At 34.9% G+C, this 72089-nt stretch overlaps 2 protein-coding genes across 2 annotated transcripts; both read left to right on the top strand.

Annotated features, from left to right (window-relative positions):
• The first annotated feature begins 39069 nt into the window (after positions 1 to 39069).
• Positions 39070 to 40357, top strand: LOC130799519 (ethylene-responsive transcription factor 2-like). The gene has a single exon (XM_057662636.1). The coding sequence runs from the start codon at positions 39276 to 39278 to the stop codon at positions 40098 to 40100; it is 825 nt and encodes a 274-aa protein (XP_057518619.1). The 5' UTR covers positions 39070 to 39275; the 3' UTR covers positions 40101 to 40357.
• Positions 40358 to 42377: 2020 nt separating this feature from the next.
• Positions 42378 to 52587, top strand: LOC130799327 (uncharacterized). Its single transcript, XM_057662429.1, has 10 exons — positions 42378 to 42626; positions 42915 to 43169; positions 43277 to 43384; positions 49293 to 49376; positions 49961 to 50153; positions 50319 to 50375; positions 51311 to 51375; positions 51736 to 51805; positions 51944 to 51999; positions 52480 to 52587. Exons 1-10 carry the CDS (start codon positions 42378 to 42380, stop codon positions 52585 to 52587), a joined length of 1245 nt encoding a protein of 414 aa, XP_057518412.1.
• Positions 52588 to 72089: the final 19502 nt, after the last annotated feature.

Here is a 72089-nt window from a genome sequence, read left to right as displayed (position 1 = left end):
TTTTACATCCCAAGTGATATACTCTTCTAACATCTCTTGAATCCTTTTGACACGTACATTTCCATGAACCAAGCCATAGGTACTATCAACGATCATAATTACGACCGAATATTGACCTGCATATAATCTCTAAAAAGACATATTTATTTAAATATATTGTAGTCATCATCAAAACTCAAGAGGTCCAACAAATTCCCCCTTTTTGATGATGACTAACTTTTTAAACAAACTTAAACCAATGTAGAGTAAAACCAATATTGAAGAGCAGGTTAGAGATTAAAACAATTCTTCTTAACTTAGTAAATATAATTTACCAAGCATTTCATGAATCAAATTACTCTAAAAATAAATACAACAAAACTCATACAATTTCAGCATAGAACATAAGCAGTTGTTCCAGTATAATTTAGAGCAAAAATCAAAGTTCAAATGTCAAAACTTAAAAATAAATTAGTTCATCAGAACAGAATGATCTGAACATGTAAAAAGAATTTCATCTTAATCATAACACTTGAATCATGTAGATCATACTATATCAAAGCAAGCATCAGAGCATCAAGCATCAGATCATATAAAGTTAACGAAAGATTAACTATGTAAAGTTAACAAAAGGTTAACTATACTAACAAAAGGTTAAGACAGCAACAAAAAGCAATAAACAATCATCAACAGCACAACAAGCAATAAACAATCATCAACAGCACACAGCCACAGCCAAACAGCCTTAGATCATGAATCATAACCTTAATCATAATGTCCAGCATAATAGATGTAGATATAGACTAAGCATACTCAAGCATTCTTTAAGTTCGTGCCAACTATTCCCCCTTTTGACATCACTCAAAAAGAATTGGAGCAATCAAACCACAGTACTAACTACATAGTCAAAGAGAGAAAACGGATACAAAAATTAAAAAGTTAGTACCAATAAATGCAAACATGATCAGCAATGATTAATCTTCACAGGCAATTAGTAGCACAAAGAAAATGTAGTTCATAGTATGAATTAGATAAACAGTACCCTAGCTGGTACCAAGACAAAAGTTTGAGGAAAGTAACGATTACAACAAATAAAAGATATTTAAAAATTATCAGGAAGAATTAGGATGCATGAGCTTCATCATCTATATATTCTGTTTCCACCTCCACACTATGAGTCATCTGGTCAGTTAGAGAGGCTAAGGAAACACGAACTTCATCTTAAAAGTTAAAGAAGCGATCCTGCAATTCATCAAGTTTGAGGAGAATGGAGAGTAAGGGAGCTGTAGGAACTGTTATCTGGTCAAAGCCTTGGTGTGAAGATGTATGAACAGGTGGTGGTGAAGTTGGTATTGGTGATGGTGGTGGTGATGGGAAATGATGGGATGATGGAGTGGTTGACTTTGGTGAGGGGGAATAACTTGGTTCAGCCACTGAGTCATCATCAAGAACAACTACAGGTCTTTTCCCTTTGGAAGCAAGCCTTCTGCTCTTCCTTGAGGTTGAGCAAGGCTGCTTCATAGTAGGCACAGATACCTCCTCCTTGCAGATACCAATGTCCTCCTTCTCCTTATCAGAAGGAACAGTCTTCTGTTCCTTATTTCCAGATCCTTCCTCCTCCTGTTTCTCCATTTCAACTTCTCCTTTTTCGGTTTCCTTCTCATTATCAGAATTAACATTGATTGCTTCAACAACGTTCTCAAGGGTCCCATTCTCATTTAATTTAAGGTGTAAGTTACTTAAGCACTTGGCACCTATCATATTGTTCGAACCCATGGGAAAGTTTTGATCTTCAAGTGGAACACCTATCTTCCTAAAAATCCAAATCAGCAAACCTCCAAATCCAATCACACGACCTTTAGAAATACATTCACTTAAATGAGAGATCATTAAAGAGAGAAAATTGATTTTAATATTGTTAGCCATGTAGTAAATTAGGGTTGCATCTCGCAGACTTATTTCACAGCGTTTGGAATTTCGCGGCAAAACAAATCTACGAGCAATGTTATACAACAATTTGTGTAGAGGGGACAGTGCATTATGGCTGACCTTCCCTCGTTTTTCAGTGATCCCTGAAAATTTCCAAACATCCTTTTCACCTATTTCAAAGAAAGTTATTTTTGATCCAACATAATAAACATCAAATTCATTTGCGGGCACACCTAGCCATTCTCCCAATTTCTGACTGTTGAACTCTATTTTAACATCTTTAACAGAACTCGAACAAACACCATGGTTAAGCAAAAAATTTGAGACAAACTCACGCATCAGTTTTGGGTATATTAGATTGCAGCAATATTCTGCGATCAAAGATTCCCAAGACTGAGTTTGTAATATAGTGTGTAACTGAGGGAAAAAGGTTGAATCATACCATTGTTTGTCTAATCCAAACCCAAACATCATTTCTTTTGACACTTCTTCAGCGTTCAAGTGAACATCGACTTTTGCCTTCTTTGTTGAAGATGATCTCTTTGAAGTGGACGGTCTTTTTCTCTTGTTCCTTGCTTACCTTTTAGAGCCACCAGGAGTGTTCTGCTGTTCTTTCGAGGATGACTCTTGAGCAGTTAATAAAGGTGTTGGGTGAATAATTCTTAAAGGTTTGGGTTATTTCATCTTAGGTGTATGGCTCTTGGTTCTCATGGCGATTTGATGAGTTGGTGGAGTGAAATTTTGCAGAAAATGCGAGAAGGTGAAGATGATTTTGGGATTGAGAGTTGATTGCAATTGAGGATGAAGGGTTTAGGGCTTGACGTGTGAGAGTGTATATAATGAATGTGAGGGGACGTGTGTTAAGGTGATTCATGTTCCTTATTTAATTTATGCATGTGGACATCGAGTGTGAAATGGAAACAGACGGATTTAGTGAAGAACTATGATGATTTAACTCCCGCTATTTTAAAAAGAAATTGCTGGATAAATATATATTAATTAAATAATATGAACTTTTTTGAAAATAAAATAAATGAAAATTTTATGCTACTACAGTCTGATCAAATTAAACATGCAATCATAAAAGCTTTCACAGTATATACTTTTAAATAGTGCGTACCTGATCCTTTCAATAATTGATTTTTCAATCAAGATTTTTGTGGTTGATCGACCTTTTCAATTTTCATTTTATCTTTAAAGATCACATATGTCACTCACTTCAATGCAGCTTGATCATGCCAACTTCTAATCTCATTTTCTCATGTTGTTCCCTTGGAAGCGGTTTAGTCATGATATCAGCTATTTTCTCGTTAGTGTTTACATGCTTTACAATAATATTTTTATTTTCGACATTATCCTTAAGAAAATGATGCCTAATGTGGATGTGTTTTACTCATGAATGATGCACTGGATCTTTTGATATACATATGGCATTGGTATTATCACAATAAATAGGAACACATTCAAACTTAATACCAAAATCTCTTAGCTGCTGTTTTATACAAAGCATTTGGGAACAGCAAGCTGCTGCTGCTACGTATTCAGCTTCGACAGTGGATAATGCAACAGTGTTTTGTTTCTTTGAACACCATGATACTAAACATAAATATACATTACGAGTCCATTATAATCAACATAATCAGAACTAATCAAAACTAATATACATTAAACAAATTCCTAATACAAACTATAAGATTCCACGGTCTCAGCTCAAAAGGACATCCTTAGCACTCTCATCAACATTGCTAACCCGATTATTCCCGACTGGATCCGACCTGTAATCAGCTAAAAGATGGAAATAACAAGGAATCAGATTAAACTGAGTGAGAAGCAACAATCCAAAACAATTAAACACAGCAATTCAAAACAATGGTTTAAAAGCAACATCCAAACAAAAGAAACTTTGTTCATTCTAAATGATAATCACATGATTTTCTAATAACTCTAATAAATCTATAAGCTACAATATCCAAAAAAACTATAATATATGACATGGTCTAACAACATTATGAAAAATCATCGTTTACATAAATATATGAGCACCATAAGCAACTCAATCACTAGGCATTGAAAATTATCATATGCTCTTATCATAGACTTTTCTATCACGATGGCTTCAAGTACTTTGTCTTCACTAACTCTCCTACAATGTCACAGACATTCTCAATGTTCAACTTACTTACAACCGAACACTATCGAGTTTACACAACTATACAACCTTGCTTTCGTGCACTAAACTATAATCATACTCATGGATCGACAAACAAAAGCTGATAGAAAAGGGCTAGCAACAAGATGAAACGATTCGCAATCTTAGGACATACTATTCTAGCTACTGAAACGATAATTGACAAGGAACTATGATAAGCAACAAGACATTGGCATCATCAGAAAACAAATTCAAACGTTGCATCATCGAACTGAATCTTCTTGCCGTCACGATCAATCATTAAGAGCGTTTTCCCGTTTTAACTCGTAATCCTCACACCTCACATCCTACATTTCTAAGAAAACAAGACTAACTCAAACACCTAGGTTAATTCCACAATCATATTCACTTCTGTTCCTATCTCTTATCTTAAACATCTAAATCCTCAAGTCACGTTTTTTTCTTTTTCTTTTTTTTTTTCCTTACTCCCAAGATTATATGTCCGCTAGATGAACTAACCCTAAGGATTAGCCACGGTCGTGGTTTGCCTCTGATACCAACTATAACAACCCGACTTACCGTTGACTGCGTAAACAGGGTCGTCACGGGGATTATTTGCCAAGAAACTTAAATCATATCCCAAAACCTGGGCAAAGGAATCACCAACTCTATTACGAAACCAACACAGCTAAATTTCAAACCAAATATCTAATCTAAACATAAAGTAACCATACAACTCACTACGAGTCCATTATAATAAACATAATCAGAACTAATATACATTAAACAAATTCCTAATACAAACTATAAGCTTCCACGGTCTCAGCTCAAAAGGACATCCTTAGCACTCTCATCAACATTGCTAACCCGATAATTCCTGACCGGATCCGATCTGTAATTAGCTAAAAGATGGAAACAACAAGGAATCAGATTAAACTGAGTGAGAAGCAACAATCCAAAACAATTAAACACAGCAATTCAAAACAATGGTTTAAAAGCAACATCAGTTTCCTAGATCTATGTGCGCACAGGGAGTCTAGTTGAAAGGAACATCCATAGCTCTAAGGCTATGTCACTATCGGGTGAAGCTAGTCAATATCTCAATGACAATTCTCTTCAAAAACAGGGAGTAGGGAACCATGTTCCTCAACTCCGTCAATGACCAGCTCGCAAGCCCGATACATTGACCATATCAATATCAGCATAATCATTCATAAACATTTATCACATTCATATAAATTTTCACAAACTTTAAATAAACATTTTACAAATGGTAGCTTGGCCAGACCCCTTTTTAAGGAACTGTTACTACTCACCAATAACGCTTCAAGAAGCGAAGTCCGTTTCTCCACGATCACTAGAAAGGTTCCTCGATGATGTCGTCTCCTGGAGCATAACAAACATAACATCACAACAAAGCGTTCGATACTACAAACTAGGTTCATATAACTCATTGTATCTCCTCCTATGATCGCATCTTAGTTCCATCTTCTATTCTAATAATTCTAATTTCAAAGATTGCGCAAGTTCTAATTCTAACCCCAACATATATTAAAAAAATATAACCTTGTTTAAGACTAGCTTATAACCTTGTAACGATCATACGTCTCCACAATTCCCTTTGTATTTCCAGTTCAAAAACTTCTAGTTCATTTAACTCAAACCAAGAAACTAAACAAGATTAACCAGCTATCCTAAAAGAAGAACACAACTAATTTATCCATTCAACTAATAACTTCCACACGAACCCTGATACTTTCAAGAATAACCAATCATATAAAATCAAGGGTTATATCCAACACTTACAATTACCCAACTATTAAATAAATAGCTACAACAAAGAACTATCCACCACTAGCAAATTCACATGAATCAACTAACATTTAAGAACATCAAGTTTCCATAAACTTTCCACATTCAATATCCTCTCGATATCCTAATCTTCGTAAATTCATACTAATTAATAATTCCACAATTAAGTTCTTATCACCACTTTGACCTATAATTGTCATTAACAACATTCAAATTCAAATCCTCACCACTACCTATACACCATCAAGACACTACGAATCCATTCCCACAAATTGTTTCACATGTATCTGGTATTATATCTAAGAGTATCAATCTATTCAATTATTCACCATTATCATAACTTGTCACAACTCTTAGTTCCTGACATTAATTCAGCAGCTAAATATACATATCCAACAGCTAGTCTCAATCAACAAAACTCATCTAATTAGGAATCCCGTAATGGTTTTAGGACACCTCTTACAAAAATAGGCATAACTCACTCATACGGAAACCAAATGAGACGATTTAAGTGGCTACGCGACCATTACTAAGTGATCTACTATTCTTATTAAGACACTAAAACCCAGAAACAATTAAAACGATCCCAAAATAGCCAAAACAGAAGGTTCGTTATGGATTTTTAAGACAGCCTGCTAGTATTTCACTATTTTGAACATAACTCTCTCATATAAACTCATTTTGGAGCGATTCAAGTGCCCACGTGATCGCGACTCGAAGCTCTAAAAATATCATGAGACACCAAAACCCCAAAACGACTCTAACTATTTCAAAAACAGCAACACAAATTCGGACAGAACAAAACAGAACCTCATTGTCGATCTTTATGACAGTCTACTAGTATTTTGAAGATAACTTCTTCATACAAACTCATCTCGGGGTGATTCAAGTGTCCACACGACCGCGACTCAAAGTTCTACAAATCTCAAGGAGACATAAGAACCCAAAAACAATCAGAACCATCCCCAAAATAGCCAAAATAGAAAGTTCAGTTTCGAAACTGAAATTTCAAAATCCACAATACCAAGTCTTATACTAGAAATCAAATAACCCAAATAACCAAACTACTAATTACGAATTAAACTCATATACTCTAATTAAATTCAAGTTGATGCTTAAATCTGATTTAAAAACCCCAAATCAATTTACAAAACCCTAACAGTTAAATTTGAAAGCAAAACAACAAAAGAGGAAAAAGTGGTTACCAACAATAAAGGGAGGAAGAGAAGTGGTTGCTGTTGGTGGTGGAACTCGTGGCTGGGCTTGGTTGTGCCGCCGCCGTGGGTGAGGGGAGTGGGACGTGAGAGAAGAGGGAAGAGAGGGATTGAGAATTTGAAGGTAAAAGATTATGAGGATGAAGAAAGAAATGGGGAAGGGGTATGTCGGTTTAAATGAGATAAGAATGGGTTTATTTTTAGCTTTGACCCGTTAAATTCTATCAAAGTCGTCTCGTCGTAAGACAATCTTATATAAGACATGCTGTAAGGGTATAATAAACGATTTACGAAATAAGTAAAATTTCGTAATTGGTTGTATGAATATTGCATTTAGAAATTTATTTTTCAATACATTATTTAAATTTATTTTTATAAAGATAAGATAGTAATCAATTAATAAAATATAATCAAAATACACTTTTATCGAAGTTCTCTTTATACGAATTTTATACATTAAATAAAATATACCTCTTTCTTGAAAATGTTAACAAATCAAATACTTCAGTCAATATTATCAAAGTAATAATATTATTACTCGAATTAACTTACTTAATAACCCCAATCAGCTTAATAAACTTATAATTAAACTTTATTCAATGTAGTATATTTCAAATCATGCCTCTATACATAGTTTGATCAATATTTGTTCCATTTGGGTCTTCATCTAATCTAACATTTGTAGCCATAGGTGTATTGTTGGTTTTAGCATTATTCAAGCCATATTTCTTGAGAAGTTCTTTTATATATTTTTGTTGGTGAATAAAGATACCATTAGTTGTTTGTTTAATTTGTAACCCAAGGAAGAAATTTAATTCTCCCATCATGCTCATTTCAAATTCAGTGCTCATAAGGTTGGCAAATTCTTTACACAGCAATTCATTTGTGGCACCAAAAATAATATCATCAACATATATTTGAACAACTAAAATATCCGAACCTCTATTCTTAAAGAATAAGGTTTTGTCAATTTTGCCTCTTACAAAGTCATTATGAATTAAAAACTTTGATAGTCTTTCATACCATTGCATAGGAGCTTGTTTCAAGCCATAAAGAGCTTTATCACGCTTGTAGACATGATCAAGACAAGAGGTATTTTCAAAGCCTGGGGGTTGTTCAACAAAAACTTCTTCATCAAGAAAACCATTTAAGAAAGCACATTTCACATCCATTTGATATAATTTGAAGTTCATGAATGCAGCAAAAGAAATTAAGATTCTTATAGCCTCTAACGTTGCTACCGGAGCAAATGTCTCGATATAATCAATACCTTCTTGTTGATTGTATCCTTTGACCACGAGCCTTTCTTTGTTTCTTACAATTATTCCATGCTCATCTAGTTTATTCCGAAATACCCATTTCTAACCAATTACCTTTTTGTGTTTTGGTTTGGGTTCCAAGTGCCATACTTTATTTCTTTCAAATTCATTCAATTCGTCTTGCATGGCTACGATCCATTCGGAATCCTTTAGAGCTTCTTCATGATTCTTGGGATTGAGTGATGATAGGAACGCAAAGTGTGCACAAAAGTTTCTCATTTGAGATCTAGTTTATGTTCCTTTATTCAAATCACTTATAATCAAATCAAGAGGATGATAACTTTGATATTTCCAAGGTTTGGGCACAAATTCTCTTGAGGGAACAGAAGTATGTTCTGGTTCATCAACTTGATCGTCATTCTATTCAGCTACTGGATTAGCTAGCTCTTCTGTGGGAACAGCTGGATTGGGAACCGATTGTTGGTTCTGAAGTACTGGTTGGATCTTGCATTTTCATTTCTTCTTCATCATTCTCTAGATTTGCAAGACCTATCTTAAAATTATTTGTAACCTGTTCACTTGACAAAAAGTTAATTTCATCGCAAATTATGTGAACGGATTCTTCCACGCTCATTGTTCTTTTGTTATAAACTCTGTAAGCCTTACCATGTGATGAGTAGCCAAGAAATACTGCTTCATCACTTCTTTCATCAAACTTCCCTATAATTCGTTTCCATTCACATGAACAAAACATTTGCATCCAAACACACGAAAATGGGAAATATTTGGTTTAACACCTTCAAGCAATTCATAGGGTGTCTTTGAAGTGATTGGTCTTATTAATACACGATTCAAAATATAACATGCAGTATTAAGAGCCTCGGCCCAAAAATTTCTAGGTAGACCACTAGCAATTAACATGGTTCTAGCCATTTCCTCTAAAGTTCTATTGTTCCTTTCTAATACACCATTTTGTTGTGGTGTTCTTGGTGCCGAAAAATTATGACTTAATCCATATTTATTGCAATAATTCAAGAAACTTGAATTTTCGAATTCTCTACCATGATCTGACCTTATGTGTATAATTTGATTATTGGTACATTTTTGTATTTGTTAGCGAAAGAAAAAAACTCATTAAAAGCTTCATGTTTACTAACTAAAAAAAAACTCCAAGTAAATCTACTGTAATCGTCAACAATAACAAACACATATCTTTTGCCACTACGGCTTTGTGTTCTTATAGGTCCACATAGATCCATATGTAATAGTTTAAGTGGTTTAGTGAGGGTCACAATATTCTTTGATTTAAAAGATGACATCACTTGTTTTCTTTTGGCTCAAGGATCACAAATTTCATCCTTAAGGAATTTTATAGCTGGTAGTCCTCTAACTACGTCTTTTGATCTTAATGTATTTATCAATGTATAACTGGCGTGACCTAGACGCTTATGCCAAAGAAGTGGGTCGTCTTCTATAACGCTTAGACACGTTAGACTGGTTTTGGGAACAGTGTCCAGGTCCACTACATAAGTGTTCCCTTTTCTGATTCCCTCAAGAACGATGTCTCCTGTGTCATCCTTAGAAATAATGCACTTTTTAGAAGTAATGTTCACAGAGTTACCTTTATCGCAAAATTGAGAAATGCTAAGTAAGTTATGTTTCAAATTTTCGACTAAAAATACATTATCGATAGCATGGTAACTTGACCTTCCAACCTTTCCTTTGGCGATTATCTCACCCTTCATATTGTCACCGAAGGTTACCGTTCCCCTATCATAGGCTTCAAGTGAAAGAAATTTAGATTTGTCACCCGTCATGTGCTTGGAACACCCACTGTCGAGATACCATAAGCTGTTCCTCCTCACTTGGACCTGAAAGAAATTAATGGTTAGTTACAGGAACCCAGACTTTCTTGGGTTCCTTGTCGATTTTGCATGAATCATTTTTCTTAATCAGAATGTTATCGACATAATTTCTGTTGGAGACAGTGTACTGTTCCCTTTTGGTGCACTGGTCCTCCAAATGGCCAGTTCCTCCACAGAAGGAACAGATTCTGTCACTAGGGAGATCAACGTAAGCCTTTTTCTTCTTGTTATTCTTGAAATAATTTTGGCGTTGTGAATTTTTACTTTTGGCATCTTGAATCCATTTGGGAGCAATTTTTATTTTCCCTTTTTCTCTTGAATTTAATTCAAGCTTATCATCATTGTTACGGTTGGATTCTAGATTCAATTTTAAATTTTGAAAATCATAGCACAAATCTTTAGTAGATGTATCATTCAATTCTTCATTTAAGCCTAATAATTTGTATTGCGATAACTCAATATTAAGAATAACATTTTTCTTTTTAATTATCTCCATATTTTCCTTTAGAATTATGTTTTGGTCCAACAAACCGAAAAATCTGTTTTAGACATCGGATTTAAAGGTGTTTATATAGGAGACATGGTCTTTGCTTAACTTGAGCTCCTTTTCTAATCGGAGACACTTCTCATTGCAATTTTCTAATCTATTCTGTGTCTCATTTAGCAACTCTATTAATTTATTTTTACTTAGCTTGGATAGATGGACAGAAAATGGATTAGAGATATGTATCTGCTTCCTTATGGGTTCCTTCTCCCTGCTTTCATGCGTAGCCATGAGACATAGGTTTGCTGTGTCTTCCTCTTCGGGAACAACAGTTTCATCATCACTTTCAGTCTTTCCCCATGCAGCGATCATGGCCTTGCGAAAGTCACTCTTGTTAAAGTTTTCTTTGTTCAACGGTCTTCTTGAATCCCTTGTCTTTCCCTTGCCCTTTTCATTCTTCCACATTGGCAATCCTTGATGAAGTGCTTGGTACTTCCACATTTGTGGCATTCAAGATTGGTTTCGTTCTTCTTTCTTTGTTGTTTCTTTGATTTGTATACCTGTTGTTCCTGAAGAACTTCTTGAATTTTCGTACCAGTAAGGCAGCTTCTTCCTCATCGGATTCTGACTCGTCCTGTTCCCCGGCTGCCAGGGCCAATCCCTTGTTCCTAGAACTGTCGGCTGTTCCCAAATATAATTCATGCGTCATTAGGGAACCAGCCAGCTCCTCTAGATTAAACTTTGTAAAATCTTTGGACTCTTGTATGGCAGTAACCTTGGCCCTCCAGCGCTCATCTTGAGGAAGGCTCCTAAGGATCTTCCTTACTTGTTCATCGGTGGGAATTATTCTTCCAAGAGAGACAAGTTCATTTGTTATGTTGGTGAACCTTGTGAACATCTCTTGGATGCTTTCCCTTGGTTCCATAACAAATCTTTCATATTTTGACATCAACAAATCAATCTTGGAACGTTGAACTTCATTTGTTCCCTCATTGTTGGAGTTAGTAATGGTTACCTCAAAATCTCCAATTTTCATGACTCTCCAAACTTGATAATTTTCCGCCTTGATGAAGATCTCCATCCTATTCTTCCAGTAAGTATAGAATTTTCCATCAAACATGGGTGGTCTTTGTGTAGAGTACCCTTCTTCATTCGCTCGTTCATAATTGACATTTTTTTGAACACCAGGATTCTGCCCTCAGGGTTTCCTGATTTGATGGGAACAGGGCTCTGATACTAATTGTAGACTTAATTATGAACGGAAACAGCAACAAGAGGGGGGGGGGGGGGGGGGGGGAATTGTTGTTGTTACTAGTTTAAGCGTTTTTGAGCTGTTTTTGCGGAATTGAACAAAATAAATAAAGCTTAAACTTAGAGCAAAACAATAAAAGAGACAAACGATTTTTACGTGAAACCTTCTGGGCCTAAACAGAAGGAAAAACCACGACCCCTCGGGATTTCTAAATACTCCTCTATGTTTAAGGCAATTAGTTACAATTACAATAAACACCTTACTTCACTCGAAGCGATTCAACTAGGCCAACTCTTCTCTTTCAAATTGCTTTACTCAAAGTGCCAAACTTAGCTTCATTAAAAGCTAAACTCTTCAATAGCTTCACTCAAAGCTATATAATTCCCCCTTAGACTCACCCGAGTCTAATTACAAATACTCTCAATAACCCTTACAAAAAGGATAAAATCTTAAAAATAAAGTCAATGAGTTGCTCAAGAAACTATTATGAGTTAATTGGAAACTTTCAAAACAAATTATACTTGTGGATTTTCAAAAATAATCGCATGAAAATAACAAAGTTCATACGTTAGATCATTAGCAACAACCGAATTCACTTGCTATTTATAAAAAAATAAAATCTCTAAGAAAATGGAATAATCCAATCCATTATTCCTTTATCAAAAAGATCATGGGAGTAATGTGGATTAATCAAACAGACGGTTATTTCCACAAGACTTGATTAAATCAAGCATACGGTTAAAACAACAATAACCGCTATTCCCATTTACTAATAATAGGTTCTGTTCTCTTTAAGCAGCAGTTTCTTCAATAGCAGTTCCTGTTCCAGTAATAACTGCTGGAACTTTTATGCTATTTATAGAAACGGTTAGACTTACTAAAAATAGGAATGGTTACATGCAAACTAATTATAGGAACGATAACCTATTTTCTAATATAAAGACCGGTTCTAAAATAATAATAATAGCTAAGACTTTTTCAACAACAGCTGTTCCTATATTTAGCAAATCCAATATTTACTAAATATAGATCCTAAAATAATGCTAAGTAAATACGAAAAATCATTTTGGAAAACCTTTTGCCAATTAACTCTAATAAATTATAATTGCAACAAATTAACTTTATTTAATACATCAACTAAAAATAATAATTAAATAGTAATTAGAATTTTCAGTGCACGTAGGCTGACTCCAGTTACGAACAGTGCGCTGCCTCTGAATTCCAGTTTAGCTAGAACATCCAACTTGGGAACAGTAGACTTCCTGTCTCCATTTTACATCCCAAGTGATATACTCTTCTAACATCTCTTGAATCCTTTTGACACGTACATTTCCATGAACCAAGCCATAGGCACTATCAACGATCATAATTACGACCGGATATTGACCTGCAGATAATCTTTAAAAAAAAATATTTGTTTAAATACAGTGTAGTCATCGTCAAAACTCAAGAGGTCCAACAGCAACCCATAATTCTGTTATGCTCGTTTGGTCCAAGACCACAGTGAAGGAATTTTATGGCAAGAGCATTTAATTTCATTTTCTTAAAAATCTTCTTTTTCAAATTCGGTTATGGGCTTGGGAACAATTTCATTATTGGAGTAAGTTGTGGTTACCTCAAAGTCTCCAATTTCGATGACTCTCTAAACCTGATAATTTTCCGCTATGATGAAGATCTCCATCCTATTCTTCCAGTAAGTATAAAATTTTCCATCAAACATGGGTGGTCTTTGAGTAGAGTACCCTTCTTCCATTCGCTTGTTCATAATTGACATTTTTGGGAACACCAGGTTTCTGCCCTCAAGGTTTCCTGATCTGATAGGAATAGGGCTCTGATACCAATTATAGACTCAATTAGGAACGGGGAACAGCAACAAGAGGGGGGGTGAATTGTTGTTGTTATTAGTTTAAGCGTTTTTGCCCTGTTTTTGCGGAATTGAATAAAATAAATAAAGCTTAAACTTAGAGCGAAATAATTAAAAGAGACAAACGATTTTTACGTGGAAACCTTCTACGCCTAAATAGAAGGAAAAACCACGACCCATCGGGATTTCTAAATTCTCCACTATGTTTAAGGCAATTAGTTACAATTACAATAAACACCTTACTTCACTCGAAGCGAATCAACTAGGCCAACTTATCTCTCAAATTGCTTCACTCAAAGCAACAAATTTAGCTTCACTAAAAGCTAAACTCCACACTAGCTTCACTCAAAGCTATCAAATTTCCCCTTAGACTTACCCAAGTCTAATTACAAATCTCTCTCAAAAACCCTTACAAAAAGGATAAAAATTCTCTAAAAATAAAATCAATAAGTTGCACAAGAAAATATTATAAATTAATTGGCAATTTTAAAAGCAAAATATCTCTTGTAGATTTCCAAAAATAAAAGCATGAAAATAACAAAGTTCATACGTTGGATACTTAGGAACAGCCGAATTCAATTGCTATTTATAAAAAATAAAATCTCTAATAATATGGAATAATCCAATCCATTATTCCTTATCCAAAATGATCATGGGAATAATGTGGATTTAAACTAATAGACGGTTATCTCCTTAAAGTAGGCATAAAACTTGATTAAATCAAGTACACTGTTATAACAACAATAACTGCTGTTCCCATTTACTAATAATAGCTTCTGTTCCCTTAAGCAGCAGTTCCCGTATCCTAAATTTTTGCTGCAGTTCTTTTTTCCAATGATAACTGCTGGAACTATATGCTAAAAATTGATACGGTTGAGCTTACTATAAATAGGGACGTTTGCTTATTACCACTAGTGGAAAAAACATCATTTCCTGCGGTTTTTTTGCCATTATTTGCTGCGGTTTTGGCCCCCAGCAATTGCGATAGCAGCAAATGTCGTACTTTAATTGCTGCGGTTCATAACCGCAGCAAATATGGGACTTATTTTCTGCGGTCATGGGCAAAAATCGCAGCAAATAAAGAGTGTCATTTGCTGCGGTCAAGGGCCAAAACCGCAGCAAATAACGCTCTTTATTTGCTGCGGTCATTGGAAAAAACCACAGCAACTACCTCTTTTTTTTTTTCTTTTTCTGTTTTATCTTTATAATAATGCAATAATAATACAATGTAATAACAGTGATTAATCCAATAATAATCACATTAATCAACATCATAATAATGCAATAGTAATAATAAACTCTCGCTCGTATATATAATATAATATTATGTACATATATATATATATATATATATATATATATATATATATATATATATATATATATATATATATACATTAAAGTATAAAAAATAATCTACTATAATTACAATTTATCAAGGACAAATATTAGCAAGATGCACGGCAATCTTGTCTTTTAATTCGCGCATCTCTTCACTTCTCAAAGGGCTTGTTTCCCTCGTGTAGGAATGCTAATAGATGATCGAATGCAACAAGAGGGGGGGTGAATTGTTGTGTATTAGGTTTAAGATTTTTGCCTCTAATTTTTGCGGAATTGTATCAATTAAAGAACAAAACTTAAAGTCAAAAACGAAAAGAAAAATAATAAAAGGAGACAAAGATTTTACGTGGAAACCTTCTTGGCCTAATAAGAACGAAAAACCACGACCCCCCGGGATTTCAAAATTCTCACTATGTTTTAGGCAATCAATTACAATTACATAAAACAAATATGCTTCACTTGAATCTTCTCTACTCTAGGACTATTTCTCATCTCTTCTTTTCTCCTTCTCTTTCTCTTCTCACGCTTCTCTTGAAGCTTCTCTATTCCCCTAGACTTCCCTTAAGTCTAGTTACAACAAAAACACTCAATTACCCTTACAAGGCCAATTCTTAAGAAGATTAAAATTAAGTAGTTGCTCAAGAAAAATATAATGAAGTAATTGGCAAATTCATGAACAAAATATTTTTCTTATTTTGATCTCACCTTAAGGACACTCTCATATGGATACTTCGCTTGAGCGTAGCTTCCCTCGTTTATAAAGGGAACAGCCATCAGTGCACTCAACCCACGATTTCCATGTAGTGCACTCACCCCATGACTCCATTTACTTACTTGCTCCCAAAGAAAATTGGGAAGTTATTGAAAGTAGAGGTGGAAAATGACTACGGTTCTTTTGTAGTGTTAATAGTACATGAGTCACTAGGAAGATCCTAAATTATAAGAGACTTGTTCAAAGTAGAGAATAAATCTCTTGGGTGTCCGAATTTATAGGAGACTAATTCAAAGTGAGGAATAAGTCTTCTCCATATTTTTAGGTGTTTAAAAAACTTTTTGCCAATTAATAAATTAATTTAAATAAGCAACTAATTAAACTTTTAACCTTTTACATTAACTAAAAACAGAAAACGTAACTTTCGTAACTTCCAGTCAATGTCTTCTTCAGACCTGTATCGTGGGGAACAGCGCACTATCTCCATCTATAACTTTCGTCAGGACTTTAACTCTAGGAACAGTAAACTGACTTCTAAAGCAATTGTCCAACTTCTTGGATATTTGAGACATGTACAACTTCCACGAACCAAGTCATAGGCTTCATCAACGATTAACAAAATCGGATATTCACCTACAAAACAATCTCTAAAACATGTTTGTTTATTTAGAAGTGAAGTCATCATCAAAACCTAAGAGGCTAATAAATTCCCCCTTTTTGATGAAGACAAACTTTATAAACAAACTTAAGTAAAATAGAGTAAAGCAAAATTCTTAGAGTATACTAGAGATTAAAGTAACTCTAAATAACTTAGTAAATTAACTCGTTACAATATAATTTACCAAGCACTCATAGTAGAATAATTTACTCCATACAAAAACATAACAAAAATAATTAAACTAACACAAAAAATAGTTTAAACTAACACAAATTAACAAATAATATGACAAATTTAGAACAATTAAACTTAACAGCACAGATCAACTTAGATAATGATATTTTAAGCCCTTAGCAGATCACAGTATGCTTAGCAGATCACAGTATGCAATAATTTCCATTAAAGAGCAATATAAATCAATCTATTATGGAGACTGTGTATTCACAACTTCTCTTAAGTTTGTGCATCTCTTCCCCCTTTTGTCATCAATCAAAAAGAATTGGGGGGCATCAAACCTCAGCACAAACCATATAGATTTGTCAGTGATGAAACCAAGAAGCAACAAATGAAAGTAAGTTCCATGAAAAGCAATTCAAATCTGCATAGAGTTAAGCATCACAGACCATGAAAATAAAAGCAAGAAAAGAAAATGTAGTAATTGTTCAACAAACAGATACAATTTTGTACCCAGATGGTACAACAACAGAAAGAGAAATTGTTTGATAAGTGTCACATCCAACAAATCATCAATGTATTCAGTCTGCACTTCAACAGTGTCCAACTTTGCACCAAGACGGTTTTCCATCAGGGTAAGTTGATCAACAATTGAGGCAAGAGAGACGCGAATTTCATCTTGAAAGGCAGTGAATTGAGACTGTAGATCAAGGAGCTTGGAGAGAATGGAATTTGAAGAAGCTACAGGAACAAAGTCAAAGTTAGTACAACCAATATTAGGTGAAGTGTGTGATTGTGGTGGTGGTGTAAACTGGATAGGTGACTGTGGTGGTGATGGTATTTGATGTTGTGGTGGAGTGCCTGGCTTGAGAGAGGAAGGTTCATTAGGTTTTGGCTCAGGTATGGTGTCACATGTGGTTTCATCAACCATAGTAGCCTTGCGTTTCGAGGCCAACCTCCTACTCTTCCTTATTGACTTAGCCTTTTTCCTCATAGCCAACACATTCTCTTCATCACTGGAATCACTATAGAGATTGTGAGGAACATTATCATCCAAGGCTTCTTTCTGTTCTTCCTTTTCCCCCTTACTTGCAGCTCCGTCCTGTTTCCCTGTTTTAGATGTTTCAATATTTTCAGAGGGAACAGAATCTTGTTCCTTTTCTTTCTTATTCTCCTTGTTCTCCTTTTCCTCTTCAACTTCTTCAGCCCCTTCTTCTTCAGAACCAACTTCTACAACCTCCTCATGCATCAATATCCCCTCATCATTCAATTTTAAATGCAAATTTTGTAAACATTTCGCACCAATTTTCATGTTGGGACCCATTGGGAACTCCAACCCTTCCAATGGGACCTCAAATTTTCTAAAAATCCAGGTTAGCAACCCTCCATAACCAATGAAACTTTTCTTTTCAATGCAGTTTGATAAATGAGAGATCATCAATGAAGGAAAATTTATTTTAATATGTTTTTCCATGCAGTAAATTAAAGTGGCGTCACGCAAACTCACTTAACTACGTTTTGAGTTTCGTGGTAAAATGAATCTGCGAGCAACATTGTACAACAATTTATGTATAGAAGACAGAACATTGTGACTGATCTTCCCCTTCTTTTGATCAATCTCTAAAAATTTTAGAATTGTTCGTTCATTTATGCCAGAAAATGCAATCTTCGACCCACTATAATATGTATCAAAACCAACATTGGGAACATTAAACCATTCCCCCAATAGAGCACTGTTAAATTCAATTTTAACATTTTTAATAATACAAGAACACATTCCACCATCAATAGAGAAATTTAATATAAATTCTCTCATTAAGTTTGGAAAAATGGAATTGTAACTGAAAGTGGACATCAATGATTCCCATTCTTGATTTTTTAAAATGTCATGCAATTTAGGAAAGTGAGTAGAATCATACCAATACTTATCCAACCCGAACCCTACTGTCATCTCCTTTGAAACTTCTTCGGCACTGTTTGGATCAACATGCTTCGAACGCTTAACTACTCTAGAAGATGAACCACCTTTTGGTGATGGAATCTTTCTTTTGGTACCTGTGGGTTCAGTGGAGTGTTTGGGTGATTCTTGTGTGGTTTCTGTTGGTGTGGGTGGTGCAGCATTCAGTAATGGTGGAGGAAGAACTACTCTTAGTGGTTTTGGCTGGTCTGGTGTACGGGATTTGGTAGTTTTCTTGCCGAATTTAGAGGATTTTGGGGATTTTATTTTTGAATTTTTGAAGGTGTTGAGAGAAGGGAGAAGGACGGTTTCTTGAGTGAGAGGTTGAGAGAAAGGTTTGGAGGAGTGTAGTGTTATGACGTAAAGGGAGGGAGTTTAAATGATTGAAGTGACGGTTTACTCCTTCAAGTCCCATCTCTTTATTGCCCTTTGCATTACTTGAGTGAAGAAAAAACCGTTTTCCCCCTTTTTTATTTTTTTTATTTTTTTTTATGAGTATGTTGGCTGTTTTTATAGAGATATGAAATAAAAATAATGAAAATAAAATAAGATAGTATTGAGATGAATTGTGATATGTGAGATTTTATATGAAGAGAATAATGAACAACTGCTTTGGTCTGACCAGATTAACACATGCAAATTAGAAGACATTCATGGTACAAACTTTATTAAGTGTTTACCTGATCCATTCAATAATTGATTTTCAATCAAGATATTGAGGTTGATTCCTGACCTTTTCATTCTCATGATGCTTCAATGGGAAATATATGCAACTAACTTTAGTGGAGCTTGATCATACCAAGTTCCAATCTCATCTTTTCATATTGTTCCCTTGGAATTGGTTTGGTCAGAATATCTGCAACTTGTTCATTAGTGTTAACATGCTTTAATATAATATTTTTGTTTTCTACATTATCCTTAAGAAAATGATGTCTAATATGTATATGTTTAGCTCGTGAGTAATGCACTGGATCTTTAGATATACATATGGCACTGGTATTATCACAATAAATAGGAATGCATTCAATGTTAATACCAAAATCTCTTAGTTGCTGTTTTATCCAAAGCATTTGGGAACAGCAAGCTGCTGCTGCTACGTATTCCGCTTCAGCTGTGGATAATGCAACCGTGTTTTGTTTCTTGGAACTCCATGAAACTAAACATGAACCAAGAAATTGTACCATACCTGATGTGCTTTTTCTATTAACTAGATCACCTGCATAATCTGCATCACTAAAACTTTTTAAATCATAAACATCACTTTTAGGATAAAATAGGGACAAGTCGTCTGTTCCCTTCAAATATCTTAAAATCCTTTTTACTGTTGTGAGATGTGATTCTTTGGGATTTGACTGGAATCTAGCACATAAACCAATACTAAAAGCAATATCAGGTCTACTAGGAGTTAGATACAATAAAGAACCTATCATACCTCTATACATAGTTTGATCTATATTAGTTCCATTTTGGTCTTCATCTAATCTAACATTTGTAGCCATGGGTGTATGGTTGGTTTTAGCATTGTTTAGTCCATATTTCTTAAGAAGTTCTTTGATGTATTTTTGTTGATGAATAAAAATACTATTTTCAGTTTGTTTAATTTGCAAACCAAGAAAAAAATTTAATTCTCCCATCATGCTCATTTCAAATTCTGTGCCCATAAGGTTGGCAAATTCTTTACATAACAAATCATTGGTAGCACCAAAAATAATATCATCAACATAAATTTGAACAACTAAAATATCATAACCTTTGTTCTTAAAGAATAAGGTCTTATCAATTTTCCCTCTTACAAAGTCATTTCGAATCAAAAACTTTGATAGTCTTTCATACCATTGCCTAGGAGCTTGTTTCAAGCCATAAAGAGCTTTATCAAGCTTGTGGACATGATCAGGACAAGAGGTATTTTCAAAGCCAGGAGGTTGTTCTACAAACACTTCTTCATCGAGAAAACCATTTAAGAAAGCACATTTCACATCCATTTGATATAACTTAAAGTTCATAAATGCTGCAAAAGAAATTAAAATTCTAATAGCCTCTAACCTTGCTACCGGAGCAAATGTCTCAGTGTAATCAATACCTTCTTGTTGATTGTACCCTTTGACCACGTGTCTTGCTTTGTTTCTTACAATTATTCCATGCTCATCTAGCTTATTCCGAAATACCCATTTCAAACCAATTACCTTCTTGTGTTTTGGTTTGGGTTCCAAGTGCCATACCTTATTTCTTTCAAATTCATTTAATTCATCTTGCATAGCTACTATTCATTCGGAATCCATTAGAGCTTCTTCGTGATTTTTGGGTTCAAGTGATGATAGGAACGCAAAGTGTGCACAAAAGTTTCTCAGTTGAGATTTGGTTTGTGTTCCCTTATTCATATCACTTATAATCAGATCAAGAGGATGATAACTTTGGTATTTCCAAGGTTTAGGCACAAATTCTCTGGAGGGAACAGTAGCATGTTCTGATTCAGCATCTTGATTTGCATTTTGTTCAGCTACTGGATCATCTTGGTCAACTGCGGGAACAGCTGGATTGGGAACAGTCCGCTGGTCCTGTTGTGCTGGCAGTTCCTGGATTTGGTCAGTTTCTCCTGCCTCTTCTTGTATTGGCTGTTCACCTGCTGTTCCTAGATCTTGCATTTTAACTCCTTCATCATCATCTTCTAAATTTGCAAGACCTATTTTAATATTATTTGTTTCTTGTTCACTTGTTGAAAAGTTAGTTTCATCAAAAATTATGTGAATAGATTCCTCTACGCACATTGTTCTCTTATTGTAAACTCTGTAAGCTTTGCTATGTGATGAATAACCAAGAAACACTGCTTCATCACTTCTTTCATCAAATTTACATATATTTCGTTTTCCATTCACATGAACAAACATTTGCATCCAAATACACGAAAATAGGAAATATTGGGTTTGACACCTTTGAGCAATTCATAGGGTGTCTTAGAAGTGATTGGTCTTATTAATACACGATTAAGAATATAGCATGCAGTATTGATGGCTTCAGCCCAAAAATTTCTAGGTAGACCACTAGCAATCAACATGGTCCTAGCCATTTCTTCTAAGGTCCTATTTTTCCTCTCTACCACTGCATTTTTTTGTGGTGTTCTAGATGCGGAAAAATTGTGATTTATACCATGTTCATTGCAATAATTCATGAAGTTTGAATTTTCAAATTCTTTCCCATGATCAGACCTTATGTGAACAATTTGATTATTGGTAGATTTTTGTATTTTATTAGCAAAAGAAACAAACTCATCAAAAGCATCATCTTTGCTTACCAAAAATAATGTCCAAGTGAATCTACTATAATCATCAACAACAACAAACACATACCTTTTGCCACTACGGCTTTGTGTTCTCATAGGTCCACATAAATCCATATGAATTAATTCTAACGGTCTAGTGGTAGTCACCAAATTCTTTGATTTAAAAGATGACCTCACTTGTTTTCCTTTGGCACAAGGATCACAAATTTCTTCCTTAAGAAATTTTATAGCTGGTAGTCCTCTAACTAGGTCTTTTGATCTTAATGCATTAATCAATGAATAACTAGCATGACCTAGTCGCTTATGCCAAAGTAGTGGGTCTTCTTCTATGACACTTAAACACGTTAGACTGGTTTTGGGAACAATGTCCAGGTCCACTACATAAGTGTTCCCTTTTCTGATTCCCTCAAGCACAGGGTCTCCTGTGTTGTTCCTAGAAATTATGCATCGTTCAGAAGTAAACTTAACAGAGTTACCTTTGTCACAAAATTGAGAAATACTTAGCAAAGTGTGTTTTAAATTCTCGACTAAAAATACGTTATCAATGGCATGGGAACTTGACCTTCCAACCTTTTCTTTGGCGATTATCTCACCCTTCATGTTGTCGCCGAAGGTTACTGTTCCCCCATCATAGGCTTGAAGTGAGAGAAATTTAGATTTGTCACCCGTCATATGCTTGGAACACCCACTTTCGAGATACCATGAGTTGTTCCCCCTCACTTGAACCTGCAAAGCAACTTAATGGTTAGGTACAGGAACCCAGTCATCCTTGGGTTCCCTGTCAATAATACTTGAATCACATTTCTTAATCCATATGCGTTCGACATAATTTTTATTTGCTTTGATGTGCTGTTCCCTTTTTACACATTGATTTTTCAGGTGTCCAGTTTTGCCACAAGAGGAACAGATTTTACTACTAGGGAGATCAACATAGACCTTTTTCTTTTTATTATTTTTATCATAACCTAGTCCTTTTTTACTTCTTGGTTTGGCATTTAGAATCCATTTGGGAACTTCATTTACTTTTCCTTTTAAATCAAGTTCATCTTTTAGATACTTATTTTCCCTTTCACATGATTCTAATTTTAATTTCATTTCTTGAAATTTCGTGCTAAACAAATGAGTGGATTTATCATTTTCATGCCATTTTAATCCTAGCAATTTGTTTAGATTCATTTCAATGTTAAGAGTGATGAATTCCTGCTTTATTTTCTATAATTGCTCTTTTAACATGATATTCTGATCTAACAAATCAAAAAATCTACTTTGCACATCAATCCTAAAGGTATTTAGATATGAAATATGATCTTTACTTAACTTAAGGTCTTTCTCAATTTGGAGACACTTAGCTGTTTTTTCTTCCAACTTCTCTTGTGTTTCCAAAAATAATTTAATTAATTTATCTTTACTTAATCTGAATAAATGTTTAGGAGAAGAACTAAAAGACATTACCTCTCTTTCCTTAGTCTCTTCATCGGATGCCATGAGACACAGATTTGCAATTTCTTCCTCTACTGGAACTTCAGTTTCAGCTTCGCTTTCGGTGTCGCCCCAAGCTGCAATCATTGCTTTGCGAAAATCTGTTCTGAAATTTCCCTTCTTTGGCATTCTTCCAGCTTCACTTGTCTTCCCTTTGCCCTTCTCATTCTTCCATTGAGTTTAATCCTTGATGAAGTGATCAGTACTTCCACATTTGTGGCATTCGAAATTTGTCTTCAAGTTAGCAGTTCCTCTTTCCTTATTATTTCTTTGGTTTCTATATCTATTGTTCCTAAAGAATTTTTTGAATTTACGTGCCAACATAGCAGCTTCCTCTTCACCAGCTTCTGATTCTTCACTATCACCCGCTGCCAGAGCCAGTCCTTTATTTCGGGAACTGTCAGCTGTTCCCAAATGCAGTTCGTGTGTCATGAGGGAACCAGCCAACTCTTCCAAATTAAACTTGGTGAAATCTTTCGATTCCTGAATGGCTGTGACCTTAGCTCTCCGGCGTTCGTCTTGAGGAAGACTCCTAAGTACTTTCCTGACTTATTCATCAATGGGAATGATCTTACCAAGAGAGACTAATTCATTCGTGATATTTGTGAACCTAGTGAACATCTCTTGAATGTTCTCCTAGGTTCCATGACGAATCTTTCATATTTGGACATCAGCAGGTCAATCTTGGATCGCTTCACTTCACTAGTACCTTCATGGGTAACTTTTAGCAGGTCCCAAATCTGCTTGGCAGTTTTGCAACCCATAATACGATTGTGCTCATTAGGATCAAGTCCACAGTGAAATAATTTAATAGCAAGAGCGTTCATCTCCATCTTTTGAAAATCTTCTTTCTCGTATTCAGTGATTGGTTTTGGATTAGTTTCGTTGTTGGAGTTTATGGTCGTCACCTCAAAATCTCCAATTTCAATAACTCTCCATACTTGGTAATTTTCGGCCTTTATGAAGATTTCCATTCTATTTTTCCAGTAGGTATAGAATTTCCCATCAAACATGGGTGGCCTTTGCGTGGAGTACCCTTCTTCCATGCGTTCGTTCATCTTCAACATCTTGCCAAGGAATAGGATACTGCTCTCAGGGTTTCCTAATTAAAAGAGGAACAGGGCTCTGATACCAATTGTAGGAATGCTAATAGATGATCGAATGCAACAAGAGGGGGGTGAATTGTTGTGTATTAGGTTTAACATTTTTGCCTCTAATAAAAGGTTTAACATTTTCGCCTAATAAGAACGAAAAACCACGACCCCCCGGGATTTCAAAATTCTCACTATGTTTTAGGCAATCAATTACAATTACATAAAACAAATATGCTTCACTTGAATCTTCTCTACTCTAGGCCTATTTCTCATCTCTTTTTTTCTCCTTCTCTTTCTCTTCTCACGCTTCTCTTGAAGCTTCTCTATTTCCCTAGACTTCCCTTAAGTCTAGTTACAACAAAAACACTGAATTACCCTTACAAGGCCAATTCTTAAGAATATTAAAATTAAGTAGTTGCTCAAGAAAAATATAATGAATTAATTGGCAAATTCATGAACAAAATATTTTTCTTATTTTGATCTCACCTTAAGGACACTATCAGATGGATACTTCGCTTGAGCGTAGCATCCCTCGTTTATAAAGGGAACAGCCATCAGTGCACTCAACCCACGATTTCCATGTAGTGCACTCACCCTATGACTCCATTTACTTACTTGCTCCCAAAGAAAATTGGGAAGTTATTGAAAGTAGAGGTGGAAAATGACTGCGGTTCTCTTGTAGTGTTAATAGTACATGAGTCACTAGGAAGATCCTAAATTATAGGAGACTTGTTCAAAGTAGAGAATTAATCTCTTGGGTGTCCGAATTTATAGGAGACTAATTCAAAGTGAGGAATAAGTCTTCTCCATATTTTTAGGTGTTTAAAAAACTTTTTGCCAATTAATAAATTAATTTAATTAAGCAACTAATTAAACTTTTAACCTTTTACATTAACTAAAAACAGAAAATGTAACTTTCGTAACTTCCAGTCAATGTCTTCTTCAGACCTGTATCGTGGGGAACAGCGCACTGTCTCCATCTACAACTTTCTTCAGGACTTTAACTCTAGGAACAGTAAACTGACTTCTAAAGCAATTGTCCAACTTCTTGGATATATGAGACATGTACAACTTCCACGAACCAAGTCATAGGCTTCATCAACGATTAACAAAATCGGATATTCACCTACAAAACAATCTCTAAAACATGTTTGTTTATTTAGAAGTGAAGTCATCATCAAAACCTAAGAGGCCAACACCTCGGAATGTCGTTTAAAATCTATATATAATATTAAAATAAAAGATTAATATTAACATTAGATTATACCAATAATATATTTGATTAAGAACGTAACAAATACTTACGGCATCTATATTTTCGACTCCAAAGTCCTTCACGGAATTTATAATATCGTCCATAAACTTCAGCGCGTATTAGCCGCAGTCAACGGAAGAAGAAGGTTGTTGAAAGCACTAAGAGATAATAGATGTTAGTGTCAAAAACGGTTAAAAATGCATAAAATCGCAACTTAACACGTAAATTGTAGAATATGACTATGATTTTAAATTCTAACAACTTCTACACAATAATATATACCAAATAGTGTTGTGCACCCAGTTTCGTGCAAAACAAACATAGTTTGAGCTACTTTACGCGTGCAATTGACAAAAACGCTTAAAAACCATTAAAATCGCAACTTAACACCTAATTTCTAGCATATGACTATTATTTTCAAATCTAACCATTTCAACACAATAATATATGCCAAATAGTGTTGTGTGCCAAGTTTCGTGCATAACAAACCATGTTTGACTTACTTTACGCACGAAATTGACAAAAACGCTTAAAAACCCTTAAAATCGCAACTTAACTTCTAATTTCTAGCATATGACTATTATTTTCAATTCTAACCATTTCAACACAATAATATATGCCAAATAGTGTTGTGTGCCAAGTTTCGTGCATAACAAACCATGTTTGAGCTACTTTACGCGCAAAATTGACAAAAACGCTTAAAAACCCTTAAAATGACAACTTAACACCTAATTTCAAGCATATGACTATTATTTTCAATTCTAACCATTTCAACACAATAATATATGCCAAATAGTGTTGTGTGCCAAGTTTCGTGCATAACAAACCATGTTTGACCATTTTACGCGCGAAATTGACAAAAACGCTTAAAAACCCTTTAAATCGCAACTTAACTTCTAATTTCTAGCATATGACTATTATTTTCAATTCTAACCATTTCAACACAATAATATATGCCAAATAGTGTTGTGTGCCAAGTTTCGTGCATAACAAACCATGTTTGATCTACTTTACGCGCGAAATTGTCAAAAACGCTTAAAAACCCCTAAAATCGCAACTTAACTTCTAATTTCTAGCATATGACTATTATTTTCAATTTTGACCATTTCGAAACAATAATTTATGCCAAATAGTTTTGTGTGCCAAGTTTCGTGCATAACAAACCATGTTTGAACTACTTTACGCGCGAAATTGACACAGCAGCAAACTAGTGACCAGACCACCTTGCACGACATGTGGAGACCAAACCTATGCATCCAGAATCTTGTGTAGATCCCATTTGTCCACGCACTCTTTTCATTGCGCTGAAATGCATGGGAAAAGTAATACTATTTATATATATATATATATATATATATATATATATATATATATATATATATATATATATATATATATATATATATATATATATATATATATATATATATATATATATATATATATATATATATATATATATATATATATATATATATATATATATATATATATATATATATATATATATATATATATATATATATATATATATATATATATATATATATATATATATAGCTTAATTAAATCAAATTGGTAAAATAATTAATATTACGTACGTATTCAACAACGATTTGAATCTTGTGTTGCGAAGTGGGCTTAGAGGTTTTTGTAATGAGTCGAAGACGTGCACAGTGTTCGTTAAAGGACAAATGATCAAAAGTATCCAATGCAAACTACAAACACAAATTTAAAATCAACAAATTAGAGATTAGGTGACTTTAAAAATCAAAAGATAAGTTCAATTTAAATAATAAAACTTACTCTTCCCAATATGGAGCCAGAATGAATGTGTGTTTAGATGCAAGTGAGTTAGTCAAAGCAGTCTCAATGTATGCTCTGACCTGATCTGGATCATTTCTACATTTACTACCCAAAATCGACTCCGGACAAAACCATCCAATTTGTATTGGAAGTTCGCAAGAATTTAGCTCCTCGTAAGCCGCAAGAAACTCACAAATAAGAGAATTTTGTTAGTAATTCGGTCATTAAAACAATTAAACGAACAACAATGCCTAACTTGTAATATAATGAACATCACCTCATGTAGACATGGAAAAGAGCTACGTTCAGCATCTCTCCTCTCAAAAATTGCCCGATGTCACTAGGACCAATAATTACAAACGGGCTCTCTATAAAGCAGTATTGCTCCTTCAGCAGGGGCAAAATGATTGGGTCCTCCTCACTTATGCGAGATGCACAATAATGCAGCCATTTGCAATCTTGAGAGAGATCTTTTAGCTCCTCATCAGTCAAAATTGGAGTGCTTGGCATCGACTTTGACCCAGTCGACACCTTTGCTGAGGAACCGACCTCTCTCCAAGATCTCTTTGGACTCTTTTGCTATTTCAATTTATACAATTAAATTAGTGTGAGCATGCAATTAAAAAAATAAAAATAAAAAATAAGGTACAAATGATTCTTACCATGTTAGTGAATCGGACCCAAGCATATGGCCATGTGATGAAACTACCTAGAGTGTCTGATAGTTTCTCAAGGCTCTATGCTGGCTTTGGAATTGGGAGTGAGAAATCTTCAAACCCCTTTACAATAGTCTCCACGGCCACACTGATGTGGCCACTTGTAACAGGCATTGAATGCACTGTTTGGCCCTCTTTATTTGGCTGGGCCACACCATATGCAACCTCAGTTAAGTCGCCATCACTAGCAACACCTAACTGAGGCAGCAAAAGAGAACAAGGAGTCGCCTCCTGAAAAGTGTGTCGTTTAGTATAATAAGCATCATAAAAAAATATTAATTACGCGTTGCAATTTAAATTAATAAGTGCTTATATATTTAAAAACTATGTACCTGTAGCACTGGCTCCGGATTTTGAGAAAAAAAGTTTATGTTCTCCGGTGTGGTATTTTCCCCTTCAGGGGTATTAATAATGAGCTGGGGTGCTACGGGGGTAATGGGCTCGGGTGTTGGCTCGACCAAAGCGTTAGAATCCCCATGTTGACTTTCCTGATCCTCGACAATCAAGTTTGCCAAGTCAACAATAGGTGCTCCCATCTTCTGCAACACGGCGGCCAGCTTGGCGAGAACGTCCTTCGTAATCTCCGCTCGGAGGGTTGCTGCTTCTTCCCGCAGTGCCGTTCGGGATTGAGTAGCAACACACTCTTTGCCGAATGCCTTCTGTAACCCCACGCGGACGCCTCCTTTTCCGACTACCCGCCCACCGTGGTGTCTCCCTAAGACCATATGCAATGCGTCCACATTGCCTCTTGGGGTGAACCCCCCCGTAGCTTCTTTTTCCTTCCAGCCCATCTGTTCAAATAAAAAGTGACATATATAGCAATTAGTATAAGTACATCAAAGCCAAAGAATACAAAACAAATGAAGAATATACTTAATAATTTCAAAACTCACCACAGCATCAGCAACCTTCTTCGTTCCCGGATAATTAATGGTAAATTTACCACTTGCATCTCGGGAATGAAGCCCGCAATACCAATCACGCACCCGATCTCCAGCAAGATTCATGGATGCGGAGGTAGTCGTAGATGAGGGCGTGGATGAACTTTGATTGGGGTATAAACCCGCATCCACCCACTCTTTTCGGACCTCATCGTACGTTTTCTGGCCTAAGCGATGGTAAAACTTCCTTTTGCTTGCAGAATCAGAAGCTTTACCACGCTTTTCCTAATTAATCAATAGAAATCGAATGTCATGTATTAGTTTAATGACTGAATCAAAAGAAGTAAATTCAAATTGGTAAACTATAATATAATATGAAATACTTACAACTTCTATGGGAGTTGTTCTTCTGGCAACAAAGGCCTCCCAATCCCTCTTCGTTATGTAACCCCATATTTCGTAGGGCATCTTCGAAGGTGCTTGCTCTCCACCTTCGTTTCCCGTTTTGACCTTTTTGGTCGTACGGGCACGGCTCTTCGTAATCCAGCCAGTTACTAGCTTGGATTTGAAATCTATGTATCTTTCAGCAACAGCTGAAAGAAACACGTTCTTCTTGTCCGTATCACTCTCGATGTGGAAAAGATTCTACAAAAAAAAATTATATTTATTACTATCAATCAAATTAATTTTAAAATGAAAATAAATGAGTAAAAATAGTAAAGTTGCTTACCACAGTATCATGCCATAGAGAGTTCTTCAAACCCTCTGGAACCTCGTTCCATGCATGCAATATGGAAAGCTTGCGGATACATAGACCCACTTGTTTTCCATATTGCCTACGCCATTTTCCGCAGGGTTGACCCAATGCATTGTATTCCAAATGCATGGGTTCTGTGACTTTGAGGTTTTTTGTAGGACCTCGCCCTTTTCTTTTCTTACTGCTGGTAGTGGTGAGAGCATCCATTGGTGGGGCGTCTTCAGTTTCAAAATCATTGTCAATCGGTGGAGCATCTTCAGCCATACGCTCGTATCTCACAATTTGGTCTTCTTCGCTGTCATTACTACGATGCTCATTATCCGAGGTCTCAATCTCGGGGACAATTTCGTCTCTGAATAAATGCATTGTATATCAGTACCTGAAAGAGTATGAATAGAAATATATTAGAACATAAGCTAAGTAATATTAAGAATATGGCAAACAATTCTAATACGTTCAACACAATAATATATAACAAATAGTGTTATGTGCAATGTTTCATGATATTGAGGCCTAAACCCACGTCGAAGTATGTGCTCCCTAAGGATATCAACACTATCTACCTTTGATACATTGCCACAACTGACACATGGGCAATAAAAACCAACTCCCCCCCTTCCTAACTTGATGTTCAACCGCAATACTACAAAATTCTAATACGCCATCAATAAATTCCGACGATTAAATGCTTCCATACATCCAAGAACGATCGTTTGTCATCCTAATTAGTGTGATTAATTGATTCAAAACAAAACAATAATTAATAATATTCATATAAAAACAATAAAAATTAATAATTAATAATGTTTTTTAAGATTGTTAATGATGACTTGTAGGTGATTACTTTATAACTATAATTGGTCACTTTAGAATTGCTACAAATTATTTGAAGGTACTTAAACTCTTTGAATATAATAATCTTTCTAAAAATTTTTAAAAAAATAAACTTTAAAGTTATAATTGACTTTAATATACATCAAATTATATAACCTAATAATGATCTTATTTGAAAATTTATGATACTAGCTACAAACTAGACGTAGAGTACAAACAAGCATAAGTCCAATTCACCCTTAAAATCCGGTCTAGTGGCTTATCAATGAACTCCAACAACAACATAAACGAATCATACAATATTAAACGAACAAGAAACTTAAAAATTAAAAATACTTTCTGAACAAAAAATTATTTACTCCACAAATAATAATATACTAGTATTATTTATCAACTAGGAGTATTATTATTTTGTATTAACTATATATTAGAAATAACATGAAAAATAAGAATGCAATATTAATATTTTCATATTAAAATTTCACCTATTTCCCTAACCCTCAAGCAAATAAATACAATCATTAATATACTAGATACTCACTTCAATTCAAAACAATTATTTCATTTATGTAAAATCAGTATTTTATGTAAAATCTATAAGTTGAAACATAGTAAAGTAAAATTTTATTTAATTCGTTAAAATTTAAATTTTATTAATATTAATTTTTAATAATTTTTAAAACATACACAACTAAAAATATTTAAAATCGAAATAATTAAATCAGATAAATTGTGAAAAACAAATATGACAACAACAAGAACAGAAGCAAATTTAAGCATTTAGACAACAACAAGAACAAGAACAGAAGCAAGGATTTACAACAACAAGAACAACAAGATTATATTCGATTTTTTACAACAAGAATAAGCAACAACAACAACAACGTAACAAGATTTTTTACAAGAACAGCAACAACAAGAAGATGAACAGAAACATAATTATATTCGATGAACAGCAACAAGAACAGCAACAAAATTCGAAGTTGGTTCAAAATAAAAATAAGGTAATTAATTTAGGTTTTTTTAGATATTTATCACATGTACAGTAGATGAACAGAAGCAACAAGAACAGCAACAAAACAGAAGAAACAAGTAGGTTTATGAAAATTCGAAGTTTGATGATGAACAAGAACAGAAGCAAGGATTTACCTTCAAAACACAAGTTTGATGATGCACAGTAGATGAACAGAAGCAACAAGAACAGCAACAAGTTTGTGAAGACGAATAGCAACAAGTTTGTGAAGATGAACAGCGAAAAGTTTGTGAAGATGAACAGCAACGAACACAAATGAAGATGAATAACAGCAAATGAATAAAACAGCGTTTGTGAAAATGAAGATGAACACAAGAAACGAACACAAATGATCTTGATGCTTAATCTTATACGTCTGTGAAGATGTAGAAGAGGAACGAAAAACAAATGAAGATGAAGCGTTTTTTCAATGAACAACTGTACTGTATAACGTATTTGAGAAGATATGCGAAATAAAAAGAAACTGGCGGGTTTTTGTCCAACGGTCATTTGCTGCGGTTCACAACAAAACCGGAGCAAATAATCTAATTTTGAAGGGTTATTTGCTGCGGTTGTGGAAGAACCAGAGCAATTAAGCTAATTTTGAAGGGTTATTTGTTGCGGTTGTGGAAAAACCACAGCAATTAATGCATGATGCTAGGGTATTTGCTGCGGTCAAAGGGTTAACCGCAGCAATTAGAGTATTTTTTTTTTATACGTTTTCCTATTTTTTGCTGCTAATACACAAAAGCCGCAGCAAATAATGAGCAGCAAATACATTTTTTTCCACTAGTGTACTAATAATAGGGATGGTTACCTATTTACTTATTTTAGGAATCGGTTATTCTAAACAATTAGGAAAACCGGCTGCTGTTCCTATATTTAGTAAATTGCATTTACTTACTAAATATAAGTCCTAAAAGAAATTTAATTAAAACGTTAGTTACTTTTAGAAAAAGCTTTGCCAATTAACCTTAGTAAATTATAATTGCAACAGATTAAATTTATTTAATACATTAACTAAAAATAGTAATTAAAAATAAATAATTAGAATTTCCAGTTAACGTAGGCTGACTTCATCTCAGGAACAGTGCGCTGTCTCTGAATTCCAGTTTTGCTAGAACATCCAACTTGGAAGCAGTAGATCTGTTGTCTCCATTTTACATCCCAAGCGATATATTCCCCTAGCATCCTTTGAATCCTTTCGACATGTATGTTTCCATAAACCAAGTCCTAAGTGCTATCTATGATCATAATCAATATCGGATATCAACCTGCACACAATTTCTAAAGACATATTTGCTTAAATAAAGTGTAGTCATCATCAAAGCTCAAGAGGTCCAACATTAAGCGTGCTTATTGTGGAGCAATCTTAGGATGGGTGACCTCTTGGGAAGTTTTCTCGGGCGTGCACGAGTGAGGCCAAAGTGCGCTAGAAAGACTTGCTTGGTTTGTGGGGCAAGACTACAGTCTCCATGAGTAGTCACCGGCGGTCCAAGGGGTCGGGGTGTTACAAATGGTATCAGAGCAACCTTGCGACAGTGGCTGATTGTGTTAGTGCACCTAGCGGGGGAAAAGATCCTGAAATTACGATCCAACGAGGACGTTGTATTCCTAACTGGGGATGAGTGTAATACCCCAAATTTAGTTTGAAAAAGGATTGATAGACTACTCATATTAACAAGGTGCATTTTCTTTACATGGGAGCTCATTTGCTAAGTACTCCATAGTTAAGCGTGCTTGTTGTAGAGCAATCTTAGGATGGGTGACCTCCTGGGAAGTTTTCTCGGGCGTGCACGAGTAAGGCCAAAGTGCGCTGGAAAGAGTTGCGTTGGTTTGTGGGGCTAGTCTATAGTCTATGAGTAGTCACCGGCGGTCTGAGGGGTCGGGGTGTTGCATCACCTAGCCAAGTTTTGCCAACAAAAGAATGAGTTATGGCTTAAAAAATTATAAATCTTTGCTGGAAAGTATCTTAAGGATGGCCATACTCAAGGATCTTGATTACAACATTTAAAAAGACATTTAAAAAAAATTATAAGGCAAATTAGCTTGCTTCCAGATTTGAGAGGTTGAACTTAAGCAGCTAATAGATTAATTTGCTTGTTTTTATTCTTTCCTTTCTTGTTTAGAACTAGAACTTTAAATCCTATGTAATACAAAAGGTAAATTAGCTTGCTTTTGTTATTTCCTTTTCTATTTTTATTTATTTAGTAGTTACTTTTATTAATCATGTTCTTTGTGTTAGTAGTGATATTGCTCAATTTAAATAGCAGTTTGCTCATTTGGATGAAAATTGTGGTCGAAGTGGACCAGTCATCCCTCTAGACAAAAAAATATCTTCCTCCTGAGGTGTGCCTAAAAATCTTTCTCGCCTTGAGTGATTTTGATGTCAATTTTTTTGCATTTTCCCGTAGTCACACCTTGTCATTTTTTCAGACAATATCCTTGTACATTTGATTTACTTACACTTCTAACATACCTCTTTTCTTTTCACTGCCATCTTACCTCGTACTTTTCCTCTTGCTTGCTATGTGTTGACGGTTCATCTATCAAATCGGCAAAGTGTTTGTTTCAAATGTGTGGAAAATCTTGAGTATTATTGTAAAGAATGAAAAAAGAGCCAAGACTGTTTTAACAAAGTTCTTTTCATACAACAAAGTACATCCTTCATAGCCAACATACAGGTTCCCTGATTTTGCTCAGCATTGCAAAGTTGATGAGCAATGGAGTATTATATAGTCACGAAACATTAAAAGCAAAATATTTTGCACCTGAAAGTGCATTTAATAGAAGAGAGCTCAATAAATGATATTACATATATCTCAAAATTGCCAGTAAAGACAAAAAACACAATTATGCATTGTAGATATTTGAAGTCTAAATCAAACAATAATCATCCATAACAAGACAAGTGCCTAGCACATATAAGGACTTCAATGTTTATCCATGTCTTACTTGAATTATTCTACGTATTATTAACTTTACATCTCCGGGCCTTGCATCGTTCATCCTTTACCACACATTAACATTGGAATATTTTCATTTGCTTTATTCTTAATAGAAATGTATAAAACCGTATTATTATATTTGATAGTGTATAATGGGGGAACACATGTGTAGTTAGGGCTGCACATGGACCGGTCTGGTCTACGGTTTTTTTTATTTTTTTTATATTTTTTTAATTGAGAATCTAAGATAAACGATAATGTGTAAACAAAATACATCACCAAATCCGAAACATTAAAAATTTTCAATAGTTAAGTACATCACTAATTTTATAATATAGAACATAAAGTAAATTCATAGTAGTCAGTAATCAGCACTCAGCAATAGCGACTTCATCCATGAATAAGCATCATTGCATCAAGGAACGTCAAAAACTAAAGGAGCCAAATTGATCTTCAATAACTCTATACAATAAAAAAAAACATCAAAAGTTATGATTTTATAAAATAAACATAATACTAATCATGATATGAAAGATCACATATCGTTCTCTAGTTTTGCTATATCCTCTAAGCACTCCTCAACTTTTGGAGAAGAAGCACGAAGCCAATCTTGACAAGAAATAAGAGCTTCTGCCATCTTTGGACTTAATGAACTTCGAAATGAATCTAGAACTCAACCTCCAGTGCTAAAGGCACTTTCCGATGCAACTGTGGATACAGGAATGGCTAGCACATCACGAGTTACAAGAGAAAGAATGGGAAACCTTGAACTATTGTTTTTCCACCATGTCAAAATATCAAAGCCATCTCCATCTTCTTTTGTAACCTCATCTAAATACTTCTCCACCTCTGTTTAGTCAATTCCCCATCCTTACGAGACTCTTTGAGTTTTTTAATTTTAGATCTCATAAGTCCTTTTTTTGGAAGACTAGGTTCTACATCTTTCCTAGAACTTGAAGCACCATCACTTTGGTTCGTTGTTGTGGATGTGGAATGAAAGCCATGGTATTCATCATATAAATCATAAAGGGCATTCTTTACCCGCATAAAAACTACAGATTCATCATTATTTTTGTGTACGTTTGTCTTATCCCAAATTCCCAGTTTCCCATTTATATCTAGGATCAAGTACAGCAGCAACATATAGCATAACATTTAGTTTTTTAGGATCCCCCCAATACTTATCACACTTCTCTTTCATTCTCCTTGCCATTTCCTTAAACTCATAATCAGGACTTTCACACAATTCTTTTAGCAAACAATCAACATCAGTTATACCATCAAAACAACCATTACAAGTAACATGTTGTGAACCAGACACACGCGAAGTTAAATTATAAAGCACTTCTAATAATTGAACTAATTTCTTCACTTGGTCCCAATCATCAGTAGTAGGCTTTCCTAAATCATTCCCATAACCACAGGGATCTAGAAGATGCTCATGAAAATTTGGATCTTCCCCATCATACCTCTCAAATGCCAATATAAACTTCAAAGTAATGCTTAACATCAAATAAGTTGAGTTCCACCTTGTGACCACATCAAGAGACAACATGTTTTTTGATGGAATCTTCTCATCCGAAACACACTTATAAAACTTTTCGATTCTAGATGGAGAAGATAAAATAAATTTAACAGCACCTCGAAATCGACAAACAGCATCAGTAACTAATTTAAGACCATCATTAACCACTAAGTTCATGATATGAACAATACATCTTACATGCAAATATTCTTCATTCAACACACTAGTTCCCCACGTTTTGACTCTTGTTTTTAAATAAGAAATTTCATTGTCATTAGAACAAGCATTGTCAACAGTAATGGTCATCACATTTTCAAGACTCCAAGCAAGCAAACATTTCTCAATTGCCTTTCCAATGGCCTGACCTTTATGACTTGATATTGGACAAAAGCTTAAGATTCTTTTATTTAACTTCCAATCATTATCAATAAAACATATCGTAACAATCTTTAGCAACAGTCATTCTAGAAAGAACCACAAACTTATTTTGCATCTGTGAGCAAAAGTACCTAAACCCCTGGGCTTCAACAAATCTAAAGGGAAGTTCATCAAAAATTATCATGAACGTTAAGCCTTTCCTACAAGCCTCATAGTTAAACATCCATCTCTTTATGTGAGCTTCTTGTTCCCCTTGTTCATTAGCACTTGATTGAAAACTCAATTGTGTTTGAGTAGCATTTGATTTGTTATTGAGTGAAAATCTAGGACACTTACTTAAATGTGCTCTATAAGTACTAGTCGCATTTACTCTAGGATTGCACTTATATTCACGACCAAAATAGTTGCAGTTACATTTCTTTTCCATATTTTTGTTTGTAAATTTGGTGAAGTGATCCCATATGTCGGATCTTGGTTTCACAAGCTTCCTCCTTTGTTTGCTCATAGCTTTGTCGTTTTTGATTTCATTACCATTCTGATCATCCACTTCATTTTCATCACAAACTATAAAAGGTTCATCCAACGACATCTACAATTGAAAGAGATTATATGTGTTATTTTCTTTTATTCTGATTTACACCAATGGAAATACTATGCTATTTTTTTTATGATTTTGAAACCCATTTTGTAGATACAAACAAAGGTCTGTACTGGACAGATAATACTATACCACCATGCAGCACAATTAAATCCTCACCCACAATTAGGAGTAACAAAACAAAATAAAAGTTCAATCTCAAGAATCCCCAAACAAAGAAAACCTAATTAATTTTTCACAAAAATTACAAATTTTACACCTCCCAAACTTTTCAGATTTTAATCAACCCAGAAAATAGAGATTCAACAGCATTTCATGAAATTCAAATTCCATATAATATTTGGGGTACTTTTATCAGCCTCATTTTTCACCATTTTAAGAATAGCTCTAAGATTTATCGATCTAATAGTCTATTTTTGGCCGCTTTTAGCTTCAACGGCTTTATTTTTAACGGTGGTACTTGTGTTCAGTCGTGTATCACCATCGGCTACCAATGGTCCATAACAAAAACTAATAAAAAAAACTGAAGGAGGACATTCAACATATTAACATTTTCTTGCATTTTCTTAGGATTAACATAACAACCAGAAGCAATCCATTCGTCCATAACCACCATAAGCAATCCATTCATCTTCGAATTTAAACAAAAACTGATGAAAAAACCCTAAAAAATAAAAAAATCAACCAATATACTTACATTACGAGATTCTACAATTGATTCGTGGTGAAGTGTTGAAGGAGGAGCGTCGAAGCTTCGAAGAAGCACAGAAGCACAGCACAGCTTCAGAATCTTCAGAGATTAATCGAGGGAGAAATCTAGGGAGAAGGAGAAGGAAGAAATCGAAGGAGAAGGAGAAGGGATCGAGGGAGAACGAGAAGGAACAAGGGAGAAAACTGGAGAAGAGATCAAGGGGAGGGAGAACTTCAGAATCAGAGGCTCAGAGCTTCTATTGATTCATAATGTTATAAAAGTAACATACTAACATTTAAAATTTTAAACAAAATGGAAATTACGAGTTTCGGTCTACGGTTTACTGTTTCACCAGATGGAATTTATTACGGTTTTCCGGTCCGGTTTGGTCTGAAAATTTTAAAACCGGGACCGGACCGGAAACCGTTTTTTTTAATTAAAAAAAACCGGACCAGACCATTTAGACCGTAGACCAGATTAAATATTTAAATTATAGTTTGGTCCGATTTGGTTTATGGTTTAGACCAAACTCTATTCAGCCCTATACGTAGTACACGACCCCACAACTGGTAAAAAAAAAAAAAAAAGTTAGCCAAATCTAGAGGAAAACATTTGAGAAAAATGAGCAAGCATGCAACATAACGCCACCATGATCTAATTCAATTTAAGTAATATAATTTAAATGAATACGATTGATTATATATATTTCTTATTAAAAGATATGAAGAGAACGAAAAAGATTGTTATTGCGGAAAGAATAATCTTATTTCCTAAAACATAGTATGAAAACAAGGAAGGTGAGAAGAAGTAGGTTCACATTATGTGACAAATCTGTATTCAACCAAAAACTCTTCGTCAATAGTAAAATCAAAATGACGTCATTCCATTCCTCATTTTTTTCCAAACACGTGCATAATTATTTAATGAACATTAAACATTTTCCACTTGTTATAGTATGACTGTATGAACTTTCGTAGAAGCTGGTGATGTATTAAGAAAATGGAATCAAGCAAAAAAAAACAAATTGTATAAAAATAAAATAAATAAAAAAGCAAAGAATTTGAAAAATCTTTGTCATTCTGTTTAGTCTCATGGACCCATCAACTGCCAAGTTGATCTTTAGGTTCATGCACCATTTTTCACTATATATATATATATAGTTCCTTCATTTTCTTCCATAAAAAGATTACCAAATTTGAACATTCTCACAAATAACCTGAATCTTCAATAAAAATAAACATTTCAAAAGAATATATTTCGAGTTTTTTTCTCAATTACCCGGTTCAAGATTATAAGTTTTGAATTAAAAACTTAAATACCCACATCAAAATTTTAATTTTTGAGAAAAATTCTGAAGTACCTAATTCATAAAAAGATGAGTAATATAGAAAGTGATTTAGCAGTTCTTGAGTCACTTAGGCTACAATTACTTGAAGATTGGGACCCGAGAAGCTTTGGAGCTCCGGCGATAATTTCAGGGTCGGCTCCGTTTTATAGTAGGAATTTCAGCTTTTGTAGATTATACCCTTGCTTGACAAATAACTGGGGTGAATTGCCATTAAAAGAAGATGATTCTGAAGATATGTTTCTTTTTGGAGTTCTCCAGGACGCTGTACATACTGGATGGTCGCCGGAACCCGATTCAGAAACCGGGTCGGATTCTCCGTTTACCATAATGATCAAACCGGAGCCAGTAGATGATCCGGTAACGATTTATAAACCAGAACCAATTGAAAACCCAGTTCCGGTATTGAAAGCTATGGCTGCTCCGTCGAGGGGAGAACATTACCGTGGGGTCCGAAGACGTCCATGGGGGAAGTTTGCAGCTGAAATTAGGGACCCAGCAAAGAATGGAGCCCGGGTTTGGCTCGGTACATTTGAGACGGCTGAGGACGCGGCCTTGGCTTATGATCGGGCCGCGTTTAGAATGCGCGGGTCGAAAGCATTGCTAAACTTCCCGTTTCGAGTGAACTCGGATGAACCGGATCCGGTTCGGATTACATCAAGGCGATCAAAACCTCAGAGATCCATGTCATCATTGTCATCGACATCGACTTCGTCATCGGATAGTGGGTCCCACAAGAGAAGGAAAAAAGACGGTATAGTTGCGCGAATGGGAAATGAGGTTGAAGGGACCCAACAAGTGGGATGCCAAGTGGGTGTTGTCACATTGCCACTGTGCGATCAACTAGTTAGTTAAAATAAAAAAAATAATATAAAAAAAATCTTATTAGAATTAAGAATATGATTAAGATTGGTAATGAAATCGTTATCTACTTTATTATAGATTAGGATGAGTAGATGACTAGCTTATCAATGGTTTTGGCGAGTTCTAAGAGATGTAATGTAATGAATGGTGGATCTCACATTATATTTTAGGAGGTTTAATGAGATGTGAATAGGGTTGTATTTGTTTGTCAAATCAAATGATATTGTTTGTACATTTGCACACCACAATTTTGTTGAATCAATGTAAAGCATCATATGCAAGTATAGTTTGCTGAAAAGGAAGGTGATAATGGAATGACTAGTTAAAAATTAGGGAAATCAAATAATCCTTTCACATAGAGGTTAATTTTGTGTAATTTAATTTAAAAAATTCTAATTTTCGATTAATATTAAAAAAATTTAAACTTTAGGGTTATCTAATTTTATAGCACTTGGCCCCTTAGTAACCGATACAAAAGGGATTCAACATCCTACATGGTATTACACCGATTCATGTTCTTTTCTAAAAACAATTAGTCTTAAAAAAATTTTTAAAAAAGGAGAGGAGCACTAAGCCACCCTCCCTAGACAATAGCCTACACCACCAACTATCAACATGACTGCCTTATCACCCACTACAAGCCACCTTCCCCACTCTTTCATCTACACCTCATCCACCAGACCGACACCTTCCATCTTTCAATTGCCAACTCTCAACCATTATATAAACGAAAAAGCATGCAAACAAAGATACCCATCAATGAAATGAGACCAAAGTAACAAAGGTGAATAAAAAACTCATTGGTCTTAAAGACTCAACTCCTTTAAGTGATGATAATTCAAAACACATATTAAATTAAATAATAAATTAAGTAATTATATTTAGTTGTTTAAGTAAGTACAAAATCATATTAAATATTAAGTGATTAATTGATAAATATTTTAAGTCCAAAATTTGTTGAATTAAGTTTGAATTAAAATGACTTAAGATAATTGTATTTATTTAGATAAGGTTGTATTTGAATTTGAATATAAACGTGTGTTTCAATGTTTTACACGTTGTTTTTTGAATGTTTAAATAAATAATTTGCTTGGTAATCAAGATATACTAATTATAGGTTTTCGTATAAGTATGGAGATTTTTTGATTCTTTACTAAAAATAGGAAAAAGAATTCAAATTAATCTAAAATATATGAATTTAATTTAAATTATATTTACACAGTTTTATTATTTAAATTATTGGATTTTAAATACGTTGTATGAGCATTAACGTGGCAGCACATCAAAGAGATGAAATAGCTAAAAATAGCATCCAAAAACGTATTTGAAAAAAAAAGTCTCAAGTGGAGCATCAGTTTTACTTAAGTTCAAGGTTTCAGATTAGCGAGATTGTAGAATGAAGCTTCTTTGTTTTGCAAGATTATGTTTAGGTGTGATACACACACACACATACACACACACACACACACACACACACACACACACACACACACACACACACACACACACACACACATATATATATATATATATGAGGCTTCATTCAAGGATTAAGACTGCAACACTTCTTACAATTTTCTCTTTTCTTGGATTAAGATCTAGTATTCATAAAATGTTGTAAAACATAGTTCATTTAAATCTTTTATTTGTAATAGGCTTTAGAGTTAAAAAGAGTTAGAACTTTTGATTATAATTACTCCTAAGTTGGAATACTTTTTAAATTACTCAATTTAATTTCTCTATTGCGAGATTGGAATTAGTACTTTTACTAAGAGAACATGTAAGACGTTTTTCAAGGGCAAGAACATGGTGAGAGAAGACATAGAGATCTTCTAAGTTGTCTTAAAGTTCATTAATTAAAGACGTTGAATCCTACGGGTTGGAAAAGAACCCATAGGCGGGGAGTAAATAGTTGAACCTCGTCAACAAATCCCTTGTTCTTGTTTAAGTTTCTTTGCGCACAAATTTCTTAGATCTATCATTCGACCTATAACAGTTCCAGAAAACTATTTTGAAAGGTCTCTTAAGCTCTTGAACTTACCTTACAGAAAAATTTTTAAATGAGCATACTCTCTATCCACCTACTCTCTCGAGAGTATGCGAACTCCTATCAATCTTCAATTCGTATTAGAGCTGAGTTTCACATATAAAGATTAATATGTTGTGATGGATCCGATAGGAGAAGGGTTGTTTGCTCAAGGTCGTTCGTGCTCTAGTCCTCCTTTGTTTTGTGGAACAAATTTCTCTCATTGGAAAACTTTGATAAAGATGTTTGTAATTGATCAAGATAAGGAGCTTTGGGACATCATAAGTAAAGGACCAAAGGTGCCAATGAAAAAGGACGCTCAAGGAAATGATGTGGTTAAATCCAAATCCGAGTCCGAATACTCACAAAGTGATTTGGAATCCGTATCTAAAAACTATAGAGCAATAAATCAATTGTGTTGTACTTTAAATGGTACTGAGTTCAATAGAGTTTCATCATGCAAAAGTCCTAAGGAAATATGGGATAAGTTGGTTGTGACGTGTGAAGGAACAAGTCAAGTCAAGGAGACAAAGATCAACATTCTCATGCATCAATATGAAATGTTCAAGAAGAAAAAGGATGGGAATATTAATGAAATTGTTACTCGTTTTACATTAATTACTAACAGTTTGAATTCTCTTGGTAAAACATTTACTAATGCAGAAAAAGTCCAGAAGGTCTTGAGGTGTTTTCCAAGATCTAAATGGGGTCCAAAAGTAACCGCCATAGAAGAATCTCAAGACTTGAGAGTACTATAATGTGAAGATCTTCTTGGAAAGCTCACAACTCATGAACTTACCCTACATGATGATGGAGGAAGTGATGTAACACAAGCCATGAAGAATCTTGCTCTAAAGGCAAAGAAACATTATGAATCCTCAAGCGAAGATGAGGAAAGTGATGATGAGGAATATCCATTTGCCTTAATCATAAGAGGTTTAGAACGAATCATGAAAATGCGCAAAAGATTTAACAAATTTAAATCTGGAAACAAAGGTAAATCTTCGAGTTCTAATTCCGAAACTCACAAACTTGTTTGTTTTGAGTGTGGATCTACAGAACATCTTGTAAAGGAATGTCCTAAAAAGAAAAAGGAATATTACAAGAAAAACAAAACGAAACAAGAAATGGTTGAAAGTAGAGTGATTCTGAAGGATCAACCGAATCTGAAAGTCAAGATGGTCAAGCTCACTTGTGTCTAATGGCTAATGATGACAAAGATGATGATTTAGAACAAAATCATAAGGTGGTACTTGACTATCTTAACTCTTGTTCTAAAGAAGAATTATTTAAAGCTCTCTTTGATATGTTTCAAATTGAACAAATTTTAAAAGATGAGAAAACCATATTAGAAGATAGAATTCGTCACTATACCGAAGGTTGTGAAGACCTTATAAAGAAAAATGAATCGCTTAAGGCTGAAAGATTAAACTTTGAAGAGACTATCAAAGTCTTGAAAGAACAGAATAGCAGTCAAATGAAAAAGTTCATTGATCTTAAGAATAAAAATGATGATATTGAATCCAAGCTAAAAACTTTGAAATATGAGTTTGAGAAAAGTTTACAATCCTTACCAAAGATAAATGATTCTGAATTTAAATTCATAAAAATGCTTACACGACAAAAAGGATCTAATGATAAACGTGGTATCGGTTATAATAATGCTACACATAACCATAAGAGTAAAACCACATTTGTTAAAACTGCATACAAGCATAAACACTCACCTACTTGCTCCTTTTGTTGCAAAGAAGGACATCATAAGTTTGCATGTCTATACAGACGTAAAGACAATTATATTATCCAGAATTCCGTTCACTAGTGGAGAAAACCTCATTTGCTGTGGTCTTTTAGCCATAATTTGTTCCGGTTTTTGCCCCAAGCAATAGTGATAGCAGCAAATGACCTATTTTAATGCTGCGGTTTAAAACCGCAGCAAAAAAGGGCTTTATTTGCTGCGGGCCACAAGAAAACCGCAGTAAATAGTGAAGAGTATTTGCTGCAGGCCACAAGAAAGCCGCAACAAATAGTCTTAACTATTTGCTGCGGTTTTCTTGTGGCCCGCAGCAAATATTTGTTAATTTTTTTTTCTTTTTTTCGTTTAATACTAATAATAATCTAATAATAATGTACAATGTAATAAACAATGATTAATCCAATAATCCAATGATAATCACAAATAATCACCAATAATTTCTTTGTAATAATAAACTCTCGATCGTATATATAATATAATAATATGTACGTACATATATATATACATTAAAAATAGTAAAGTTGCTTACGACAAAATCATTCCATAGAGAGTTCATTAAACCCTCTGGAACCTCGTTCCATGCGTACAATATGAAAATCTTGCGGATACATAGGCCCACTTGTTTTCCATTTTGCCTACACCATTTTCCGTAGGGTTGACCCAATGCATTGTATTCCATGGGTTCTGTGACTTTGAGGTTTTTCGTAGGACCTCGCCCTTTTCTTTTCTTACTGATAATGGGATCATCCATTGGTGGGGCGTCTTCAGTCTCAAAATCATTGTCAAGTGGTGGAGCGTCTTCAGCCATACGCTCATATCTCACAATTTGGTCCTCTTCAGTGTCGTAACTATGATGCCCATTATCCGAGGTCTCAATCTCGAGGACAATTTCGTCTCTAAAAAGATGCATTGTATATCAGTACCTGAAAGAGTATCAACGGAAATATATTAGAACACAAGCTAAGTAATATTATGAATATGACTATGATTTACAATTCTAATATGTTCAACACAATAATATATATCAATTCGTGTTGTGTGCAAAGTTTCATACAATACAAACCAAGTTTGAGCTACTTTATGCGCGAAAGTGCCAAAAAAACTTTAAAAAGCTTAAAATTGCAACTTACCAAGTAATATTAAGAATATGATGATGATTTACAAATCTAATACGTTCAACACAATAATATATACAAAATGGTGTTGTGTGCAAAACAAAGTTTGAGCTACTATATGCGCAAAAGTGCCAAAAAAACTTTAAAAAGCTTAAAGTTCATACCTTGTGAATCACTTAATTCAAATGTATTCCTTCCGTGTGATCTACACGCATATAAACAACATCAACATCATCTACTTCATCTTGATCCACCGATTTTTGATTGATAAAGGGAGGGGAGTCTTCAAAAGCTTCATATTCTTCCTCATCCTCAAAATCACCTATACCAATGATGCTTCTTTTTCCCGGTACAACAATATATCATTTTTTATCAGATGGGTCAATAATGTAGAATACTTGCTTGGCTTGTGTGGCTAGTATGAATGACTCCTCACTATCACGTAAACGAGCTAAGTCTACAAGAGTGAATCTACAAGGGTCGTCATTTTTTTATGCATCGTCGATTATTATCTACCCAGTTACATTTGAAAAGACAAATATTGAAAATAGAGTAGTCAAGCTCCTATATTTCATGTACCCGCCCGTAGTATACCAATTTAGCATCAACCGGCGTTTGATCCTTGGCACTCGCGTAAAATGTAGATGATGCCAAAATAGAAACCCCACTATTCTGTAGATAAGATGAATTCTTGTCTTGACCCTTAGTCCAAAATGTGAAGCCATTGACATCGTAAACGTCATATTTGTTGACATCATCATGAGGACCAAAAGCTAACCACTTAACACTTTCAGATACACCCTTGAGTTCTTCGCATATTACTCGATTATGAAACCAATTAATAAACGTCTTGTTATGCAACTGCATCAATGCCCTATCCCCTTTAGAAGGATGTTTTGCGCGCAATATATCAAAATGCTCACTCAAAAAAGGATGAACTTCCGGAATATGATGCAACACATACAAGTGTGCTTGTAGAAGGCTGTCTCGAGGAGGCGTGACCTATTTGGAGCCAATTGTTCCTTTTCCCTCAAGCCTTCCTTCATGTCTAGAGGTGGGAAGTCCAATAGGCTTTTCCATGGCCAAATACTCGGCTATAAAGTTATTAATCTCATCGCTCACAGTGCCTTGAATCATACTCCCCTCGGGTTGTGCTGGATTCCTCACCTTATTTTGTAAAACACCCATGTGTCTTTTAAAAGGATAACACCACCTTAAAAAAATTGGACCCAAAAGCTTGATCTCACGAACGAGATGGACAATAAAATGAACCATTATGTCAAAGAAAGAAGGTGGAAAATACATCGCAAATTTGCATAAAGACAATCACGTCGAGTTGAAGAGCATCAAGTTAAAGGGATCAAGAACTTTACTACAAATTGCGTTGAAGAACGAACATAGCTCGGTACTAGCATATCTCACATGTTTTGGCAGTATTCCACGGATTGCAATTGGTAAGAACACTTGCATCATTACATAGTAATCGTGAGATTTCATGCTTCCCAACTTCTTCTCACTATTTAGGCTCACAAATCTCTTCATGTTGGATGAGTACCCAGACGGAACCTTAATGTCATATAAAGACTCACAAAATGTCCGCTTCTCTACTTTGAACAATGTGTAACAAGCTGGAGGCAAATAAACTTTGTCATTACTCATCTTCTTCTTACCGCCCTTTCCCTTGTTACTGCCACCAACTTCATCAGCTCTATTTCTTTTCTTACTCACCTTAACATGTGCCCACAACTCTGGATGAAGACCCTTACATTCAAACTAATCTCACAAGGCCCTAACATCCTTTGTCTTACCCGGAATGTTCATGAAAGTCCTGAGTATGGCATCGCATACATTTTTCTCTATATGCATAACGTCAAGACAATGTCTAACCTATAGATCTCTCCAATATGGAAGCTTCCAAAATATTGATTATTTTTTCCATAATCAATCTTCACCTCCTTGCCCTTGCCCTGTTTTACCAAATACAGTCTCAACTCCCTTAACCTGTTTATAAACCTCATAACCGGTCAACGGTCGACGAGTTACACGGTCCTCAACCTCCCCGTTGAACATCTTCTTTTTCTTAAGATATTGGTGATCTCGTGGGAGGAACTTTCGATGGTGCATGAATACATGTTTACACTTAGGAATCCACGTGGATTCCATGTCATCGATACATATTGGGCATGCTTTCTTCCCTGTGTTCTTATACCCCGATAAGTTGCCATATGCGCGAAATCATTAATGGTGCATAAAAGCATTGCACGCAAGGTGAACTCCTCATTAGCATATGCATCAAACACGGAAACGCCTTCATCCCACATCCTTCTCAAATCCTCAACAAGAGGTGTAGGATATACATCTATGTCATTGCCAGGTTGTTTAGGGCCCGAGATAAGAAGCGAAAGCATAATGTACTTACGCTTCATACACAACCAAGGTGGCAAATTATAGATCACAAACAATACCAGCCAAGTACTATGGTTGGAACTAAGATTGCCGAATGGGTTCATTCCATCCATACACAGTCCGAGCCTTAAATTACGAACCTCTTCCCCAAAATTCTTATGCAACCTTTCAATACTCTTCCACTCCGGAGAATCAGATGGATGTGTGAGCAAGTGACCTTTCTTCACCCTATCTGCATGCCACCTCAAATTTAACGCGTCTTTCTTTATAGAAAACATGCGCTTGAATCTAGGTATTATTGGAAGATACCACAATACCTTAGCCGGGGGCCCTTTAGCATTTCGAGCCCCTTTACGCTTGTAGCGCGATAACCCACACCTAGGACACTCTTCTAAGTTCTCGTTTTCATTCCGATACAACACACAATCATTCGGACACGGATGAATCTTCTGGTACTCTAAGCCGAAAGGACACATGAGCTTTTTAGAATAATATGTCGACTTTGGAAGTTCATTTCCCTCAAGAAGCATCTCACCTAACGCTTCTAATAACATTGTGAAACTAGCGTCACTCCAATTAAACTTTGACTTAATGTTGAAAATTGTCAACACTGCTTTTATTTTGGTGAACTTTGTACATCCAGGGTACAAAGGCTTTTGAGAAGCCTTTGTCAACAAGTCAAAAACACGAGGACGTTTTCCTAACTCATCTTCGACTCCCTCCATCATCTCATCAATACGATCCACATCCTCATCGACATTCTCTTCATCTGTCTCATACCCATCAACATGATCTACAACATCCTCATTGACATCAGCCACATTATTGACATCCTCAACAACACTTTTCTCTTTGTAAACTCCCTCCTCACCATGCCAAACCCAAACATGATATTGAGGCCTAAACCCACATCGAAGTATGTGCTCTCTAGGATATCAATACTATATACCTTTGTTACATTGCCACAAGTGACACATGGGCAATAAAAACCAACTCCCCCCGTCCTAACTTGATGTTCAACCACAATACTACAAAATTCTATTACGCCATCAATAAATTCCGACGATTCAATGCTTCCATACATCCAAGAACGATCTTTTGTCATCCTAATTAGTGTGATTAATTAATTCAAAACAAAATTAATACACAACTTTTAACATATATACTTAACCACAAATTTAAGTAATAATCATTCATTTAACTCTAATTTACAATAATTAACCTTCATAATCTATAAATTGTTCAATAAATATGTATATTCTAATAACAACATTGTTTTAACCCTAATTAACCCTAATAATAATACAAATTTTTTTAAATTATTCAAATTATATTTATTCTAATAACTATTAACATTCATACTAACAACTAATACTAACATCATATAAAAACAATAAAAGTAAAATCACATTCATAAATTTGGAAAACTAATTAATTAACATTCATATTAATATTCATGCATATAAAACAAAATAATTAACATACTAATAATATAAACTTGGACAAATTTAATATTAACAACTAATACATTCTAAATAAAATCACATTTAAATTAAACTATAAATAATAAACAACAACATTTAACCCTAAAAATTTTAAAAACAATGAAAATTGGTATCAAAAGAAATTACCTTGTGTATCTAGATAAAGAATAGCTACAATGTGACCTATTATGAAACAAGAAAAACAAAATTAGTAATTGTAACCATTTTTCAAAAGAAAAAAGTAAATAAAAAATAAAAACCAAATAAAACCGAAATACCTTGAACTTTGCCGTGGTTTTTTAAAGCAAATGAAGAAGAAGCAAAATGAAGACAATAGGAAGAAGAAGAAATTTTTTTCGTGGGTTTAAAGAAAATTTTTTCGTGGGTCGTTTGAAGATAATAGGAACAGTGGAGGAAGAAGAAGAAATGCACAAAGATGATCGAACAGTAGTAAGCAAGCAAGAAGCAATGCACAAAGATGTCAAAATTTTTTAGGTCTGAAGAAAAATTGAAGCTTGAAGAAGAAGAAGAAGCTTGAACAGGAGGGAAACTATTCGTGCGTGGGTTTTCCTATGGGTTATGAAACAGTATATTATAGGGTATGAAGAATGGAACGTAAATAGGCGGTTTTTAAATTAGCAGTTGCTGTGGGCTTAGAATAACCGTAGTATTAAATAGCAGTTGATGGTCTTATTTGCTGCGGGCATAATGAAAACGCAGCAGTTGATGGTCATATTTGCTGCGGGCTCACAAAGAACTGCAGTATTTGATATCTTCAATGCGTATTTTCTGCGGGCAATAAAGAAACCGCAACATTTGATAGGTTTTTTTTTCTAAATTCTTTTTCCTATTTATTGCTGCCTATATAAAAAACCGCAGCAAATGACATGCAGCAGATACATTTTTCTCTATTAGTGTTTCCCTTTGAATTACGTGAGAAGATAAAGCAAATATGGGTTCCTAAAGGGACAAGACCACCTAACATGGTCTACCTCGAATATAGTCTCAAATTTGTCACTTGGTTGGCTAAATGAAGTTGCGAAAGGTTATTTTTTGTTTTGTAGGAAAAGCAAAAGTGGATCTTAGATAGTAGATGTTTGAGACATATGAGTGGTAAACTTTCTTTATATTCTGAAATTAAAGAAAGGTGCAATGGCTCGATCACCCTAGGAGACAAAGGTAAAAACAAAATATTAGGTGTTGGCAAAGTTGGTAAGGACGCTTCTAAAATTATTGATAATGTCTATTTGGTTGGAGGTCTTAAATTTAACTTGCTAAGTGTGTCTTAATTATGCGATTAAGGTAATCAAGTAATTTTTGATAAAGAAAAATGTGTTGTCAAAAACCTTAACACCAGAGATACATTTACTACCGCCCTTAGATATGATAATGTTTATGCTTTGAATACTAATGAAATTGCAGCTCAAAATTTCAAGTGTTTAAAGGCTATAACGGATGATCCAAACTATGGCATAGAAGGTTTAGTCACATCAATACGCACACCATGCATGCATTAGTAAGTAGAGATCTAGTTAAGAGACTTCCAGCTCTTGACTACAAACACAGTCCTACATGTGATGCATGCATTAGAAGTAAACAAGTAAGAAGTTCATTTAAATCGAAGAAAATGGTAAGTACTTCAAGACTATTTGAACTTCTACACATTGATCTATGTGGTCCAATGCGTGTACGGAGCATACGAGGTAAATCTTATATTCTAGTAACAGTTGATGATTATTCTAGATTTACGTGGGTTGATTTTTTGAAGGATAAAGGTGAAGCCTTGAAACCGTTCTCAAGACTTTGTAAAGAAAAGCAAACTCAATTGAATCTTCCAATAGTTTTGATTAGAAGTGATCATAGGAGAGAGTTTGATTAACTAGGCTTTCATTCCTTTTGTGAAAAATACGGTATAACTGATAAGTTTTCAGCTTCTAGGACACCCTAACAAAACGGTGTAGTTGAAAGGAAAAATCGCACTTTAGAAGAAATGGCTAGGACCATGGTTATAGAAAATGAATTAGCCAAACTTATTGGGTCGAGGCAGTTAATGTAGCTAACTATGTCTTAAATAGGTGTTTCACTAGACCTATACTCAAGAAAACCCCCTACGAGTTATTTAAAGGAAGAAAATTAAACATAGCGTACCTTAGAACATTTGGTTGTAAGTGCTTTATCCATAATAATGGTAAATATAAACTAGTTAAGTTTTATGCTAGTAGTGATGAAGGTATATTTCTAAGATAGTCATTAAATAGTAAAGCTTATAAAGTGCTAAATATGCAAACAAGTATGGTTGAGGAAAGCATACATGTGGTATTTGATGAATTGGACAATTAATGGAATATTAAGTGAAGGATTTAAAAAGTTAAACCATAACAAACATTTTGATGATATAAGTGATGATGAATTAGATGCCAATGATCTTCATAAAGATAAAAAGAAAAACATGCAAGATCCTATACAAAGTCTTGATGAGGTTGAAGAAAAATAAGTTGAACGCATTGGAGAATCACAACTTGATCTTGAGACCCAATCTCAAGACTTGGAAACAGCTCTTAAAAATACTGATTTAAGCACTCCAATTAGAGATTTCTCAAAGGAAGTAGGGACGAGTTTTCTAAATGATTACACACCATCCATTCTTATTAGAAGGCTTATATTGTCATCTCAACATCCTCCGAGAAACATCATAAGTGATCCAAACAAAGAACCAAGGGAGTAGATCATTGCTATGCAAAGTGAATTAAATGAATTCGAAAGAAATAAAGTTTGGGTTCTAGTCGATAGACCACCAGATCGTACTTTTATTTGAACTAGATGGGTCGTTCGTAACAAGCTCAATGAGGATGGAAATATCATAAGGAACAAAGAAAGACTAGTAGCTCAAGGCTATAATCAACAAGAAGGTATAGATTATGACAAAAATTTTACACTTGTAGCAAGGTTAGAATCTATTTTAATTATGCTTGCTTTTTCTTCATATATGAATATAAAACTATATCAAGTGGATGTTAAATGTGCTTTCTTAAATGGCTACTTACAAGAGGAAGTATATGTTAAACAACCATCTGGTTTTGAGAATCCGGACTTGCCTAATCATGTGTTTATATGGCTTGAAACAAGCTCCAAGGGCTTGGTATGACAGATTTAGCTCACATTTACTTGAAAATAACTGGTAGGTTCTTTCTCAGTCGCCTAAACTCGAACCAAAAATGAATTCACTTACTTTCCAAATACAACTTCATTTAGTAGGGTAGTAAGGTTCGTATTCGCAGAGAGATGGGGTTTGAGAAGGTTTTAGTATGATATGTGCTTTGGAAGATGAAATTGAAAACAATCAATAACACAAAGAAAATGGGGGTTTTGATTTGTTTTTCTGAAATAAAATAACTTAAACAAGCAATGAACTAAGTGAAATTTATAATAATCGTGTTTTCTTAAAATCAATAGAAAGGATATCTTGAGTTAAGTTGATTGTATACTTCTTGTTTCTCATTGATCATTGAATGCTTTACTTAACAAATTCACTTTTGACTACCTATTGTGAAGATGATTATACTTCTATTCTCCTTAAGTTTAGCTAAACATCAAAATCAATTTGAATGTAAAGTTCTTATCATTAGTTAATTCACTCCAATCAGAGAATAAATTCAATCCAACAATATCTTTAAGAAAAGAGAATCATTAGGTTTGCTAAAACTATTCAAGCAAATAGTTTTCAATCAAAATGCAAAGTTCATTTAGATTCTAATCATTCATAATCTGCATTCACAATTAGAACTAGTTGCTACCATTAATCTAAGTACAAAACTAACTGATTTTACAAATAGATTTTGCATAAATGAATATTGCAATAATAAGAACAATAATTGATTTCCAATTCAAGCAATATTCATAAGATTATAATAAGAAGTTTTCAATAATCAAAAGTATATTAAGTACAGGAATTCTTACAATGACTAATTAGAAGTTTCCCATCAACCTTCCTCAAGAAATGAAAATTTAAGCTTGAAGCTCCATAACCATGGCAAAACAAAAATGAAGAAGATGTATTTTAATGAAGAATTACCAGATGCCCTCATTCCTAAGCTTTCTTGCCTATTTATAAAGATTTGATGAAGCTTCTTGCCATTGGATATGCTCATCATTCCTATTTTCAAGTCGCCCCCCAAACCCCTCTAAACATCCAATTGAAAATGAAAGCCGAAATGGGAAAAGGTAAATAGTCGCCCAGCCTACAGACTGAACTCCGCACCCCGCGTAAAACTCTGCGGGCCACGCATCTCAATCTGATTCGATTCTTTCCTTTGCTTCTTCTTCTTTACTTGAAATGATATATTTACATAATGACCTTCTAATAAAGCTAGAATTATCATCTTAGAGAATTACATTAATAAAACTATTCTCTAAAGTAATTTCTCTAATTTTTATATAGTTTAATCTAAATTCTACTTAATAAAACCAAAATTGAAATGGAAAAATACACAAAATAAGGTATTATCAAATTCCCCCCCACTTGAATCTTACGCGCCCTCGAGTAAGTCCCAAAATGATAAATTAAATCTCAAAAGTAATCCCAAAAGAATTTATCAACCAAAAGAATTTTAACCTTCAAAATGAAATGGCACTCTCATGAAAAACTTACAAAGAATCCTTGAAATACTTCTGCCTAGTTGTTGTTTCCTTCTTGCAAGAGTAAAGAGCTTCAGTACGTGCTTGAACTGGAGATGTTGATGAAGGGTTTTGGGTTTGTGTATGATGGATGTTGAGACACAAAGAAGTTATTCATGGCGGAAACCATGTTGGTCATCGAATACATTGTGTCCTCTGAATAATCACCTTGTTGTTGTAGCTCATTGAGTTGAGCCCCAAATGCAAGTTGTGCATCCTTCATGGAAGCCATCCTAGCTTTCATACTTGCATAGAAATCTTGGGCTGCTGTGGAATTGGAGGTTCGGGTGCTACAATTCTCCCATATTCCTCTTCAACACCGGCTCTATAGTGCTCATTCGGCGGTAGGTAAAGTTGGGCAGGGGTTGTATGCTCTGTAATCATTGTGCGTTCTTGAGGGAGTACCATGTATTTGATATTATTTTCCCCAAAAAGCCAAACATATGAATCTCCTACAGGTGGACTCCACAACATGAATGCCCTCTTTAATGCATCGAGGTTATAAAGGTAGGAAGGGAAATGATCATAGTCATTTTGGGTTCCTAAGGGTTTTAAAATTCTATTTCCATCTTCATCTATAGGGACCTCAATGCCTAGATGTGACGCTAACACGGTGACCATCCCTCCCATGCTGATTTTTCCTTTGTCCTTCTTGCCCAACTCAATGCAATTTGAAACCCAAATATTTACCCAATCTGGACATCCTACCCCTTGGGGTGTCATTGCCAATAAACATTTTAATTCGGGGTGTCATTGCCCACAAACATTTTAAGTCAAACTTAGGTACGTTTTTGGGTTCCCCATGACAAAAGATTGTTGCACTAAATAACCTGTTGATGAATCTCAATGCTGGATGAGGTATATGGCTGTTTTTGCATTTGTTGTTCCATCTTTGACCATGAGTTATGTGACCCCAAAATATGTCCTCATTGTATCCTTCACAAGTATTAAAGCGAGGGTCATACTCATAATCCCACCCAAAAGCTTCTTTTACTTCCTCAAAATACATGGTATATTCTTCATCATTTAAGTGAAAAGGGATGAAAGGACCTTCCTCATCTTCTCCCTTTTTCAAAGTTGAGAGAAATTCTAGAGTGTATCTTAGGTAGGTTGGAGCACCCACTTGAAGGAAATTAGTTAAACCCACTTTCCCAAGCAATTGTTCAATGGGTTCCATCAAACCTAAGGTTTCTAGACTTTGTATGCAAGCAAACTTTGTCTCTATGATTTGTCTATTCCCCTAATCAAGTCCCCCCCATCGTATTTTGGCATTGTCATCAAGGTTCAGAAGCTCTAAGGAGTTTATTCTAGTGACATTTGGGTTTGATGTGGAAGCACCTCTTCTTCTTTTAGGAGCCATTGTTTTCAATAATTCAACAAATTTCACTTCTACTCCCTCTCTAAGCACAACAATCACCAATTCCCAATTGAATCTCAATGATCACCACAATGTTACTCACCACTATTAATAATTCTCAAAAAATATAACAATTATCAACAAAAAATTACAAAGATGAAAAAGAGCAAGGTAGGAAATGGATTATACCACAATGTTGTGAAGATTTCCTCCAAATAAGTTTCTTTTTGATGTTTGTTGTGATCCAAAAGTTTCTTTGTTGATAAATTTCAAAGCTATATCTTCAAGTTTACCTAATGATTCATCAAACATAAATCCCTAAATTTTCTAGGGATTAAGAAAAAACATGAAAAGAGGTTGAATTTCTAAATTTTTTGTGGTCTTTTTGTTATTGGATTGTAGTTTTACTTCTTGGAATGAGGATTTTTAGGTAGGAATGAAGGAATGTGAGGAGAATTTAAGTGAGGAAGAAGGGTTTGAGAGAGAAGGAATAGTTGGGTTTGAAAAGGGAAGTGAAAGATTGATATGGGTGGGCAGCAGGTACTCCATGGGCTGTGTAGTTCTACGTGTGGCGCGGATCTTGGGTCGTCTGCCTTCAAATTTATTCTTCACTTTTTCACTTTTTTATTTTTTTTATTTTTTTTATTTTTTTTAATAATAACATACCCTATATTCGAAAGGTCTCTTAGCTAGCTCTAATGCATCAGTTACATATAAAAAGGAAAATAAGATAAAATGTGTAATGTACAGAAAATCAAACTAAACACAGTAATGAAAATTAACACAAACATAAACTTGGGTTGCCGCCCAAGAAGCTCCATATATTTAATGTCATTGGCACGACGTGCTTTCGATGCGTCAGTACATCGGATCCCCTAAGCTTTGTTCTTCCACATCTTTTGGCTGAAAACCTTCATAGTATGGCTTCAATCTTTGCCCATTTACCTTGAAGATTTTAGAAGTTTCTTCACTTTAAATTTCCACAGCTCCATCTGGAAACACTTTGACAACAATAAATGGTCCTATCCAACGGGACCTCAACTTTCCTGGAAATAAACGAAGGCGGATTGAAATAGAAGAACCTTTTGACCGACTTCAAAGGTCTTCCTACTTATCATCTTATCATGCCAAGCCTAAGTCTTTACCTTGTAGATTTCAGCATTCTCATAAGCTTCATTTCTAATTTCTTCCAACTCTTGTAGCTGTAATTTTCTATGCAAACCAGACTCCTCTAAGCTGATGTTGACACACTTCACGGCCCAATACGCCTTATGTTCTAACTCAACAGGCAAGTGACAGGCTTTCCCGAAAACAAGACGGTACGGTGACATTCCAATCGGTGATTTGTAGGCTGTCCTGTATGCCCATAGTGTATCATGCAACCTTAAACTCTAGTCTTTTCTATTTGGATTGACCGTCTTTTCCAAGATGGACTTGATTTCTCTATTTGATACTTCTACTTGCCCATTTGTTTGTGGATGGTAAGTGGTGGATATCTTGTGTGTCACATGATATTTCTTTAATAAAGCCCGAGATGTTCAGTTGCAAAAATGAGTTCCCTTATCACGTATTAAAGCTCTTGGAATTCCAAAACTAGAAAAGATGTTAGCTTAGATAAAATCTGCAACAACTCTAGAATCATCAGTTCGGGTGGCCTTTTCTTCCACCCATTTCAAGACATAATCAACAGCCTCTAATATATAAATAAAACCAAAAGAGTTGGGAAATGTTCCCATAAAATCAATGCCCCAAACCTCAAAGATTTCACAATTTAAAAGAGGTCGTTGTGGCATTCTATTCCTTTAAGAAATATTCCCTACTCTTTGACACTTATCACATGACTTATAAAAGTAGTAAGCGTCTCTATTCAAACTAGGCCAATAAAATCCACAATCTATATTTTCTTGTCGTTCTCCTAGGTCCGAAATGTCCTCCACAAACATATGAATGACAAAATTTTAAAATTGATATGACTTCACCATCAGGGACACAAATCCGTATGATTTGATCCGCACACTATTTCCATAGGTATGGATCGTCCCAAATGTAGTGTTTTGCTTCACTTCTTAGCTTGTCTTTTTGCGATTTTGTGAAATCTGTTGGAAACCTGCCAGACACAAGAAAATTTACAACATTAGCATACCATGGATGATAAGCCTTGACTGCGAACAGTTGCTCATCTGGAAATTCTTCATGAATTTTATACTTCAATGAGACATCTTTGTTTGAAATCATACTTTCATGTGGTGTGATCTTGCTCAAATGATCTGCTACTACGTTTTTTGTGCCTTTTTTGTCTTTTACCTCCAAATCAAACTCACTTAACAAAAGAATCCATCTTATTAATCTTGGCTTTGCCTCTTTCTTTGTCATCAAGTGACGTAGGGTTGTATGGTTAGTATATACAATAACCTTTGTACCAAGAAAATAAGATCTAAAATTTTCTAACGAAAATACTACATGTAACAACTCTTTTTCAGTGGTTGAATAGTTATGTTGAGCCTCATTCAAGGTCATTGACGCGTAGAATATAGGATGTGGAATCCTTCCTATTCTTTGTCCTAGCACGGCCCCAATAGCTTAGTTAGTTGCGTCACACATAATCTCAAATGGAAGTGACCAAATTGGGGGTTGAATGATTGGAGCTGATATGAGTTTATTCTTTAGCGTATCAAACGCCTTCTTGCAACTTTCATAAAAAATGAACTCTACATCCTTTCGCAACAACCTGCATAATGAAACTGCAATCTTGGAAAAGCCTTCAACAAACCTACGATAGAAACTTGCATGACCAAGGAAAGATCGTATTTCTCGAAAATTAGTGGGATAGGGTAAAGATTGTATGATATCAATTTTTTCCTTATCTACCTCGATACCCTTTGTAGACACTACATGACCTAGCATAATTCCTTGTTCAACCATAAAATGGCATTTCTTCGAGTTTAACACGAGATTAGTGTCTATGCATCTCCTAAGTACTAACGCAAGATGATTTAAACATTCATCAAATGTGTCTCCATAGATTGTGAAGTCATCCATGAAAACTTCCACAAAGTTTTCTATAAATTCAGAAAATATACTCACCATACACCTTTGGAATGTAGCAGGTGCACTACAAAGTCTAAAAGGCATGCGCCTATAAGCAAATGTGCCGAATGGGCATGTGAATGTTGTCTTTTCTTGATATTCTAGAGCAATAGGTACCTGCAAATAACCTGAATATCCATCTAAGAAACAATAAAATGCGTGACTAGCAAGCCTTTCTAGCATTTGATCCATAAAAGGCAAAGGAAAGTGGTCTTTCCTAGTCACCGCGTTTAGCCTACGGTAATCAATGCATACACGCCATACATTTTGGATGCGTGTTGGAACCAACTCACCATTTTGGTTCTTCAGTACAGTAACACCAGTTTTCTTTGGCATAGCTTGAGTAGGACTCACCCATTCACTATTAGAAATTGGATAAATAATACCTGCTTGCAGTAATTTCAAAATTTCAGCTTTCACTACCTGTATCATTGGTGGGTTCAACCTTCTTTGGGGTTGTCTTACTGGCTTGGCATCATTTTCCAACAAAATCCGATGCATGCATGTAGTAGGACTTATACCCTTGATGTCTGCAATCGACCATCCCATGGCCTCCTTATATTGCTTTAGGACTTCAACTAAGTTCTTCTCTTGCTCTCTTGTCAACTTGCTTGAAATAATTTATGGCAAGGTCTTATTCTCCCCAAGGAATACATACTTAAAAAGTTTGGGTAATGGCTTAAGTTCTACCTTGGGTGCCTGCAAAACAGATGGTAACAAATTCTCCTTGGGTATGGTTAGTGGTAATGGCTCTAAATGAGAAGGAAGAAGTGGGAGTTGTTCTTGCTTCTTGAAATCTTTCAAAACTTCCTGCAATTCAGTACTCAAAACATATTACTCATTATTTTCATTCAAATAATGCTCAATGGCCACTTTGAGTTTATCTTGGCCATCTATATCAAACATATCTTAACTAGAGGTATCAACTAAATCAATAGCTTAACAAGAATGATCCTCAGGCGGAAATTTCATAGAATCATAAATGTCAAACTCTACCTTACTACCATCAAATTCCATGGTTTAAGTGATCCTGTGTCTACATCAATCTTAGTCTTGGCAGTTTTTATGAAAGATCTACCTAGCAAGATAGGTACTGCATGTTTATCATGTTCCATATCTAAAACATAAAAATCAACAAGAAATATAAGATCCCCTACTTTAACTAAGACATCCTCTACTATTCCCTTAGGATATGCCTTAGACATGTCTACTAATTGTATCACAACAATTGTTTCATATAATGTACCAAGTTTTAAAGACTTATATAGTGAATACAGAATTACATTGATTGATGCCCCTAAGTCTAACATGGCTTTTTGAGATGTAAGCTCACCTATAATACAAGGGACAATGAACATACATGGATCTCCACATTTAGGTGGTAACTTTAATTGAAATATGGCTAAAATGTGCTCGCTCATCTTCACCTTTTGAATTCCCTTTAATCTTTGCGTTCTTTTTGTCGTATAAAGTTCTTTAAGGAATTTGGCGCATCTTGGAATTTGCTTCAAAGCATCTAAGAGAGGGATGTTTACTTCACACTTCTTGAAAACCTCATAGATGTCCTTGTCAGCTTCATGCTTTTTCCTTTCCTTCAATGCCTCTGGAAAGGGTGGAACCGGTTCATATGGGTGGTAAGGGTACAGTTGTAACACTCTTCTCTTCTTGTGACAAGGTTGCCTGATCTTCTGAAGATGAAGGTTCATGCAAAACAGTTTCTTCTTGGAGTTCTATATCTCTTGCTATGGTTCTCTCATTACCTTGCATCTCTGTTCCACTTTTAAGAGTCATAGCACTAGCATTCATCCTTGGATTTGGTTCTGTTTGTGATGGCAACTATTCTGAATCTCTAGCCTCTAACTTGCTAACTACTCCTAAGATTTGACCCATTTTGTTGGCCTCTTAGGTTTTGATGATGACTTCACTTTTAAATAAACAAACATGTTTTAGAGATTGTTTTGTAGGTGAATATCCGATTCTGTTAAAATCGTTGATGAAGCCTATGACTTGGTTCGTGGAAGTTGTACGTGTCTTAGAATATCTAAGAAGTTAGATAAATGCTTAGGACCTTAAAAGTAGACAGACAGTCTACTGTTCCCAAAGTTGACAATATGACAGAAGTTGTAGATGGAGACAGTACACTGTTCCCACGGCGCAGGTCTGAAGAAAACATCGGCTAAAAATTGCAAAAAATTTATTTTCTATTTTTAAGTTGATGTAACGGTTAAGAGTTAAATTAATTGCTTAATTAATTAATAAATTGGTTGGCAAAACTATTTTTAGGTTATCTAAAAATAGCCTAAGACTTATTCTTATTGAGAAAAGATCTCCTTTTAATTAGGATCTTTTGTTTTAACTCCTATGCTATTTTTAGTTTGAAGGAACCGTTTTCCTCTTTGGGCAAATGATAGCCGGACGTTCATTTTTGGCATTCCACTATCTTTTTCTTTTGAGAACGTGTAGGATAGTGGTAGGTATGTCTAAGGTAACTGCCGGCTGTTCCCACTATAAATAGGAGGAACTATGCTTAAACCGGATGAGAATCCGAGAGTGTCCATAAAGGGAGATCTATTAAGAAAAATATTTGCAGCTTTTCAATGCCAATTACTTTATTATATTTTTCTTAAAGCAATTATTTAATTTTTATCCTCTTGAGAATTTGGCCTTCTAAAGGTATTTGTGTGTTTTGTTGTAACTAGACTTAAGGGAAGTCTACGGGAATAGAGAAGCTTCAAGAGAAGCGTGAGAAGAGAAAGAGAAGAGAAAGAGAAATAGGCCTAGAACAGAGAAGCTTCAAGTGAAGCAAATTATTTTATGTGATTGTAATTGATTGCCTAAAACATAGTGAGAATTTTGAAATCCCGGGGGTTCGTGGTTTTTCCTTCTTATTAGGCCAAGAAGATTTCCACGTAAAATCGTTGTCTCCTTTTATCTTTTTCATTTTAAGTTTAAGTTTTATTTTATTATAATTCCGCAAAATTAGAGGCAAAAATCTTAAACTTAATATATAATAATTCACCCCCCCCCTCTCTCGTTGCTTTCGATCATCTATTTGCATTTCTACAATTGGTATCCGAGCAGTGTTCCTCATATAATCAGGAAACCCTGAGAGCAGTATCCTGTTCCCTGGCAAGATGTTGAAGATGAACGAACGCATGGAAGAAGGGTACTCTACGCAAAGGCCACCCATGTTCAATGGGAAATTCTATATCTACTGAAAAAATAGGATGGAAATTTTCATAAAGGCCGAAAATTACCAAGTATGGACAGTAATTGAAATAGGAGATTTTGAGGTAACTACCATAAACTTCAATAATGAATCAATTGCTAAACCAATCACTGAATACGAAAAAGAAGACTTTCAAAAGATGGAGATGAACACTCTTGCTATCAAACTACTTCACTGTGGTCTCGGGCCAAATGAGCATAATCGTATCATGGGTTGTAAAACATCAAAGCAGATTTGGGACCTGTTGGAAGTTACCCATTAAGGCACTAGTGAAGTGAAGCGCTCCAAGATTGATCTACTGATGTCCAGATACGAAAGATTCGTAATGGAACCTAGAGAAAACATCTAAGAGATGTTCACCAGGTTCACGAATATAACCAACGAACTTGTGTCACTTGGTAAGATCATTCCCGTTGATGAACAAGTCAGAAAAGTACTTAGGAGTCTTCCTCAAGACGAACGCTGGAGAGCTAAGGTCACAGCCATCCAGGAATCAAAAGATTTCACCAAGTTTAATTTGGAAGAGCTGGCTGGTTCCCTCATGACTCACGAGTTACATTTGGGAACAGCTGACAGTACCCGAAATGAAGGCTTGGCTCTAGCATCAAATGATCATGAAGAATCAGAAACTGATGATGAGGAGACTGCTATGTTGGCAAGAAAATTCAAAAAGTTCTTCAGAAACAGCAAATATGGAAATCAAAGACATAACAAAGAAAGAGGAACTGCTAACTCGAAGACAAATTTTGAATGCCACAAATGTGGAAACACTAACCACTTCTTGAAGGATTGCCCTCAATGGAAGAATGACAAGGGCAAGGGAAAGGCAAGAGAAGCTGGAAGACAACCCAAGAAAGGAAATTTCAAAACAGATTTTCATAAAGCTATGATTGCAGCCTGGGGTGATACCGAAAGTGAGGCTGAAACAGAAGCTCCAGTAGATGAAGAAACAGCAAATCTGTGTCTTATGGCATCACATCACAGCAAGGATGAAGAGTCCAAGGAAAAAGAGGTTATGTCTTCTAACTCATTTCCTAAATACCTATTTAAATTCAGCAAGAATAAATTGATTAAGTTGCTTTTGGAGACTCAAAAGAAATTAGATGAACAGAATACTAAGAATCTCCGAATTAAGGAAGACCTTAACTCAAGTAAAGATCATGTTTCCTACCTAAATTCATTTAGAATCGATGTGCAAAGTAGATTTTTTAATTTGCTAGATCAGAATACAATGTTGAGAGAGACATTAGAAAAAATGAAGCATGTATTCATTATTCTTAATATTGAAATAAATCAGTACAAACTGCTAGGACTATGAAGGGACGTTAATGAAATATCCACTCACGCGTTTAGCATAGAACTTCAAGAGATGAAATTAAAATTAGAATCCTGTGAACAAGAGAATAATTATCTGAAAGATAAAGGCAAAGGGAAAATCAATGAAGTTCCCAAGTGGATTCTAGATGCTAAAACAACGAGTAAAGAAGGCCTAGGTTATGTTAAGAATAATAGGAAGAAAAAGGTCTATGTAGATCTCCCCAGTAGTAAAATCTGTTCCTTTTGTGGCAAAACTGGACACCTGAAAAATCAATGTGTAAAAAGGGAACAGCATACCAAAGCAAATAGAAATTATGTCAAACGTATATGGATTAAGAAATGTGATTCAAGTATTATTGACAGGGAACCCAAGGATGACTGGGTTCCTAAACCTAACCATTAATTTGCTTTGCAGGTTCAAGTGAGGGGGAACAACTCATGGTATCTCGACAGTGGGTGTACCAACCACATGACGGGTGACAAATCTTGATTTCTCTCACTTGAAGCCTATGATGGGGGAACAGTAACCTTCGGTGACAATATGAAGGGTGAGATTATCGCCAAAGGAAAGGTTGGAAGGTCATGTTCCCATGCCATTGACAATGTATTTTTAGTCGAGAATTTAAAACACAATCTGCTAAGTATTTCTCTGTTAAGTTTACTTCTGAATGATGTATAATTTCTAGGAACGACACAGGAGATACTGTGCTCGAGGGAATCAGGAAAGGGAACACTTATGCTGTGGACCTGGACATTGTTCCCAAAACCAGTCTAACATGTTTAAGTGTTATAGAAGAAGACCCACTACTTTGGCATAAGCGTCTAGGTCATGCTAGTTATACATTGATTAATACATTAAGATCAAAAGACCTAGTTAGAGAACTACCAGCTATAAAATTCCTTAAGGAAGAAATTTGCGATCCTTGTGCCAAAGCAAAACAAGTGAGGTCATCTTTTAAATCAAAGAATATGGTGACTACTTCAAGACCGCTAGAATTAATTCATATGGATCTATGTGGACCTATGAGAATACAGAGCCGTAGCGGAAAATAATATGTATTTGTCATTGTTGATGATTATAGTAGATTCACTTGGACTTTGTTTTTAGTAAGCAAAGATGAAGCTTTTGATGAGTTTGTTTCCTTCGCAAACAAAATACAAAAATCTACCAATAATCAAATACTCTACAAAAGGTCTGACCATGGAAAAGAATTTGAAAATTCAAAATTTACAATGTATTGCAATGAACATGGAATTAATCACAATTTTTCTGCAACTAGAACACAACAACAAAATGGAGTGGTAGAAAGGAAAAATAGAACTTTAGAAGAGATGGCCAGAACCATGTTGATTGCTAGCGGTCTACCTAGAAATTTTTGGGCTGAGGCCGTTAATACTGCTTGTTATATTATGAATCGTGTGTTAATAAGACCAATCTCTTCAAAAACACCCTATGAATTACTCAAAGGTGTTAAACCAAACATTTCCTATTTTCGTATATTTGGATGCAAATGTTTTGTTCATGTTAATGGAAAACGATGTATAGGCAAGTTTGATGAAAGAAGCGATGGAGAAATTTTTCTTGGCTACTCATCACATAGTAAAGCTTACAGGGTATATAATAAAAGAACCATGAGTGTAGAAGAGTCAGTTCATGTCATTTTTGATGAAACTAACTTCTCAACAAGTGGACAGGAAAACAATCATGTGAAAATAGGTCTTGCTCATCTAGAAGACGATGATGAAGAAACGAAAATGCTAGATGAAGGAACAACAGGCGAACAGCTGATCCCAGAAGAAGCTGAAAGGAACAATGATAATCTGGAACAGACAGTATTTCAGGAACAGCAGACTGTCTCCAATCCAGCTGTTCCCACAGACGAGCAAGCAGATCCAGAAGCTGAATAGAACAATAATCAAGTAGATGAAACAGAACATGCTTCTGTTCCCACAAGAGAATTTGTGCCTAAGCCTTGGAAATATCAAAGTTACCACCCTCTTGAATCGATTATTAGTGATATGAATAAGGGAACGCAAACCAGATCCCTAATCAGAAACTTTTGTGCACACTTTGCGTTCCTATCATCACTTGAACCTAAGAACCACGATGAGGCTCTAAAAGATTCCGAATGGATAGTTGCCATGCAAGATGAATTGAATGAACTCGATAGAAACAAACTATGGCACTTGGAGCCCAAACCAATACACAAAAAGGTAATTGGTCTAAAATGGGTATTTTAGAACAAAATAGATGAGCACGGAATAATTGTAAGAAACAAAGCAAGGCTCGTGGTCAAAGGGTACAACCAACAAGAAGGTATTGATTACACCGAGACTTTTGCTTCGATAGCAAGGTTAGAGGCTATTAGAATTTTAATTTCTTTTGCTGCATTCATGAACTTTAAATTATATCAAATGGATGTGAAATATGCTTTTTTAAATGGCTTTCTTGATGAAGAAGTTTTTGTTGAACAACCCCCAGGTTTTGAAAATACCTCTTGTCCTGATCATGTCTACAAGCTTGATAAAGCTTTATATGGCTTGAAGCAAGCTCCTAGGCAATGGTATGAAATACTGTCAAAGTTTTTGATTCAAAATAACTTTATTAGAGGAAAAATTGACAAAACCTTATTCTTTAAGAATAATGGTTATGATATTTGGGTTGTTCAAATTTATGTTGATGATATTATTTTTGGTGCCACTAATGATTTGTTATGTAAAGAATTCGCCAATCTTATGGGCACAGAATTTGAAATGAGCATGATGGGAGAATTAAATCTCTTCCTTGGTTTACAAATTAAACAAACTGAAAATGGTATTTTTATCCATCAACAAAAAATACATAAAAGAACTTCTTAAGAAGTATGGACTAGACAACGCTAAGACAAACCACACACCCATGGCTACAAATGTTAGATTAGATGAAGACTTAAATGCGATTAATGTAGATCAAACAATGTATCGAGGCATGATTGGTTCTTTATTATATCTAACAACTAGCAGACCTGATATTTCATTTAGTGTTGGTTTATGTGCTAGATTTCAATCTAACCCCAAAGAGTCACATTTTACAGCAGTAAAGAGGATTTTGAGATATTTAAAGGGAACAGATGACTTGTCCCTATTTTACCCTAAAAGTGACGTCTATGATTTGAAAGGTTATAGTGATGCAGATTATGCTGGAGATCTTGTAAACAGAAAAAGTACGTCAGGTATGGTACAATTTCTTGGCTCATGTTTAGTTTCATGGAGTTCCAAGAAACAAAACACAGTTGCATTATCCACTGCCGAAGCTGAATACGTAGCAGCAGCAGCTTGCTGTTCCCAAATGCTTTGGATAAAAAAGCAGCTAAGAGATTTTGGTATTAACATTGAATGTGTTCATATTTATTGTGATAATACCAGTGCCATATGCATATCTAAAGATCCAGTGCATCATTCAAGGGTTAAACATATACACATAAGACATCACTTTCTTAAGGACAATGTAGAAAACAAAAATATAATAGTCAAGCATGTTAACACCAATGAACAAGTTGCTGATATCATGACCAAACCGTTTCCGAGGGAACAATATGAAAAAATGAGATTGGAACTTGGTATGATCAAGCTCCACTAAAGTTGACAGCAAGAATTCTCCATGAAGCATCATGAAATTGAAAAGGTGAAATCAACCACAAAATCTTGATTGAAAATCAATTATTGAAGGGATCAGGTATACAGTTAATAAAGTACGTACTATGAATGTTTTCCTGATTGCATATTTTGAATTAATCAGACCAAAGCAGCATGTGTTCATTATTTACTTTAGATAATATGATAATATCATTTTTCAAGTTTCATTTTTTTTTTCATATATGGTCAACTCAAATTATTTAAAAAATGGGAATTGGTTTATTTGGATACGTCCCAACTCTTCATCAACCACTAGATTTCAATTGAAATGATTAAATGCATTGAAGTATGGAACCTTTAGATAACCGTCCTTTCACCAATTTATTAAAACCCTTCCTCACGTCACACCTCTTACACCTTCTCACTTCTCACTTCTCTCAAGCAACCGTCACTCATCATCTTCCTTCTCTCAAAGCATTTCAAAATCAAAATGAAATCTCTCCTAAATCTTCAAATTCTAGCAAGAAAATCCCAAAATCCTGTTAAATTTCTCAACCACAACCTCTCAAAGTTGTTCATCCTCCACCTTTGCTTGATGCTGCTCCATCCTCATCTACTGAAACTCAAAGTGAAAACCCTATACCCTCATCTATGCATGCCAGACACAAACGCCACATCACCACACCAAAAGGTGGTTCATCATCCAGAACAGCCAAATGTTCGAAGCTTGTTGATCCCAATAGTGCCGAAGAGATTTCCAAGGAAATGTTTGTAGGATTTGGCTTAGACAAGAACTGGTATGATTCTACTCCCTTTCCACAATTTAACGCAATTTTGGAAAATCAAAATTGGGAAATATTAATGTCTGATTATTGTTGCAACCCTATATTTTCAAAACTTATGCGTGAATTTATTTCAAACTTTGCTATTGAAAATAGAGTATGTTCCAGCACTGTTAGGGCAATAAAAATAGAATTTAATAGTTTGATGTTAGGGGAATGGTTAAATGTTCCTGCTGTTGGTTTTGATACATATTATGTTGGGTCGAAGATAGTATTCTCTGGAATTAATGAACGAACGATTCTGAAATTCTTAGGTGTTGAGCAAAAGAAAGGGAAGATTAGTCACAACGTTTTGTCTCCTCTGCATAAATTATTGTATAACATTGCACGCAGATTCATCTTACCTAGAAATTCCAAACGTAGTGAAGTGAGTTTGCATGATGCCACCTTAATTTATTGCATGGCAAATCATATTAAAATAAACATTCCTTCGTTGATGATATCTCATTTGTCGGATTGCATTAAAAAGAAGAGCTTTGTTGGATATGGGGGTTTGTTAACATGGATTTTCAATAAATTTAGTGTACCTTTAGATGGCTTGCAGTTCCCTATGGGTCCTAACATGAAAATAGGTGCCAAAAGCTTACATAACTTACACCTAAAACTAAATGATGAAGGGATATTGATGCATGATTTAGAGGAGGTTGTTGAAGTTGAATCAGAATTGGAAAGGGTTGAGGAAGAAAAGAAAAAATCAAGTAAGGAGGATAAGGAGCAAGAGCCTGTTCCCGCTGCAGACACTGAAACAGCAGGAAAATGGGAACAGGGAGAAGCAGCAACTAAGAGGGAAACAGAAGAACAAGAGGAAGCCTTAAAAGATAATGATAATCACAATCTCTTCAGTGACTCTAGTGATGCGGAGATTGTGATAGCACTGAGAAAGAAGGCTGATTTAATTCGGAGGAAAAGTAGGAGATTAGCTTCTAAGCGTAAGGTTGCTATGGTTGATGAAATCACATCTAACACCATCTCTGAGCCTACAACAAATGAACCTCCTTCTCCCAAGCCAGCCACTCCATCACCACAACAAATTCCTTCACCACCACAATCACCTATCCAGTTTACACCACCACCATTTCAACCACACACTTCACAAGGTACTGGTTGTGCTAATTTTGATTCTGTTCCTGCAACTTCTTTAGATCCTATACTATCCAAGCTCCAAGACCTCCAGTCTCAATTTATTGCGTTTCAAGATGAAACTCGGGTCTCACTTGCCTCAATTGCTGATCAGCTTATCCAGATGGAAAATCGTCTTGGTGCAAAGTTGGACACAGTTGAAGTGCAGACCGAGTACATAGATGAAGATGAGACTGCTTCATGATTCCTCTTCCTATGTTTTTAATGATTTGTTGGCCTAACATCTATCAAACAATTTTACTTTTGTTTTTGTACCATCTGGGGTACAAAATTGTATTTCTTTTGTTGAAACTGTTGCTACAATTTCTTTCTTTTATCTTGGTCTGTGATATTAATCATGTGCATATTTGGACTGCTTTTTATGGTGCTTGCTTTTGTTTACTGTGTCTTATTTTCCTCAATGACAAATCTATATGGTTTGTGCTGTGGTTTGATTCACCCAATTCTTTTTGATTGATGACAAAAGGGGGAATATATGCACAAACTTAAGAGAAGCTGTGAATACACAGTCTCCATATCTTGATTGATTTATATTGCTACAATAATGGAACTTAATGTGCATAATCATCTGTGTTGTTAAGTTTATTGATTAAGTGTTTTTCTGAATTTGTTTTCTTCAAAGCTGTTACTTTTTATAACACTTAGGGATTTATGTTAATTTAGATTTCAGTTAATTTAACTGTTTTTGGAAAATTATTTGAAAACAAATTTGATATTTTTTTTTAATATAGAGTAAATTGTTTTATGCATGCTTGGTAAATTATATTTTAACGAGTTGATTTGCTAAGTTATTTAGAGTTGCTTTAATCTCTAGTATGCTCTAAAAATTTTGTTTTACTCTATTTTACTTAAGTTTGTTTATAAGTTTGTCTTTATCAAAAAGGGGGAATTTGTTGGCCTCTTAGGTTTTGATGATGACTTCACTTTTAAATAAACAAACATGTTTTAGAGATTGTTTTGTAGGTGAATATCCGATTCTGTTAAAATCGTTGATGAAGCCTATGACTTGGTTCGTGGAAGTTGTACGTGTCTTAGAATATCCAATAAGTTAGATAAATGCTTAGGACGTTAAATGTAGACAGACAGTCTACTGTTCCCAAAGTTGACAATCTGACAGAAGTTGTAGATGGAGACAATACACTGTTCCCACGGCGCAGGTCTGAAGAAAACATCGGCTGAAAATTGCAAATAATTTATTTTCTGTTTTTAAGTTTATGTAACGGTGAAGAGTTAAATTAATTGCTTAATTAATTAATAAATTTGTTGGCAAAATTATTTTTAGGTTATCTAAAAATAGCCTAAGACTTATTCTTATTGAGAAAAGATCTCCTTTTAATTAGGATCTTTTGTTTTAACTCCTATGTTATTTTTAGCTTGAAGGAACCATTTTCCTCTTTGAGCAAATGATAGCCGGACATTTATTTTTGGCATTCCACTATCTTTTTCTTTTGAGAACGTGTAGGATAGTGGTAGGTATGTCTAAGGTAACTGCCGGCTATTCCCACTATAAATAGGAGGAACTATGCTTAAACTGGATGAGAATCTAAAGGGAGATCTATTAAGAAAAATATTTTCAGCTTTCCAATGCCAATTAATTTATTATATTTTTCTTAAAGCAATTATTTAATTTTTATCCTCTTGAGAATTTGGCCTTGTAAGGGTATTTGTGTGTTTTTTTGTAACTAGACTTAATGGAAGTCTAGGGGAATAGAGAAGCTTCAAGAGAAGCGTGAGAAGAGAAAGAGAAGGAGAAAGAGAAGAGAAAGAGAAATAGGCCTACAATAGAGAAGCTTCAAGTGAAGCAAATTGTTTTATGTGATTGTAATTGATTGCCTAAAACATAGTGAGAATTTTGAAATCCCGGGGGGTCGTGGTTTTTCCTTCTTATTAGGCCAAGAAGGTTTCCACGTAAAATTGTTGTCTCCTTTTATCTTTTTCATTTTAAGTTTAAGTTTTATTTTATTATAATTCCGCAAAATTAGAGGCAAAAATCTTAAACTTAATATACAACAACTCACCCCCTCCCCCCTCTTGTTGCTTTCGATCATCTTTTTGCATTTCTACACATTTGTCTTTCAATGTTCTTGATGCTGGAACGAGTCTCATCTTGGAATTGAATCATGTTCTTTGTTAGAGTATTCAACATTTCTTCGGTGGACGTATTGAAATTGAACTTGATCCTTGACCGTGGTGTGGGGGTCTAGGAAAGGATTGTTGTTGTGGCTTGAAGAATGATTGTTCTTGATACCCTGATGGATTCCCATCTTGAGATTTGGATGGTCTCTCAACCCTGGATTGTATATATTGGAAAACAGATCATTTCTTTTCTGAAACCCTTAGTTTTGAGAACCAATTGCACTAACTTCTTCATTACCTATAGGATGATTCAAAGAGCAAATGCCACATGACTTCACTTGTTTTGCTTTTCCCTTAACCATGAAATCTCTCATCATTGATGTTAATGCTTGCATTTGATCTTCTAGTTTGCCAACCTTAGACTGAGTGCTAACATTTTCTCTAATTGCTCTTTTATCGTGGGATGTCTTGTTGAACTGCCTAGAACCTTTAGCCAGTTCTTCTATAAATGCCATTGCAGCTTCCGGTGTGTTATTGAGAATGGAACCTCCACTAGCTGCACTTATCATTCTTACATCATCATTAACAAGCCCATTGTAAAAATACTTAATGAGATCTTCATCATGGTACCCATGATAGGGACAGCTCGCACACAACCTTTTAAATCTTTTCCAATACTCATAAAATGATTCATCACTATTTTGTTCAATGTAGCTGATTTCTTGCTTTAGAGTGGATGATTTTGAAGCTGGAAAGTATTTTTCAAGGAATCTCTTTTTCATCTCAGCCCAAGTGGTGACACAACCTGGTGGTAAGTAATAAAGCCAATCCTTAGCCGCATCCTTTAGGGCAAAAGGGAATGCTCTAAGTTTCACCTTCTCCTCTGTTGCTCCATTTGGTCTCATACCACCACAAACCACATGAAATTCAGATAAAAACTTGTTGGGATCCTCTCCATTTGACCCATGGAATGAAGGTAGTAAATGGATTAAACCCGATTTAAGCTTAAAAGTGCCACCTTCATCTTCTTGTTGATATGTAATGCACAAGGGTTGTTGATCAATATTAGGAGAAGTGAGCTCCATCAAGGTACGATTCTCCCTTCGAGCCATTTCTTTTTCTACTTTTTCTACAAATGGTAACTCTAGAAAATTGTTTCTCAATTCCTTCCTTATCCTGAAAAGGGTTAGTTCCAATTCGGAATCCTACTATAATTCCTCCATGTTAAAGTTACGAGTATGTACCATAAACAAGGAATGAAAGCACACAATCCACAATTAACACTAAAACATACAAACACGCCAATTCTCTCCAGCAACGGCGACAAATTTTGGTAGGTTCTTGCCTATTTATAAAGATTTGATGAAGCTTCTTGCCATTGGATTTGCTTATCATTCCTCTTTGCAAGTCACCCCCGAAACCCCTCTAAACATCCAATTGAAAATGAAAACCGAAATGGGAAAAGTGAAAAAGCAGCCCAGCCTACATACTGAACTCCGCACCCTGTGTAAAACTCCACGGGCCACGCATCTTAGTCTGATTCGATTCTTTCCTTTGCTTCTTCTTTGCTTGAAATGATATATTTACATAATGACCTTCTAATAAAGCTAGAATTATCATCTTAGAGAATTACATCAATAAAAATATTCTCTAAAGTAATTTCTCTAATTGTTATATAGTTAAATTTTAATTCTACTTAATAAAACCGAAATTGAAATGGAAAAATACACAAAGTGCTAATTCTACTTTCAACGAGGTAAAACTGATAAAACGCTTTTTATTAAGACTAAAGGAAAATGTATTCTTGTAGTTCAAGTATATGTTGATAATATATTGTTTAGAGCTACTAATAATTC

Source organism: Amaranthus tricolor, chromosome 14 (assembly GCF_026212465.1).
Source record: "Amaranthus tricolor cultivar Red isolate AtriRed21 chromosome 14, ASM2621246v1, whole genome shotgun sequence".
Lineage (NCBI taxonomy): Eukaryota > Viridiplantae > Streptophyta > Magnoliopsida > Caryophyllales > Amaranthaceae > Amaranthus > Amaranthus tricolor.
This window is presented reverse-complemented; position numbering and strand designations above follow the sequence as displayed.

Bases quoted from the DNA above. Each gene is read 5' to 3' on its own strand.
- LOC130799519 (XM_057662636.1), top strand. From the start codon at position 39,276: ATGAGTAATATAGAAAGTGATTTAGCAGTTCTTGAGTCACTTAGGCTA.
- LOC130799327 (XM_057662429.1), top strand. From the start codon at position 42,378: ATGTTTGTAATTGATCAAGATAAGGAGCTTTGGGACATCATAAGTAAA. The intron at 43,385-49,292 runs GTACTTGACTAT...GGTCGTTTGAAG, and splicing joins TAGAACAAAATCATAAGGTG to ATAATAGGAACAGTGGAGGA. The intron at 49,377-49,960 runs GTCAAAATTTTT...TTTGTTTTGTAG, and splicing joins AAGAAGCAATGCACAAAGAT to GAAAAGCAAAAGTGGATCTT.